This window comes from Staurois parvus, unplaced genomic scaffold (assembly GCF_062004578.1).
Source record: "Staurois parvus isolate SC_StPar_1 unplaced genomic scaffold, SC_StPar_1.0 ptg000133l, whole genome shotgun sequence".
NCBI classification, from domain to species: domain Eukaryota; kingdom Metazoa; phylum Chordata; class Amphibia; order Anura; family Ranidae; genus Staurois; species Staurois parvus.
The window spans coordinates 14,582,986-14,634,809 of NW_028317929.1; the positions used below are offsets into that span (position 1 = coordinate 14,582,986).

General features: G+C 40.7%; 1 protein-coding gene across 1 annotated transcript; it reads left to right on the forward strand.

The window, feature by feature from the left end:
* Window positions 1-9,026: 9,026 nt before the first annotated feature.
* On the forward strand, window positions 9,027-50,594 carry ZCCHC10 (zinc finger CCHC-type containing 10). The gene is made up of 4 exons (XM_089673040.1): window positions 9,027-9,180; window positions 33,926-34,087; window positions 44,583-44,624; window positions 48,038-50,594. The coding sequence occupies exons 1-4, from the start codon at window positions 9,140-9,142 to the stop codon at window positions 48,315-48,317; spliced, it is 525 nt and encodes a 174-aa protein (XP_089529166.1). The 5' UTR covers window positions 9,027-9,139; the 3' UTR covers window positions 48,318-50,594.
* The last annotated feature ends 1,230 nt before the right edge of the window (window positions 50,595-51,824 follow it).

Genomic DNA, 51,824 nt, shown 5'->3' on the forward strand with positions numbered 1-51,824 from the left:
TGGCCTGGTCATGCATGTTTAACTGCTTGCCGCCTGCCCGCAATGTACTGCGGACGGGTGGCAGCTACAGGCAAAGCGATGTACCTGCACGTTGCTTCGCTCTTCCGGGTTTGGAGCGAATTGATCACAAACAGCCCCGTTCGCTGTCAGCACTTGCGTTTAGCCCCAATGCTCCCCCTCCTCTAACAAGAAGTGCAGTGTCAGTGTTATTTCTGATTGCTGTCACCAGTGATACATTGTACAAAAAAACACAGGCCTGATCTCTGCTAGCACTAGCAGGTGAATTTTATTGGTAGCCGTTTAAGCAGTCCCTGACAGCCAGGTACTCTTTTTTGCCATGAGTCACACTAGGTAACTGTAAATTTAGAGCCCAAAATGTCCCAAAAAAGGTATACTAGTGAAGAGGCCTACAGGATTCTGAGCATGTCAAATGAGAGCAAATGGGAAGCCTCTCTGACAGAATCCGCCTCAGAATATGAACCTGTAGAAAATAGCGGCACCCCGTCAGATAGCTCAGACGATGCAGAAGAGGTCCCTGTTAAGATCAGATATGCTAGGAATGCATGACTTGTCTCGTATGCAGCAGAGTGCCAGTACTAGTGCCACACTACCTTTTGGTGAACTGGCGAGCACCAGTGGCCTTTTTCATACCAGCGCTGCAGTATCATTTGGTGATGTGGTGAGTCCCATAATTGCAGTACAAGCTGATGCGCTGGCGAGCACAAGGAGCATTCCGCAGCCACCAAGAATTCGCACACAGGCCCGTAGAGCCCATAGTGTCCTTCTGGACGTGCTTGCAAATCCTGATTGGCAGCCCACAGATTCTGCAGCACCCGTACTTCCCCCGTTCACTGCCCAACCGTCAATTCAGGTGGAAACAGCAAATTTAACTACTCCCTTTGATTTTATGGAGCTGTTTTTCACAGAAGATTTGTACAATTTGATTGTGGGCCAAAGCAATTTATATGCACAATACAATATATCGCCGCCAACCCAAATTCAGCTCTTGCCAGACAATTCGCCCTCAGGGTGACCCTGAACATGACCAGCTCTACAAACGTTGGCCCCTCATAAACCACCTCACTAAGAAATGTGCAGATGTGTATATGCCCCAGCAAAACATCTCCGTGGATGAATCCCTCATTCACTTTACTTGCATTCAAGCAGTACCTCCCTGGCAAGTGTGCCAGATCTGGGGTCAAACTGTATAATCTCTGTCAGAGGGCCACAGGCTATACATATACTGTAATGTTAGGGTTTATGAGGGAAGAGACAGTGAAGTAGAGCCAATAGAAACACACAAATAACAGGGAATCTCATGACACAATAAAAAAACGACACAAAATTAATAGGTCAATTGAAAAAAGGAGAAAAAAATTAAAGTATAGTATAAGGGTAAGGGCATAAATATAACCATATAATAACTTAGAGTTCCCCTTGAAGGTAGCCGACTCACAAAGGGATATATATATGTATATATATATGTGGTGTCCTAGGGGCCCCTAAAATGGACTCAGGAATAAGGGGAGGGGAGAAAAGGGGGGCCAATAAGGACAAACTGCGGATTAAGAAAAATTGTCAAAAAGTTTATTACAATACAAAACCTGGCATAAAAGACCTTGGATAATGATACCAAGGTAAATGTAAAGGGAAAAACAAGCATACCACACCATCACCTAAAAGAAAAAAAAGTGAAAAGAGAATGACATGGTCATGAGGGGTGACATCATGCAAGTGAAAAGCCCCATGAATGAATGGGTGAAAGATGGAAAATGAACCTGTAGCTAAGATATTATAGCACACATGTAAATATAGGTCAATGGAGGAACTATATGCAATAGGAAGTCATGGAATGTCAAAAAAGGTCTAAGCCAAAATATATGAAAATAAAAGGCCCAACTACAGTTAGGATCCTTATGACCTGACATAAGATCAAAAGTAAACAGTGCCAAAAAGAAAATGGTTCCTCAATTGGCCAGGTATAATCCTAAATTAGCAATACAGGTAATACATAAGCAATATTAAAGGCAATCAATGGGAAATGACAGAGAAATCGATGTATATCTATATTAAGACAAATCCTTCCTACATGTCCATAATAGAAGTCCAATAGCCATAAGGGTTGGTGCACATACAGTCCACAGTGAGATTGTGATGAATGACGCACCCCCACTATTTGACAGGCTGAGATATACATAGACCTTATTGATATATGGTAGTGAAATAGCCCCTAAATCACTCTGATGGTAGAAAACCCAGTGTAGATACAGTGTGGATTCATCACAAATAAAGTATCACTGGGAAAATGTTGGCAAACATGCTAATTTAGGATTACACCTGGCCAGTTGAGGAACCATTTTTCTTTTTGGCACTATTTACTTTTGATCTCTCTTTTTTCATGGGTCCGTCATGGTTATGTCAGGTCATAAGGATCCTAACTGTAGTTGGGCCTTTTATTTTCATCTATTTTGACTTAGACCTTTTTTGACATACTATGACTTCCTATTGCCTATAGTTCCTCCATTGACCTATATTTACATGTGTGCTATAATATCCTAGCTACAGGTTCTTTTTCCATCTTTCACCCATTCATTCATGGGGCTTTTCACTTGCATGACGTCACCCCTCATGACCATGTCATTCTCTCTTCACTTTTTTTTCCTTTTAGGTGATGGTGTGGTATGCTTGTTTTTCACTTTACATTTACCTTGGTGTCATTATCCAAGGCCTTTACGGCCAAGTTTTGTATTGTAATAAACTTTTTGGCATTTTTTCTTAAGCCGCAGTTTGTCCTTATTGGCCCCCCTTTTCTCCCCTCCCCTTATTCCTGAGTGAAGTAGAGCCCCCTGACTGCCCAGACTACATGGGAAGCAGTGGCAAGATAGTTTTGGACTTGGTGTTGTCTTTGTTCCGTAAGGGGTACCACTTATATGTGGACAATTTCTATACAAGTGTGCCACTATTTAGACATTTGTACAATCTTTGAATTGGCTCATGTGTCACCTTGCGACCTAATCGATGGGGCTTCCTCCAACAGCTTGTAAATACCTGACGTAAAAACAGGAAGAAAGCCTGCTTGAGAAATGATGAATTGCTCGCAGTGAAGTGGAAGGACAAACGGGTATACCCTGAGGAAGTCACGTGGTCGTGACGCAACGCGTCGGTACGTCAGTTCCGGTGACGCACTTCCGGCTGGACGCCAGGCTGGGCTCCATCTGAGGATCCATGCAGTACACCCATACTGAGTGGTGGCAATGCGATTTTTCCTACTTTTATATGTGAGTGGGCATTTTATCTTATTATTTGCTGTTTAAAAAACGTGTTACACTATGGAGAATGTTCTGTGCTTATATCTTTGACGGTGTGGCCTTGTGGGGAGTGTGACCAGAAAGTACTAGTGAACAAGTACCCTGTACAACATCTTGGTCTGGACGTGGCATCGTGGTGGGAGTTATAAGGCGAGCTGGCCCTTGTGGTCACTTCTTGGAGGTGAGGGGGCATTTCTGCCATTCAGGATTCCTAGCACCCAGTTTGGAGATCACCCATCACGAGCACCCACGTGTTTTGCTTGCAGTTTTTCTGCGTTTTGGCACTTCAAATTTTATATGTGCACCTGTGCGTTGATATATAGTGCTGTCTGGACTGGCCATTCCTAAAATTTCAAGAAGAGATCATCACGGCCCTTTTATTTCCAGAAGGTGCTGTGGCCCAATCCCCAAATCCAAATGCAGTTAGCTGGCTGCATGAGAGGCATTTTGTCCTCTATAGTAACCCAACCCAAAGGTCACCCCAAAGAAAATGTCATTTCTGTAGCAGACATGGAATAAGATGCGACACCTGCTTTTTTTGTACCTCCTGTCCTAGCCAACCTGGTCTCTGCCTCAAGGACTGCTTCCATCGCTACCACACACTTATGGAGTATTTGTATAGGGTACCGCATGGCACAGTCTAAGGCACATATTCACCATTCTCCAACAGAGTCTCAAGAGATGTTAGATAGTCAGGAAACTTTCAATTGCATTTTGGGAGACCCAAAAATAAGAGGTTGATACAAAAAAAGTAAACAAAACAAACAAATGTATTAATTTAAAAAAAAGAGTTGTTTTATTGTTAACCATTGTTGTTTGCTTTACAGAAACACCATTCCGTTGTTGTTTTATTGAGTTAATGTTCTATTGTTACTTTGTTTTATTGTTAACCATTGTTTGCTTTGCAGGAACACCATTCAGCTGCAGTACAGATCTCTTTATTCTGACAACAACAGGATATTGCTCTCAGAATATATATGTCAGTGTGTGCAGCACTGCTGGATAATATTATTCATCTGCAATTAACTGCTTCCCTGCCACCCTATAGCAGAACTATTGCTACAGGACAGCAGGGCTGCACAAAATAACGTTGATATACGTGATTTTGTATTTCCGGGTAGGGAGTGCATGCGCGCTGCCATTTGCAGCTACAGTTGCCGATCATTGGGTCTGGGCCAGAGATTCTACACCGGCACCTGACGATCTCCGAGGAACAGTGAAAGGAGAGAGGTCTGTGTGTAAACAATATAGATCTTTACCCTGTCAGCAGGAAAAGACTGCTTTGTTTTGCTCTGCACAGCAGAGCAATACAAAGCAGCTTGTCCCCCTAGTAAACCACACACAGCACATCATGTAAAATACAGCACAACACACAGTTAACCCTTTGATCGCCCCAGATATTAACCCCCTTCCTGCCCAGTGTCATTAGTACAGTGTCAGTGCTTTTTATTAGCACTGATTACTGTATTAGTGTAATTGGGATGTCAGTGGCAGTTAGTCAGTTCCCCCCAGTGTCAGAATGACCGCCGCAGTCCCGCAGTCCTGCTATAAGTCGCTGATCACAGACTAGTATAAAATTTTTTTTTTAAATTCCAGTATATATGCCGCCAATTGTAGATGCTATAACGTTTACGTAAACCAATTAATTTACATGTATTTGGGTCTTTTTTAGCAAAGACATGTAGTTGAATAAATTGTGGCCCAAATTTTCGACGAAATCTGATTTTTTAAATTTTTTTATTGGATATGTTTTATAGCAAAAACTAAAAAATATAGTTTTGTTTTTCAAAATTGTCATTGTTTTTTTGTTTATAGTGCAAAAAATAAAGGCGGTCAAATACCACCGAAAGAAAGCTCTATTTGTGGGAAAAAAGGACATAAATTTCATTTGGGTGCAGCATTGCATGACCGTTCAATTGTCAGTTAAATTAACGCAGCGCCATACAACAAAAAATAGCTTGGTCAGGAAGGTAACTTGAGGTAATCCTCTGGAGGGCAAGTGGTTAAAAAAGAACATATATGCCCCAGCATGGGGGCCTGGGGTAGTCAGTGGGTGGATTGCCCCTATGCTTCGGTATATATTTCAATAGAAAAGTTATTTTATTAAGTTAATATTGTATTGTTACTGTGTTTTATTGTTAATCGTTGTTGTTTGCTTTGCAGGAACACCATTCAGCTGCAGCACTGATCTGTTTATTCTGACAGCAACAGGGTCTTGCTCTCAGAATATAAATCAGTGCTGATGGATGAGATTTTTCATTTGAGATTTTTTAATATATTTTTAAAAACATTTTCTGGCAGAGATTTCCTCATCCATATTGATCAATGTGAATGGAGGAATATCTTAGGGTCTTTTTTTCATTCAGCCCAAGGACTAAATTAAAAAGAGTACATTTACCTGTATGCCCAATATTAGAAGTGGTTGGATGCATATTCTAATGGTGGGCATACCACACACTTTTTTTCTGACAGAGATTTCTTCATCCACATCGATCGATGTGAATGGAGGAATCTGTTAGGTTCTCTTTTTTTTTTTCATTCAGCCTACAGGTTGCATGAAAAAAAAGAACATTACATATATATTCTCAACAAGGACCAGTGACGTACTGCTATGTCGCTGGACTTTGAGTGGTTATACCGATATGATTCTTGCAGCTACAAGCATCATCCTGGTATTGTTTTTTCAGCCGATGGACATCTTTCATGTAAAAGCAATCCTAGCAGCAAATTAGCCTAAGGATTACTTTTAAAAGCAGCAGAAGGGGATGCCCCTCTCGCCGCCTTCCACTTCCACAACTTTTTTGGGCTCTCCTGTCCCACCAGGAAACCCGGGAATGCAGCCGGTGCTTCTGCCTGCTGATCAGAGACCAGAACGGCTCCAATCATCTCTATGATATAAGAAACCAGAAGCTCTGAGCATTTCATCACTTTGGTTTCGCCAGATATAAACAGTGCCATTTTTAAAATAGGAAAGCATCTGATCACACTATTCTTTGTGTGATCAGATGTTTTAAGGGCAGAGGAGAGATCTACAGTCTAATAGACCCCAGATTTCTCAGAAAGGAGTACCTTTTGGGCCTATTGCTATCATACAGGATATTTACATTCCCTGTGATGACAAAAAAAAGTGATTAAAAAATAAATAAATAAAAGGAACAGTGTAAAAATAAGAAAAGCAAAATAAATAATAATAAAAAGAAAAAAAGCACCCCTGTACCTCGCACAAAGGTGTATGCATGCATTGGCCCTGAGTCAATATGTAAACAGCGGTTGCACCATGCATGTGAGCTATCAACGCAAACATTAGATCAAGGACAGTAATTCTAGCACTAGACCTCCTCTATAAATCTAAAGTGGTAGACTGTAAAGACTTTTAAATCATTGCCTATGGTTGTTAAAAATGTACAGTCAGGTCCATAAATATTGGGACATCGACACAATTCTAACATTTTTGGCTCTATACACCACCACAATGAATTTGAAATGAAACGAACAAGATGTGCTTTAACTGCAGACTGTCAACTTTAATTTGAGGGTATTTACATCCAAATCAGGTGAACGGTGTAGGAATTACAACAGTTTGCATATGTGCCTCCCACTTGTTAAGGGACCAAAAGTAACGGGACAATTGGCTTCTCAGCTGTTCCATGGCCAAGTGTTTGTTATTCCCTCATCCCAATTACAATGAGCAGATAAAAGGTCCACAGTTCATTTCAAGTGTGCTATTTGCATTTGGAATCGGTTGCTGTCAGCTCTCAAGATGAGATCCAAAGAGCTGTCACTATCAGTGAAGCAAGCCATCATTAGGCTAAAAAAACAAAACAAACCCATCAGAGAGATAGCAAAAACATTAGGCGTGGCCAAAACAACTGTTTGGAACATTCTTAAAAAGAAGGAAAGCACCGGTGAGTTCAGCAACACCAAAAGACCCGGAAGACCACGGAAAACAACTGTGGTGGATGACCGACGAATTCTTTCCCTGGTGAAGAAAACACCCTTCACAACAGTCGGCCAGATCAAGAACACTCTCCAGGAGGTAGGTGCATGTGTGTCAAAGTCAACAATCAAGAGAAGACTTCACCAGAGTGAATACAGAGGGTTCACCACAAGATGGAAACCATTGGTGAACCTCAAAAACAGGAAGGCCAGATTAGAGTTTGCCAAACGACATCTAAAAAAGACTTCACAGTTCTGGAACAACATCCTATGGACAGATGAGACCGAGATCAACTTGTACCAGAGTGATGGGAAGAGAAGAGTATGGAGAAGGAACTGCTCATGATCCTAAGCATACCACCTCATCAGTGAAGCATGGTGGTGGTAGTGTCATGGCGTGGGCATGTATGGCTGTCAATGTAACTGCTTCTCTTGTATTTATTGATGATATGACTGCTGACTAAAGCAGCCGGATGAATTCTGAAGTGTTTCGGGCAATATTATCTGCTCATATTCAGCCAAATGCTTCACAACTCATTGGACGCCGCTTCACAGTGCAGATGGACAATGACCCAAAGCATACTGCAAAAGCAACCAGAGTTTTTTAAGGGAAAGAAGTGGAATGTTATGCAATGGCCAAGTCAATCACCTGACCTGAATCCGATTGAGCATGCATTTCACTTGCTGAAGACAAAACTGAAGGGAAAATGCCCCAAGAACAAGCAGGAACTGAAGACAGTTGCAGTAGAGGCCTGGCAGAGCATCACCAGGGATGAAACCCAGCGTCTAGTGATGTCTATGTGTTCCAGACTTCAGGCTGTAATTGACTGCAAAGGATTTGCAACCAAGTATTAAAAAGTGAAAGTTTGATTTATGATTATTATTCTGTCTCATTACTTTTGGCCCCTTAACAAGTGGAAGGCACATATGCAAACTGTTGTAATTCCTACACCGTTCACCTGATTTGGATGTAAATACCCTCAAATTAAAGCTGACAGTTTGCAGTTAAAACACATCTTGTTCGTTTCATTTCAAATCCATTATGGTGGTGTATAGAGCCAAAAATGTTAGAATTGTGTCGATGTCCCAATATTTATGGACCTGACTGTATGTAGTTTGATGTTGTTGCATGGGACGTGCAGTTTTAAAGCATGTTTTGTATCTATGTACTCGGCATAACATCATCTTTTATATTATACCAAACAATTGACCAATATATTGTGTTTTTGTGCATTAAAATGCAAAAAGGTGTATTTTTTCCCAAAAAATTGCGTTTTAAAAATCGCTGCACAAGTACTGTCTGACAAAAAATTGCAACACCCACCAATTTATTCTCTAGGGCCTCTACTTTAAAAAAAAAAAAAAAAAAAAAAAATATATATATATATATATATATATATATAATGTTTGGGGGTTCAAAGTAATTTTTTAGCAAAAAATACTGATTTTTTTCATTTGAACAAAGAGTATCAGAAAAGGCCTCATCTTCAAGTGATTGGAAGAGTGGGTGATGTGTGTTAATGTTGGGCGTTTACAAGCGTTTGAAATGCCGGTAAAATCTACTCCATGTTTGGTGCGATAAAAAAATTTACTGTAAACAACTATGTACATTTATTATTTTTTGTAAAAAGGCGAAGTTTTCCTTTAACGTTCCAAAGCATTTTATTGAGTCACGATGAATTAACATTTATGTTTTTTTAAGTTCCCTGACTCATTAGGCCACAAAATAAGGAGGACTTTCAGAAACAGCCACACGACACATAGTATAAGACTGAACAGACTGCCCGTGTCAAATATGGCCGCCGGAGCATCGACGTACCTAGAAGTCGCGCTCTTCAGTAGCCCGGGCTGACAGTGCCCAGCATGCAACGGGGCAGCGTCTGGCCTTCAGCAACATGGCTACCCCCATGCACCGGCTGATCGCTCGCAGGCAGGCGTAAGTTTCCATTCGGACGCGGTGAGGTGGGGGGATGTACGGGATACGTCGGCTGAGGGCCCGCTGGGGTGTCATGGCGTCATACGGGGCGGGCTAAGTGAGCAGTTGTGTTCTGGCTCTGGCTGGAGTTCCGGTGCTGTGGGTGGGGTGATGTGGTTGTAGCTGGAGCTTTACCTCAGGATGAGAGCAGAGCAGACCGAGCTCGTATTCTGGTAGTGTGTGATTTCTGGGGTGAGGGCAGACCAACCAGAGCCTGGCATGGCGGTGTACTCCTCATACTTGAGGGGGAACTGAACCCCTAGATTTCAATGTCTCCCACAGCGACTTCAACCAAGGCATGCCTCTGGTGATAACTGGCACAGATATCAGTGGGCGTATGGGCCTGTGTCAGTTCACAGCAAGCTGCTTTTGTACCTCTATACAAGTCTATGGGAATGTAGAACCCTCTTGAAAGGGTTAGTTGACCTTTCCCTCAAAAAACTGTCTGTGAAGATGAGGCCTCTTGCACACTGTAGCTTGAAAAAGCTCAGTACAGTGGGGGTTTTACTGAGGTAAAATGTAGCCCATTATTTACAATGTAACAAAACGAGTAAGCGAGCGCTAAAATAATTCCAAATGTATAAGCAGCTGTACACCAAAAAAAGTACCCATAAACCTTCTAAAACACATATACAAAGAGGGGGTGCAGCACTACTAAACTCAACAATGACAAAAATGCATATATGAAGTGACAAAGTGCAAATAAAGAGGTCACTAGATGGTGGTCAAAGGTGCTAAAGGGTGTTGACTCTGTTAAAAGTCCAGAGAGAAGTGCTGATGAGATTTCAGATGGTCTCAGGGTGTACAGTGATATGGACTGTGGATCTTGGTGATAAATAATGAGATTGCGCACTCACCAGATACACAATTCAAATGCGCATAAATAGTAGTAAGCCTCTGGTCATGTCAGCGGCTCGGTCTCCATGACTGAAGCGATATCCCGGACAAAGCACACCCGACAAAAGATGACACCGACCGGCTCCTTGCCCTATCTGGAGTCGCAAGGAGCTGGTCGGTGTCGTCTTTTGTCGGGTCTGCTTTGTCCGGGATATCGCTTCAGTCATGGAGACCGAGCCGCTGAGAAGCCAATCACGTTTGCAGAACCAGTCATATTCTTTGTGAGGAGACCACATGGGAGCAGGCTGTATCCATTGAGTGGGAATCCCCCATGAGTGATAACACCACCAGGGAATGAGGATCAATTGGACCTGATCTGACCAGACCTATCTGGATGACCAGAGGCTTACTACTATTTATGCGTATTTGAATTGCGTATCTGGTGAGTGCGCAATCTCATTTATCACCAAGATCCACGGTCCATATCACTGGACACCCTGAGATCATCTGAAATCTCATCAGCACTTCTTCTCTCTGGACTTTTAATGGAGTCAACACCCTTTAGCACCTTTGACCACCATCTAGTGGCCTCTTTATTTGCACTTTGTCACTTCATATATGCATTTTTGTCATTGTTGAGTTTAGTAGCGCTGCACCCCCTCTTTGTATATACATTATTTACAATGTGCCTTTGCACACATGCGCGTAATAGAAAAATCTTCATTTTTTGGTCAGTAATTTACGCCACCTACGCGCATATGAACATAAAGATTGGTTCTTCTTAAGAATATATTGTGCACGCAAATGTGTGAATGCAGATATACGCGCAAAGCAAGCGCTTGAAATTATGTTAAAAAAAAACAGTAATGGTCAAACATCAGTACCATGTGTACAAGGCCTAAGAGGAGGGCTCTGTAGGTAAACATGAACTGCAGCTTTGGCCAAAGTTGAATAATGTCCTTCCTATAGGTGTAGGCCAGGGGTGTTAAACTGCAACCCCCCCAGCTGTTGAACTACAAATCCCATGAGACATTGCAAGGCTGACAGGGCTCATGTACACTGCAGCTGACAAACTCACGTTCAGGAGCTGTTCAGTTTTTTTCAGCATCCCATGTGTCCATGCACACATCATTGTTTACAGACAGTTGAGTTTACAGGTTTTTTTTTTAATGCAGAAAACTTGCTTTCAGCAGTAGATTTTATCAACGTTTTAAACGCAAAACGCTTCTAAATGTGGCTAACCGTGTTTATAAGCATTTGCAAAAAATTTTTTAACGCTTCCATTTCCAGATGCTGTCCAGAGCCATTTTTTCATCATGAAAAATGCTTGCAAAGTGTTTTCCCGGTACTCAAATGGACCTGGTACACCATACTTTGAGGTTTCGCATGAAAGAAAATGTTAGGCACTGCTACAATAATTTCTGCACAGAAATGAGCTGGAACACATCCGAACACCACAAATAAAAAAAAAAGAAAAGACACCTAATCTCAACACATACTGCTCTCTCTGCTTCTGCTCTCTCTATTTCTCTCAAAATGTCTGAAATAGTTAAATGTTTTACTGTTTTTCAGTGTATTCTGGGCATTTTGGAAGGTCTGAGGTTATCTTTAACTGTTTGCCTACCAGTCACAGTATAAATACTGCGGCAGGGCGGCACCGCTGTGCAGAATCACTTTTTAAAACGTAATTTTGCAAAACTGGGCGCGCCCGACCGCCCTACTCGCGCCGCCGATCGTGGCCGCGGGTGTCAATCACCGGGTCCCAGCCAGTCGTTACCTGCCGGGTCCCGACGATTGCCGACAAACGGTGACACAGAGCACAGCTGCATTGTTTTCAATGCAGCTCTGCTGCTTGTCTGTTCCCAACACACTGTTCCTGAGAGTGGAGTTTAGCTCTAGGGATCAGTGTGTTCCTGTGAAGTACACACCCCCTGCCCACTAGTAAAACACTCCCCTCACACAGTTAACCCTTTGCCTAAAAAATTAACCCCTTCCTCAGTGCCATTAGTACAGTGTCAGCGTTTTTTTTTGCACTGATCACTGTATTGGTGTCACTGGGGATGTCAGTGACCCCAAGTCAGTTCCCCCCAGTGTCAGAATGTCCGCCGCAGTCCTGCCATATGTCGCTGATCGCCGCCATTATTAGTATATAAAAAAATTTAAAATCCAGTATCTATACTGCCATTTGATACCTTAGATTGTACGCCCCTTGAGGGTTAGGGACTGATGTGAATGTACAATATATATGTAAAGCGCTGCGTAAATTAATGGCGCTATATAAGTACCTGAAATAAATAAATTTGTAAATGCTATAACTTTCACATAAACCAATTAATTTACACGTATTGGGTTTTTTTTTTAGCAAAGACATATCGCAGAATACATTTTGGCCGAAATTTATGACGAAATGTGATTTATAAAATTTTTTTACTGGACATGTTTTATAGCAAAAAGTCCAAAATATAGTTTTTTTTTTTCTCAAAATTATCAGCCTTTTTTTTTATAGCGCAAAAAAAAAAACGCGCAGCGATCAAATACCACCGAAAGAAAGCTCAATTTGTGGCAAAAAAGGACGTAAATTTAATTTGGGTGCAGTGTTGCATGACCGCGCAATTGTCAGTTAAAGTAACGCAGCGACATAACACTAACCGCTTCCTGACCGCCCTATAGCAGAAATACTGCTACAGGGTGGCATGGGTGCACAAAATCACGTATATATGTGATTCTCGCTCCCGCTGTGTTCACGCCCCTCCCAGATAGAGTCGGATTGCCAGTCAGTACACCAGTCATCACATTTAACCCCTTGATTGCCAGGAACACGCTCTTGCACAATAAACCTCCATTGCTAGTATAGTGTCTGAACGGATCAATATTTTTGACCAGATCAGCACTATACCAGCATTCACATTAGTATAGCGTCCCCAAAAACGCAGCGTTAGCAGGATCAGCCCCGGCACCTGCCAGCACCTGCGTTTTGCCTCTATGCTTACCCCTTCCCCCCTCTTCTCCCCCTGCAAGTGCAGTGTCAGTAGGTCACTGTTACTTGATATATTACACACAAAACCGCAGTGTTCGCAGAATCAGGCCTGATCTCTGTTAGCACATGTCAGTAAACTTTGATGACTCTCATATGCAGCAGAGTGCCAGTACTAGTGCCACGCTACCTTTTGGTGAACTGGCGAGTACTAGTGGCCTAGTACATCCTGGTCTTTCACATATCTCTTAGATTGTAAGCTCCCAGGATCAGGCCCTCCTAACCCTCTTGTATTGAACTGTATTGTCTCCTGTTATATTGCAGCGCTGAGCAAACTGTTGCGCTATATAAATCCTGTATTATAATAATAATACCAGCACTGCAGTATGACTTGGTGACGTGGCGAGTCCCATAAGTGCAGTACAAGCTGGTGCGGTGGCAAGCATAACACAGGCCTGTAGAGCCCCTAGTATCCTTCCAGATGTGCTTGCAAATCCTGATTGACAGCCCACAAATTCTGCAGCACCCATACTTCCCCCATTCACTGCCCAACCCGGAATTCAGGTGGAAATAGCAAATTTATCTCCTCCCCTTGATTTTTGGAGCTGTTTTTCATAGAATATCTGTATCCGTTGATTGTGGATCAAAGCAATTTATATGCATAACAATTTATCGCTGCCAACCCAAATTCAAACCTTGCCAGACCAGTCGCATGGAAACTCATTACGGTTTTTGAATTTACATTTCTTTTAGGCCTAACCATCAACATGGGCAATACTAAAAAAAAAGAATTCCAGTTGTATTTGTCCACAGACCCGATTCATCATATGCCTGTGTTCTCTGCTGCCATGGCCAGGCATAGATATGAGAGTATAATGTGTTTTAGGCATTTCAACAATACACTCTGTCGTCCTCGGGGTGACCCTGAATTTGACCGGCTCCACAAATTTCAGCCCCTCGTAAATCACCTTAACCAAAAATTTGCAGATGTCTATACTTCCCGGCAAAACATCTGCATTGATGAGTCCCTGATTCATTTTTCTGGCCGCCTTGCATTCAAACAATTTCTCCCCAGCAAGCGTGCCAGATATGGGGTCAAGATGTAGAAGACCTGTGAGAGGGCAACAGGCTATACTTATAAGTTTCGGATTTATGAGGGAAAAGATAGTCACGTGGAGCCCCCCGGATGCCCAGACTACATGGGGAGTAGTGGCAAGATAGTTTGGGACTTGGCGTCATCCTTTTTCCATATGGGGTACCACTTATACGTGGACAGTTTTTATTCAAGCATACCGCTATTTAAACATTTGTTCAATCTTGGAACTGGCGCATGTGGCAAAGTGCGACCTAATGTGTGCCCACCATTAATAGTGGGTGGATGCAGGGCGGTATATTCTAATGGTGGGCATTCCACACAAGAGATTTCTTCTTTTTTTTTTTCATTCAGCCCACAGGCTGCATAGAAAAAAAAAAGAACATAGCATATATAGCCAACAAGGATCAGCGATGTACTGGTACATCACTGGACTTTTAATGGTTATACCAGGATGATGCCTACAGCTGCAGGCATCATCCTGGTATAATTTTTTTCAGCCGGTGATCGGCTTTCATGTAAAAGCAATCCTAGTGGCTAATTAGCTGCAGGATTGCTTTTACAAGCAGCGGGAGATTATGCCTCCCCCCCCCCGCTGCCTTCCACGGCCTTCTCGGGCAGTCCCGTGCCATTGGGGGAGCCTAAGAATGCAGCCGGTGTTTCTGCCAGCTGACCATAGAGCTGATTGGAGACCAGAGTGGTGCCAATCATCTCTATAGTCTAAGAAATCGGAAGCTACGAGCATTTCATCACTTCAGTTTCGCAGGATATAAACAGCGCCATTTGTAAATTGGGAAAGCATCTGATCACACTGATCTTGGCTTGATTAGATAATGTAAGGGCAGAGGAGATATCCAGAGTCTGATAGACCCCAGATTTCTCAAAAAAGAATATATGACAATGCCCATTGAAGTTATAGGGGATATTTGCATTCCCTGTGATAGCATTAAAAGTGATAAAAAAAAAAAATTAAAGGTACAAAAAAAATTAAAATAACTTAAAAAATAAAATACTCGCCCCTCCCATGCACGCACACCTGTGTGCACAGTATATAAACAGTGGTTGCACCATGCATGTGAGGTATCGCTGTGAACGTCAGATCAAGGGCAGTAATTCTAACACTAGACCTCATCTGTAAATCTAAAATGGTAGCTTTTAAAGCGTTGCCTATGGATATTAAAAATGTATGCAGTTTGTCGCCATTGCACGGGGCATGCGCAGTTTTAAAGCATGTCATGTTTGGTATCTATTTACTCGGCATACTGTCATCTTTTATATTTTACCAAATAATAAGCCAATATATTGTGTTTTTGTGCATTAAAAGTAAAAAAAGTGTATTTTTTTCAAAATTTGTATTTGAAAAATCTCTGTGCGAGTACTATGTGCCATAAAAAATTGTAGTACCCACCATTTTATTCACAAGGGTGTCTCCTTAAAAAAAAAATAATGTTGGGGGTTTAAATTAATTTCCTAGCACAAAATACAGATTTTTTTTCATGTGCACAAAAAGTGTCAGAAAAGGCTTGATCTTCAGGTAGTTAGAAGAGTGAATGATATGTGGCATAAACTTCTAATGCTGGGCATAAAACGCCCTCACCCTCCAAAACGACCCATGTTTGGAAAGTAGACACCCCCAACTCTTTGCTGAGAGGCATTTTGAATCAATAGAAGAATTAATTTTTTTAACACAAGTTTTTGGAAAATTACAAAAAAAAATAATTTTTTTTTTTTTTTTACACAAAATTGTCACTTAAATGATTTACTGCTCACACATGCCATGGGTATATGTGGAATTACTCCCCAAAATACATTCTGCTACTTCTCCCGAGTATGGGGGTACCACATGTGAGAGACATTTTGGCAGTCTAGCCAAGTACAGGACCCCAAAATCCAATAAGCACCTTCAGGCTTTTAAAGGCTTTATTTCCTCATTACACTTCCTGACTACCTATCGCAGTTTCGGAGGCCCTGAAATGCCAGGATAGCACCAACCCCCCACAAATACCCCTTTTTGGAAAGTAGACACCCCAAGAAATTTGATAATACGCATGGTAAGTATTTTTCAGTTCTCATTTGTTGCCACAAGTTTTTGGAAAATGAAGAAAAAAAACAAAAACTTTTTTTTATTCTTTTTTTATATTTCAAAACCTTGTGAGAAAAAATGAGATCTGCAAAATACTCACCATGCCTCTTTTTAAATTCCTTGGGGTGTCTACTTTCCAGAAAGGGGTCATTTGGGGGGGTTTGGCGCTATCCTGGCATGTCAGGGCCTTTGAAACTGTGATAGGTAGTGAGGAAGTGTAATGAGGAAGTTACGCACCTTCAGGCTTTCAAAGTGGTCATTGGATTTCAGGCTCCTGTATGTGGCTAGGCTCCCAAAAAGTCTCTCATGTGGTATCCCCATACTCGGTACAAGTAGCAGAATGTATTTTGGGGTGTAATTCCACATATACCCATGGCTTGTGTGAGAAATAAATAATTTAAATTACAACTTTGTGTAAAAAAAAAAAAAATGTTTTTGTCATTTTCCAGAAACTTGTGAAAAAAAAATAAATCTTCCATGGACTCAATATGCCTCTCAGCAGATAGCTTAGTGTGTCTACTTTCCGAAAAGAGGTCATTTGAGGGTGTTTGTACTATCCTTGTATTTTAGCACCTCAAGAAATGTGATGGGCAGTCAGAATTTTTTTAACCAAAAACATGTAGCAGAATACATTTTGGCCTAAATTTGACGAAATTTTAGTTTTTTTGGATATTTTTTATGACAGAAATGAGAAAATATCGTTTTGTTTTTTTAAAAAAAGTTTTTCTCAAAACTTTTTTTGTTTATTGTGCTAAAAATAAAAAGTGCACAGGTGATCAAATACCACCAAAAGAAAGCTCTATTTGTGTGAAAAAAGGACATAAATTTCATGTATGTACCGTGTTACATGACCGCGCAATTGTCCGTTAAACTAGCGCAGCGCTGTATAGCAAAAAAATGGCGTAAATTGCAATATCTATACCATAGTTTGTATATTGCTATAACTTTCACACAAAGCAATCAATATACACTTATTGGGATTTTTTTTTACCAAAAACGTAGCAAAATACTTTTTGGCTTAAATTTATAACTAACTGAGTTTACTATAATTTGTTTATAGCTGAAAGTAAAAAAATATTGTTTTTCTTCAAAATTTTTTTTTTTTTTACCCTGAGCATATAACAGACTTTAAAGGGTCTAGAGAAGCCGTGGAGAACATTATGCTGCCTATAACATTGTTCAGCATGACCGTTTAGGTGGTGGGTCAGTGATGGTCTGGGGAGGCATATCCATGGAGGGACGCACAGACCTCTACAGGCTAGGCAATGGCATCCTGACTCCCATTAGGTATAAGGATGAAATCCTTGGACCCATTGTCAGACTCTACACTAGTTCAGTGGGTCCTGGGTTCCTCCTGGTGCACGACAATGCCTGGCCTCATATGGTGAGAGTATGCAGGCAGTTCCTGGAGGATGAAGGAATTGATGCTATTGACTGTCCCCCACGCTCGCCTGACCTAAATCCAGTAGAACACCTCTGAATTATCATGTTTTGGTCATCCGATGTTGCCAGGTTGCACCTCAAACTGTCCAGGAGCTCAGTGATGTTCTGGTCCAGATCTGGGAGGAAATAACCCAGGACACCATCCATCGTCTCATTAGGAGCATTCCCCGACGTTGTCAGGCATGCATACAAGCATGAGGGGGCCATACAAACTACTGAGTACCATTTTTGAGTTGCTGCAATGAAATTTCAGCAAAATGGACTAGCCTGTTGCATCATTTTTTCAGTTTGATTTTCATGCTATCTTTGAATTCAGTCCTCCGGTAGGTTGATCATTTTCATTTCCATCAAACAATGGGGCATCCTTATGTTCCTAACACATTACCCAGTCCATATCAATATAGATATCCAGTATGATATTTTTTCCCCATTGAGATCTGATGTGTTTTCAAAGTGTTCCTTTTATTTTCTTGAGCAGTGTAGTTTCATTTATTGGTGGATTTTCCCTTTTTTTTCCTTTTAAATACTGTACTGTGTTATCCTTTGGCATCTTGTTTAGCAAATTTAGAGTGCATGACACAGCTGGTCTAAACAACAAGAAGTAAACCGCGGTTTTGAAAGTGACCATGATACACAGTGATACATCAGTATAAAATACATAATGACCTTTTGTAAAGCGGAACTTCACTCTCTCAAACAACATTGACTATTTTTAATCCTTATGCTGCTAGAATTAGTAAATAGGAAAATATATATTTATTTGTTTAAAACATTTTTTCATTTCTCCAGTTAGTTCTTGGTTTCCAGGCCTAGGCAAATGATGTCATACACCCCGGGAGTCTTCAGGAGGGGTTTTCTCATCTAAGCACACCTTCCTGCCTGCATGCTGATCTAACAGCAGATGGCTTCCAGGAAGTAAATGCAACATGAATCATCTGCCCTTACTCAGGAAGGCCACAGCCAGAAATGCTAGGGGGGAGTGTTTTTCAAAGTGATTTCTTAGCAAGTTAAAGCATGAAGACATTGATGGATGGGGGAGTTGGCTTTGAATATTAAAAATGAAGTAAATGGCATTTGTGGTGCTCAGATGAGGTGTAGGTCTGCTTTAATTAAATAGGGCATATCCTTCTAGTGAGTGTGCATTTTTTACTCATGTGGTGGTGCATACATGCAAATGTATGAAGAGGAAGAATGACAGGTGCATGAATTTTCCGCTTAGTGATGGGATGTTTGGCATTGATCTTTATTTTGTATAACTGAACATCATATTGTTTCTTGGTTTAACACACAGGATCACATTGTGGATGTTTACTTTTGTATAGTTGGATTGTATTTGTTATAACACACAGACTCACATTGTGGTACATATTTGATCAATTGTGTTGATCTAAGTGAAGTGTCTGCATTTTTTATATTTGAGTCATAGGTGTTATATACTTTAGAGTTGGGTGCCATTTCTGAACCTCATGAGTGAGACCTAGTTGTTACTGCTCACCTCCATCACAGGAGTGAGCTTTTTCTCTGATTAAGGCCTCGTTCACACCATGGTGCAGAGATGTCAGTTTTTCTGCGCGCATTCTGCAAGGGTACAGCAAAATAAATTGTTCTCTATGTGCCTTGTTCACACCACAATACTAGTACCACGTGCAGGAATTTGCTACGTGTATTAAATTCATTGAAGCGCACGAAAACTGATGTCTCTGCTAGTGAAACCTGCATGCCAGTTTCCATCAGTTTTTCTGCATGTATGGTGTGAACGTGGCCTCAGTCTTTCACATGTTCTTTCCCTTCCTTGATGCAGTAGCTGTGAGCTCAGTGTTTTGAGAGCTCACTCTTCAGGAAGTACATTAATGGCTTACACCAATAACAAGGACATTATTTAAATATAGTCAGAGCTGCACAGTTTGTTTTTATCTGCAAATTTCCTTTTCTGCATAGGCAGTTTTTTGGTAAACATGAACTAACCCTTAAAGTCGGGATGAGCTCAGGCATGTTTGGATCTTAGTCTGAACCCACCTGAGTCAGCCCACCAGGAAGCTGTCATATGTACTGTGCCCATCCTAAATGGCTGAGGCATTCCCTGCCCTGTACTAAACCCATATTTAGGTTCCACCTGAAGAGGAAAAAAAAAAGTCAGCAGCTACAGAAACTTTAGCTGCTGACTTTTAAAATATAGACACTTACCTGTCCAGTGGTGTCCTCATCACCGCTGGTTTCACCGACCGTCTTCTCTCCCAGGCGCTGGCATCTTCAGTGTGGCACACGGCTGTGACAGCTTGCGGCTTCACAGCCGAGTGCTCACTGCACATGCGCGAGATGTGCTGCGCTTTGTAAATGGCCCGGTAGTCTTCTGGGACCTGTTACGTGTCACAGAAGACTACGGGGAGGGAGGGGTGGACGACAACTTCCGCTTCTGATCACCTAGGCGATCGCAGTGGGAGTGGGCACCTGTCAGATTCAGTTACCCGCTCCCCAAAGGTGCCAATCCTTAATGGGTATTGGGGGACAAAGGCTTAAAGCACAACTTCATCTTTTGGGTGGATATCTGCTTTAAGATGGGCACGGCACAGTGACAGCTTCCTGGTGGGCGCACTCAGGTGGGCTTAGAACAGGATCTGTATACGTATTCCTTGTCCGAAGGAGGTCACCTGTGCCTTTCACATTTGAAAGATCTCTAAAGTACCTCAAACTGATCCCATCAATGCAAGCTCAAAACTTGTCACCGTAGGCCCTGTGTCAGCTGTTAGCTTAATTTTCATACCCTAGGATGGCTGGTGTCACAGCTGATCACATTTGCACCTCCATAGTGACTCTAACCGCTTCCCGTCTGTCCATTGCCTATAAACGGCAGATGGGAAGCAGTGCAGAAGCAGGCTAACATACCTGTTTGTTAGCCCTCATTGGAATCTCACGCGTGCATGGTTCACAGAGTGCGCACCCGGGAGGCTGGCTATCCGAGTGTCACCCAGACCCAGCGGATCACACTACTGTTGTTTCTGGGTGACACATGGTATTTTACACAGCAATCACATAGTAAACAATAGAGAATGAAAGCAAGCATCATTTCTCGGCAATGCTGAAGCCTGCAAGTATACAGCAGGCTGTCAGCTTGCATGTACACTCATACTGCAGTGCCAGCCACCTCAGTGTCCGTGATCATTTCCCCCAGTGTAGTCCCTAATAAATAATGCTGCCAGCCCCTTTTACCTGTCCCAGTGCTCGCAAAAACTTCGCCATACACCATACCAATGTCCTGATCACCGCCATACCCCATACCAGCACCCTGATCACCTTTATGCCAGCATTCTAATCACCCCATATGCCATACCAGCATCCTGATCACCGCAAAAACCCATATCAGAATTCTGATCACCCCATATGTCATACCAGCATCCTGATCACTGCCATACACCATACCAATGTCCTCATCCATGCTATACCCCATACCAGCATCCTGATCAAGGCTATTTCCCATACCAGCATCCTGATGACCGCCAGACCTCATACCAGCATCCTGATGACCGCCAGACCTCATACCAGCATCCTGATGACCGCCAGACCTCATACCAGCATCCTGATGACCGCCAGACCTCATACCAGCATCCTGATGACCGCCAGACCTCATACCAGCATCCTGATGACCGCCAGACCTCATACCAGCATCCTGATGACCGCCAGACCTCATACCAGCATCCTGATGACCGCCAGACCTCATACCAGCATCCTGATGACCGCCAGACCTCATACCAGCATCCTGATGACCGCCAGGCCTCATACCAGCATCCTGATGACCGCCAGACCTCATACCAGCATCCTGATGACCGCCAGGCCTCATACCAGCATCCTGATGACCGCCAGGCCTCATACCAGCATCCTGATGACCGCCAGGCCTCATACCAGCATCCTGATGACCGCCAGGCCTCATACCAGCATCCTGATGACCGCCAGGCCTCATACCAGCATCCTGATGACCGCCAGGCCTCATACCAGCATCCTGATGACCGCCAGGCCTCATACCAGCATCCTGATGACCGCCAGGCCTCATACCAGCATCCTGATGACCGCCAGGCCTCATACCAGCATCCTGATGACCGCCAGGCCTCATACCAGCATCCTGATGACCGCCAGGCCTCATACCAGCATCCTGATGACCGCCATGCCTCATTCCAGCGTCTGGCTTTTTAGGGTCTCAGCTGATCAATTTTCAGATATATATCCCATAGTTTGTAGACTCTATAACTTTCACACAGACTAAATAATATACAATGTAGCTACACATTTTGGCCTAAATATATGAAGAAAGATTATTATTTTCAAAATTTTACAACAAAGTAAGAAAAAAAAATGTTTTTTTCTTTTCCACATATTCACTTTTTTTAAATGTATATACCAAAAAATAAAAAATCCAGTGATGATCAAATACCACAAAAATAAAGCTCTCCGTCTCAAAAAAATTATAAAAATGTCTTATGGGTACAGTGTTGCATGACTGAGTGTCATTCAAAGTGTGCCAGAGAAGAAAGCTGAAAATTGGCCTGGACTGGAAGTGAAAGTGTCCGGACTTGAAGTGGTTAAGGCCCAATCACAGCGATCACCTGTCAAATATGCGCAATTAATGGCTTTCATAGACATTCATTGTGATCTCTGTGACTGGTCACAGTGATCACATGGTACAGAGAGGTCCAGTCACACCAAACGTGTACCATTTAATAGCTGTGACCATCCACAGCTATCACAATTGAACATAATGGCACATGAAAGGATTCCATTCATAAAAACGGTTGCTTAGAATAGTGATTATCACTGTTCTACGCAATCAGTGTTAAAATAAAAAAAAAATCCAGACCACCGCCTCCAAAGTAGTATAGTGTCGCAATGGTAATGATGCACTGCTCTGGTTGCAGTATGTAAAAACATTGCAAGAGAAATGTGTATAAATTATTTTTTTTCTAGCATACTGTCACTAGTCAGTATCCTTGATCATCACCACACCAGTCATATGATGACGCTGTATTGCACTGGTGACAGTATATGGTATCTGGTGACAAAAAATTGTCAAAAAACTGACAAAAAATTACAACTTAATGAAAACGTGCCATGCCTCTTACTAAAATACCTCAGACTGACTACTTTCCACAAAGGTGTCATTTGGGGGGTATTTCCACTGTCCTGGCATTTTAGGGTCTCAAGAAATGATATAGTCCATCAGTACATTAGGATTGATTGATTTTCGATTATATATATATATATATATATATATATATATATATATATATATATATATATATATATATATATATATATATATATATATATATATATATTTTTATATATATATATATAACATAGGCAGTACTAGGGTCGTTGGCTTGGGGCGTGGGTTTCCTCCGGGTACTCCAGTTTCCTTCCACACTCCAAAGACATGCTGATAGGTGAGTTGGCTCATGTTTAAATTGGCCTTAGTATGTATGAATGTAAGTTAGGGACTTTAGATTGTACGCCCCTTGAGGGTTAGGGACTGATGTAAATGTACAATATATATGTAAAGTGCTGCGTAAATTGACGGTGCTATATACAGTTTTTTATATATATATATATATATATATATATATATATATATGGACACAGGCACAATTTTAGTTTTTTTTTTCAGGTATTTACCAAAAAATATTAAATCTATAGTTCTATAATGGATATGGGCTGAAAGTGCACACTCTCAGGTTTAATTTGAGGGTATGTACATCCAAATTGGAGGAAGGGTTTAGGAATTACAGCTCTTCAGAGTAGCCATCCCCCCTTTTTCAAGGAACCAAAAGTAATTAGACAATTAAATATGATCATAAATAAAATGTTAATTTTTAATATGTTGTTGCGAATCCTTTACTGGCAATGCTTGCCTGAAGTCTGGAACCCATGGACATTACCAAAGACTGGGTTTCCTCCTTTTTGATGCTTTGCCAGGCTCTAACTGCAGCTGTCTTCAGTTGTTCTGTTTGTGGGTCTTTCTGCCTTTTAGTTTTGCCTTCAGCAAGTGAAATGCATGCTTAATTGGGTTGAGATCAGGTGATTGACTCCGGTCATTGCAGAATATTCCACTTCTTTTCCTTCAAAAGCTCCTGGGTTGCTGTTGCAGTGTGTTTTTGGGTTATTGTCCATCTGTACTGTGAAGCGCCGTTCAATCAACTTTGCTGCATTTGGTGTAATCTGGGCTGATAGTATATCTGTAAACACTGCAGAATTCATCCGGCTGCTTCTGTCACATCATCAATAAACACCAATGACCCAGTGCCACTGGAAGCCATGCATGCCCATGTCATCACACTGCCTCCACCATGTTTTACAGATGATGTTGTGTGCTTTGGATCATGAGCTGTTCTAAGCCTTCTCCACACTTTTTTTCTTCCCATCATTCTGGTACAGATTACCCCCTGTTCACATATATGCGGCCGTGCAGGGCAAGAGCCCATTCATTTGACATGCAGGGAAGAAGTCCCTGCACTTCTTTGGAAAACGCAGCCTGCACAGGAACCTCGGTTCCCAGTATAGTTGCATTTTCTAGTGCGGGCGGCGTGCCATCAGAACTAATGGCACCCGCCCGCGGGTCCGAATTTGTCTCTGCACGGATTTTCGTGTGAATCCGCAGCAGCACCACCCGCACAGATGTGAACCTAGGGTTAATCTTAGTTTCATCCGTCAAAAGAATGTTTTTCCAGAACTACGCCCCTTTCACACAAAGGGTCCATTCAGGTTTGCCTGTCAATTTTTCAGGACGGGCAAGTTACACTCACCTACCTCCAATCTGATCTGGTCCCCTAGAAAAAAAAAAAACAGAAGGGGATCCATCCCCCTCCATCTAGGTGGATTAGATCAGAGGGCAGACAAGTGCAAACGAACAGCTGAGTCTGTTTACTCTTGGCCGTCCATAGAGCAGAGAGGGTTTGGTCTGTGTCCATCATTCTGGTACAGATTACCCCCTGTTCACATATATGCGGCCGTGTAGGCCGCGTTTTGCACGGGCACAAGAGCCCATTCATTTGACATGCAGGGAAGAAGACCCTGCACTTCTTTGGAAAACGCAGCCTCCATCTAGGTGGATCAGATCAGAGGGCAGACAAGTGCAAACGAACAGCTGAGTCTGTTTACTCTTGGCCGTCCATAGAGCAGAGAGGGTTTGGTCTGTGTCCAGTCTGCATAAAGGTAGCAGACATGGACCTGTTATCCACCTGCTCTGCTCTGTTCAGCAGGACATCAGTGGACAGATCCTCTGCTGATCTCAACAGAGTCCACCCTGTGTGAAATGGACCTTATGGAACACACTGCAGAAAAAAAACAGCCATGCAAAGCAGTATGCTTACAGTGAAGCACACAGTCACTAGTAAAACGGCACACTGTTAACCCTTTGATTGCCCCAGATGTTAACCCCTTCCTGCCCAGTGCCATTAGTACAGTGTCAGTGTTTTTTAGTAGCATCGATCACTGTATTGTTGAATCGACACCAAGTGACAGTGACACCAAGTCAGTTTCCCCCAGGGTCAGAATGCCCGCCATAGTCCCAGTAAAAGTCGCTGATCGCCGCCATTCGTAAAAATAAAAAACAAAAACTCAGTATATATACCGCCATTTTAAAACGCTATACGTAAACCAATTAATTTACACATATCGGAATTTGTTTTTAGCAAAAACATGTAGCAGAATACATTTTGGCCTAAATTTATGACATTTGATTATTATTTTTTTACTGGACATGTTTAATAGCAAAAAATAAAAATTTTTTTTTTTTCTCAATTGTCGGTCCATTTTTTTTTTTTTTTTTTTTTGTAGAGCAAAAAATTTCAAAAAAGCAGAGGCAATCAAATACCACTAAAAGAAAGCTCTATTCGTGGGAAAAAAGGATGTAAGTTTCTTTGGGGTGCAGCGTTGTATGACTGAGCATTTGTCAGTTAAAGTGCAAAAAAATGGCCTGGTCAGGAAAAGGGGTAAATCCTCTGGAGGGCAAGTGGTTAATTAAATTTTCTTCTAATTTCAAAGCAAATTCCCTCATCCGTCCATGTCTCCGTGCTTTATTTTGCTGAGATATCACTTACAAAAACACCCCCTAGCGTTTCTGGCAGTGGCCATCTTGAGTAAGGGCAGATGATTAATGTAGCATTTACTTTCTGGAATCCATCTTCCCTTAGCGTTGGCATGCAGACAGGAGGGTGTTCTTAGCTGACAAAACCAGTAGATACAATATACTGAAGCGCAGTGAAGAACCAAAACCGGCAAGACCACAAAATATAGTGCGTTCACCAGATCGCAACCACTGCTGCTGTTAACATCAAGTAGATGAATCCAGGAACTCCAGCTGTGTTCTTCTCTGGAGCTCCTTAGCCGAGAAAACCCCTCTTGAGTACTCCTGGGATTCATGACATAATGTGCCTGGGCATGGAAATCAGGAAGTAACTAAAGAAATGTCAAAAACAGTTTAAAACAAGTAAATATGATATACTTTCCCATCTTATTTACTAATGCTAGCAGCATAAAGAATAAAAATAGCCAATGTTGATTGAGAGAGTGAAGTTCCACTTTAAAGTATAACTAAAGGCAAAACCTTTTTTTTTTTCCGATGGAGTGGAGAGGGATTAGAAAACTCTGTCAGTTTTTATTGCGGTCTGTGGCCCCATTAAGGAGATTCACTCTCTCTATTTGTCCTGTTTACTGTTATCATTGAAAGTGAAAGAAAACCCAGAATTTTGGGTTGTCCCCAGAAGAGTAATAGAGTGGAAACGAGTTTCGGTGACCTGGGGGTCCCCAAGGAATTCCCTTTATTTGCAGGGATTTCCTTTCACTTCCTGTTTGTTTATGGAACAGGAAGTAAAGGGAAATCTCCACAATGGGACACCGAGGGTGCAAAAAAATCTGACAGCAGTTATAACCTTCCCTTGCTCTATCCGAAATGAAAAAAAAAGTTTTGCCTATAGTTTAACTTTAGGCAAAAACTTTTTTCTTTTTCTTTTTTTTTCTTTCTTGTTGGGTTGCTTCAGCTGACATTCTCAACAGATGAAGTGTGTCTCTTTGCTGTTTAGATGAATGTAATAAAGTAAATAAAAAAGTAACAATGTTAGTTTGTATCTCTGTATTTCCAGTCTGAGCATTGTTGATAAACATTGTGTCAGACATCCATTTTTTTGAGAGATGGGGCTACTGAGCTGTTCTATGTACACTTCAAGTCTTGGCTGAGCTGAGAATTACCAGCAAAAGGAGTAAACAGGACAGGGCTGAAGAACTGGATGTACTACACATGTACTCTTACTTTTAAATTTTTTTGGGCATGTGTAGCACACCCTGTATCCTAAACTAATCACATTTATTGCACATTTCTGACTTGAGCTTTCTTTTGCATAACCGTTAAATGGATGGGTTTAGTTTTGCTTTAGGGTCTAGTTCTGTAAAAAGGTGACAGCATGGCAAAACAGTATTTACTTTATTTCCTTCATATCTAAAACCTTGTGACAAGGACCAGGACTAACAGAAAATTATAGAGCGTGCACTGCTTAATGTGTTATTTCCCCAAGTGTCAAGGCTGCTTTCACACTTCACTGTTTTTCTTCTGGTTTTGCTTTAACTGCTTCAGATATAACAGATATACTGCTACAGGGCGGCAGGGGTACGCAAAAACACACACACACGATTTTGTGTTTCTGGTTAGGGGGCGCTCCCTATCCGTGCCGCCATTTGCGGCCGTGGCTGTCAATCACCGGGTCCCGGCCGGTAATTACCCACCGGCATCCGGTGATTAGTGAGCATCTCTGACAGGGAGGACGACTGCTTTGTTTACTAACAGTCCTCCTCCCTGTCAGTGCAGGCACACTGTCCATCCACTGCATCCAGAGCAGTGTGATTACAGAGAAGCCCACACACACTATGAAAAACACGCCCTGCACACAATTAACCCTTTGATCGCCCCTCATGTTAACCCCTACTTACCCAGTGCCATTAGTAATGTCATTGCTTTTTTTTTTTTTTTTTTTTTAGCACTTATCACTGTATTCGTGTTACTGGGGATGTCAGTGACACTACGTTTTTTTAGCCAAGCCATGTAGCAGAATACATTTTGGCGTAAATTTGCCGAAATTTAATTTTTTAATTTTTTTTTACTGGACACGTTTTAATAGCAAAAAGTCAAAAAAATATATATTTTTTTCTCTCTAAAATTGTTGGTCCTTTTTTTTTTTTTTTTTTTTTTTTATAGCACAAAAAGTAAAAACCGCACAGGCGATCACATACCACCAAAAGAAAGCTCAATTTATGGGAAAAAACAGGACGTAAATTTCATTTGGGTGCAGCATTGCATGAGCATGCAATTGTCAGTTAAAGTTATGCTCATAAATATAAATCCTCAGGAGGGCAAGTGGTTAAAAAAAAACTCTTCACACTGGTCAGTTGTGGGTCTATTGCGTTATTATAAACTCCTTGCTGCATGTTTGGCGTGGTAAAAAAAAAACTGTATCTCCCCATGCAGTGAATGGAAAACGCATCAAAAATGCAGCACTATGCATATTTAAAAGGGAGCAGAGTGCAAGTAGCCTTATATATTTGTTTGAATTACATTTTTATTATTATTATAAGATTATAAGTCTCCTGCTTGTGATTACAGTGGGGATCGAAAGTTTGGGCACCCCAGCTAAAAATTTGTATTATTAAGCATAAAGAAGCCAAGGAAAGATGGAAAAGTCTCCAAAAGGCATCAAATTACAGATTAGACATTCTTATATGTCAACAAAAGTTAATTTTATTTCCATCATTTACACTTTCAAAATAACAGAAAACAAAAAAATGGCGTCTGCAAAAGTTTGGGCACCCTGCAGAGTTAATATCTTGTACTGCCCCCTGTGGCAAGTATCACAGCTTGTAAACGCTTTTTGTAGCCAGCCAAGAGTCTTTCAATTCTTGTTTGAGGTATCTTTGCCCATTCTTCCTTACAAAAGTCTTCCAGTTCTTTGAGATTTCTGGGCTGTCTGTCACGCACTGCTCTTTTCAGGTCTATCCATAGATTTTCAATTATGTTGAGGTCAGGAGATTGTGAAGGCCATGGCAAAACCTTCAGTTTACGCCTCTTGATGTAATCCCCCGTGGATTTTGAGGTGTGTTTAGGATCATTATCCATTTGTAGAAGCCATCAAGTTACCATCCAAAATTTGCTGAAATTTTATTGAATCCATTTTTCCTTCTACTCGTGAGATGTTCCCTGTGCCACTGGCTGCAACACAACCCCAAAGTATGATTGATCCAACCCCATGCTTAACAGTTGGACAGAGGTTCTTTTCATTCAATTCTGTGCCCCTTCTTCTCCAAACGTACCTTTGCTCATTCCGGCCAAAAAGTTCAATTTTAACCTCATCAGTCCACAGAACTTGTTTCCAAAATACATCAGGCTTGTCTATATGTTCATTTGCAAAGTTCAAACGATGATTTTTGTGGTGAGGACGTAAAAGAGGTTTTCTTCTGATGACTCTTCCATGAAGACCATATTTGTACAAGTATCTCTTTATAGTGGAATAGTGTACCACAACTCCAGTGTCTGCCAGATCTTTCTGGAGGGATCGTGCAGTCAAACGTGGGTTTTGAATTGTTTTTCTCACAATCCTGCGAGCTGTTCTGTCTGATATTTTTCTTGGTCTTCCAGATCTTGCTTTAACTTCCACTGTTCCTGATGACTGCCATTTCTTAATTACATTCCGAACAGAGGATATTGACATCTGAAAACGCTTTGCTAACTTCTTATAGCCTTCTCCAGCTTTGTGAGCGTCAACTATTTTCAGTTTCCGTTTTCTAGACAACTGCTTCGAAGAACCCATGGTGCTGATTGTTGGGGCAAGGTCAGATGAGTCTGGGCATTTAAAACCTTTGAGATTGACATAACCTGGTCTTCCCAGACGATGATTGAGAACAATCCATGACACTGGCAGGTCTCAGCTTTGCAAAGGGGGCAGTACAAGATATTAACTCTGCAGGGTGCCCAAACTTTTGCAGACGCCATTTTTTTTGTTTTCTGTTATTTTGAAAGTGTAAATGATGGAAATAAAATCTAACTTTTGTTGACATATTATAAGAATGTCTAATCTGTAATTTGATGCCTTTTGGAGATTTTTCCATCTTTCCTTGGCTTCTTTATGCACATTAATACAAATTTTTAGCTGGGGTGCCCAGACTTTCGATCCCCACTGTATGTCACAGCAACAATAATAGATGTGGAAGCTGATGAATTGAATTTGGATATAATATCTCATGCAAAGTATCTCTTGCAATGTTTGGAAGTTATTTTTTTTTTTTAAGTGAAATTAACCACTTGCCCTCCAGAGGATTTACCCCCTTCCTGACCAGGCTATTTTTTGCGATACGGCACTGCGCTACTTTAACTGACAATTGCGCGGTCATGCAACGCTGCGCTCAAATGAAATTTATGTTCTTTTTTTCCCACGAATAGAGCTTTTTTTGGTGGTATTTGATCACCTCTGTTTTTTTATTTTTTGCGTTCTAAACAAAAAAGGACCTACAATTTTGAAAAAAAAAACCACAATATTTTTGACTTTTTGCTATAGAACATATCCAGTAAAAAAAATCAAAAAAAAAATCAAATTTTGTCATAAATTTAGTCCAACATGTATTCTGCTACATGTCTTTGCTAAAAAGAATCCCAATACATGTAAATTAACTGGTTTACGTGAAAGTTACAGCGTCTACAAATGGCGGTATATATACTGGAATTTTTTTTATGTTATACTAGTAATGGCGGCGACCAGCAGCGGGACTGCGGCAGGCATTCTGACACTGGATGAGAACTAACTGCCACAGACATTCCAAGGACACGAATACAGTGATCAGTGCTAATGAAAAGCACTAACACTACTAGTGACACTGGGCAGGAAGGGGTTAACATCTGGGGTGATCAACGGGTTAACTGTGTGCTGTTTTACTATATGTGCTGTGTGTGCGTTACTATGTAAGCACGCTTCTTTGTATTCGTCTGCTATGCATGCTGGAGGGTTAACTGTGTGCTGTTTAACTTTATGTGCTGTGTGTGTTTTACTAGGGAGATATGCTGCTTTTGTATTTCTCTGCTGTGCAGAGAAAATCAAATCAGCATGTCCTTGCTGTCAAACAGGTCTCTCCCCTGTCAACTTTACAAGGTGATCAACAGGTGTCGGCGGGGTATCTCCAGCTGAGACCCGGTGATTGACATCCCTAGCCACCAATGGCGGCGTGGGTAGGGCAGTGCGTGCGCTCCCTTCCCGGAAATGCAAATCACATATACGTGATTTTGCGCAGCCCTGACGCCCTGTAGCACTAGTTCTACTATAGGGCAGCCGGAAAGTGGTTAAACCCCAAAACAAAAATGTTATATTTTTGCTTACCAGTTCTTAGGTGTAGTGGCTGCATTAGTTTTTTTCAGGCTTTTTATCCTTTATTATCACCACTGGTGATCCAGTAATTCTGTTATTTTTTAACTTTTTTTTTTGCTGCCAGGCCTACAGTACTGCTGTTATCTGGCTTGGTCCGATCTGACTTTTCTCCTTAGTCTGCTGAACACACCGATAGTTCTGATCTGCAGATAACAAAATGTGTTTACCAGCTCCCTTCCTTGCCTGAATGAATGTGTATTTATTCATCACTGGAGAATTGTAACAATGTTTACTATGCCCCAGTTTATGAATGTATAGGAGCCTCTATGCAGAGACTTCTATTCATTCATATGCAGTTCAACCCTGGCTGCAGAGAAAGGGACTGAAGTGTCTTCATTTTCTTTCTCTGTCTCAAAAAAGGGACATCGAAGGTCTGTTTAGACCCCGGATGTATCACAAAAGTCCCCCCACCCCACCCCACAAAAACAAAGTTTAAAATATTAACAAAATTGTTAAAAAAATAAATCGTAAGGCTTCGTTCACACGAGGGAATACTACAGCACACACCCCTGCAAGGCCGTGTTTACCCACACGGGGATGCACAGGCATTTCACGCACCCCTGTTCAGGCAGTCCTATTGATGTCAGTTGGGATGTAGCAACTGCATGGGCACAGCTGCTGCTCCCATGATGACATCCATGTGGGCCCTGTTGCATGTCCTTGCGCTCTCACTGTCTGCATTTGTGGTCATGTCTGGGCTGCATCCCAGTAGAGATGAATGGGACTGCTTGCACGCGCATGCACAGAACACATGGGTGTCCCCATACTCGTAAATATGGCCCTCCATGGGCATACAATTAATATGCCCCATGTGAACGAGGCCTTAGTAGGAATTTTGCAGGAATTTTGTAAGTTGTGTTTGTGTCTTCACTAAAAATACATTAAAATCATTATTAGCAAATAGTGACTTGATAAACATTTGCGCAACTATTGCGGGACCTTAAAAAAAAATCAGTAGCACTTTTTTTTTTTTTTCTTTTAAATTCTACATGTGCTTTCAGAAAATGTTTGGTTTGGGGGTCTTCTACAAACTCTGAAAGCTGTAAGGGAAAAAATATAACCTCAGATTTGCGTAAATTGTTTTTATTTACTGTTTTGCACACCTTCAGTTTTCACCATTTCACAAAAAAGCACAATTTAAACTGTGCTAAAATTTATTTATTAACTCAATACAGTTTTAGCTTTTATATTTAGTAGGAATTTAGCAAGAGTTTTGTAAATGTTGCTGTGTTTGTGTCTGTGAATAAGGTTTTTTGTGTATTTTTAGCAAATTTTTTGTTTTGATAAACATTTGCAAAAATATCACAGGGCCTAAAAAAAAATCAGTAATGCCTTCTTTTTATTCTACTAGATGGGTTCAAATACATAAATAAATATTAAATATTTTGTTCATGATTTATTTTAGCTCACAAATTCATGGGGTGTTTATCCTTTAACCACTTGCCCTCCAGAGGATCCCCCCCCCCCCCCTTCCTTCCTGACCAGGCCGTTTTTTTTGCGATATGGCTCTGCTTTACTTTAACTGACAATTGCAGGGTTATGCAATGCTGCACCCAAATTAAATTTTCTTCCTGTTTTCCCACAAATGGAGCTTTTTCTGTGGTATTTGATCGCCTCTGCATATATTTTTTGCTCCATAAACCAAAAAAGACTGACCATTTTAGAAAAAAAAGAAAAAGTTTTACTTTTTGCTATAAAACATATCCAGTAAAATAATTTTAAAAATCAAGTTTCGTTGTAAATTTAGGCCAGAATGTATTCTGCTACATGTCTTTGCTAAAAAAAAAAAAATCCCAATACGTGTAAATTAATTGGTCTACCTGAAAGTTATAGCGTTTACAAATGGCGGTATAGATACTGGAATTTCTTATTTTTTTATACTTGTAATGGCGATCAGTGACTTATAGAGGGACTGCAGGACTGTGGCGGGCATTCTGACACTGGGCAGGAGGGGGTTAACATCTGGGGTGATCAAAGGGTTAACCGTGTGCTGTTTTGCTATATGTGATGTGTGTGTTTTATTATGCAGAACAATACAAAGCAGTGTGCTGGAGCTGACAGGAGAGATCTGTATTGTTTACATACAGACCTCTCCCCTGTCTGTTCCTCGGCGATTGCAGGGTACCGGTGGGGAATCTCTGTCCGGGACCCGGTGATCGACAGCTGTAGTCGCTAATGGTGGCACGGGTATGGCGGCACCTGTGAATGCACCCCTTACCCGAAAATACAAAATCACGTGTATATATACATGATTTTGCACAGCCCTGCTGCCCTGTAGCAGTAATTCTGCTATATGGCGGTCGGGAAGCGGTTAGTTAATGAACAGCATGATCCCAAATATAGTATGCACTAAGGGCCCTTTTTAAAAATATAGAACAGATACGACTTTCTGGTTTATGCCGAACAAGTCTATATTGCTTCACACTACAGCCTGAATCTTAACTCCCATTCATAAAATGTAGGCTGAAAGGTCCATCTGAATTCTCTCTACTTAAAGTCTAACTCTGGAATAAAATCAAATTGGCCTGAGCGCTGCTCAGCCATTGACAGGAAACTTTGTTTTCTATGAATGAATACAAAGATTCCTCTGGCTGAGGCAGAGAGGCAGGCGGATTACATCAAGATCTTTTGGGAAGGGCCAGCACTAGCCTTCCATTGCTGGTTTTGATAGAGATTCCAAACCAAATGTTTGGTTTTTAATGTGGATTTGGAATGCAGAATTCAAGTTTGTGCTCTTAAAAGCTTAATGCAAAATTAAATGTTTATTCATATCAAATAAATCATATATTTAGTAGTAAACAATCATTATTCTGTGCTATTCATTTCTATCCTAGAGAAGCAAATAAGCAGAATGTACGTTGTCAGAAGTGCCTAGAGCTTGGCCATTGGAGCTATGAATGTACTGGGAAAAGAAAATATCTGTACAGGCCCTCCAGAACAGCTGATCTAAAGAGAACCTTGAAGGAAAAAGAAGCCAGGATGCTTTTAGGTCAAAGGTAAATATTAACAATAAAAAAAAATGTGCTGTTGCGCTTATAGAAATATCACAATCTCTAATTACCAACTGCAGTAGTCCTAAATTGTGAACCTAAACGCACACAAAATAAGTAACCATATGGACCGCGCATAATATATGCATAAAACAATGAAGTAAAATAGAAGTGCCTTCCTGAAGACTATCTATGATCGAAAAGCATTTGATGAAGCAACATCCGCCGACATCATATCTGCCCTGTGGAACGCACGTAGCTCAGTGGAGCAACCACTAGCAGTGGCAGCCATTTTTTCATTGCAACAGCAACAAGGCTGAGTACACCAAGTGACGGGCAACAGGCACTTCTTTTGTGAGTGTATTTTTGTAGTCATTTCGCCATAATAAAGGCAAGGGGTTTTACACTATGGCATAATTTATGGTGATATATTGCATACCCTGCCTGTGGAGGTGAGGAAAAAGTTGGCTTCCTGGAACTTGTCTATTTTCAATCACAGTTTACTCCAAGGATAGATGGTCACTAATTGCAACAACCGGTTAACTGGGATAGTCCCAAAAGCGTGAATGGCCACTCTAGAGATATGTGGTCATTGGATGATGGTGAGTGTCAGTCCATGTGGGGCACTACTTTGAGCTTAGTGGAGCACCTGTTGTATTGTGGGAAGAGTTCACAATTGAGCACCAGCACTTTGCACTTTTTTCACTGTTTTGGGACTGACTTATATTTTACTTCATTGTTTTATGCACATATTATGCGCGGTCCATATGATTACTTATTCAAAAGTAAATATTGCCTTCAGACTTTCATATTTTTTTGTATTTTTCAGTAATGGGATTATCACAGTTTATGCTATTGGTTTAGTGGTATTCAGCACTATTATATTTTGGAAAGCTAATGGATAGAAGACTAAGCCTACTTACCCTATTGGTTGTGATGGAAATTGTGCACACTTGGGAATTAATACAGTTTTTATGAATAAAACTAGGGATGCACCGATATTTCGGCCAGTGAAACATATCAGCCGAAAGTATCCCTATCGGAATATTGCAGATAGGAAAAATTGTGCTGATACAATGTGTACTGCAGATGTGAGGGGGGGTGGCAGCTGAGAAAGGCAGGAGAGGAGGAGTGTATATAGTGAATAGCTGTCACCAGGGGTGGATTGACAACTCATGGGGCCCCTGGGCTATTGGGGATCATGGGGCCCCTGTGTCCTTACCCAAACTCAAAAAAGCCTATGAAAAAGGTACCAGGGGCATCTCATGGGCCCCTTTCTGACCCCGGGCTCGAGTTTCCAAATGGTCAGTCCGTCCCTGGCTGTCACTATATGTCAGTGCCGGTTTTTAAATGTAATTGCCGGCTCTTCTTTTTTTCTTTACTATAGCTCACAAAATGAGCTGTCACTCCCCCCCCCCCCAGCTAAAAGAAACAAAGTTTCCTTTTAGTTTCTTTCCCCGAGTTAAAAGAAACAAAGTTTCCTTTAGCTCCGGGGAAAGTGGCAGCTAATTCTGTGAGCTATAGTAAAGAGAAAAAAAATCCGGCAATTGCATTTAAAAACCGGCACCGACGTATAGTGACAACCAGTGAGGGAGCCTCTCTGTATGCGCTGCTCCCTCACTGTAAACAAAGCTCCTCTCCTGCCCCCTCCTTGCACACACTGCCCCCCACCCCTTCCCCCTACAAAGAAGACCTGTTACTCATATGCTATTGCATAGGGGACTATTGGTCCCCTATGTGATAGCAATAAAATCATAAGTTAAAAAAAATAAAAATATACATGAAAGTAGAAAAAAAATAAAGAAATTGGAGCACCCCCACATAAGCAGACATTTTGGTTTCGGTTCGGTTTTCGGCCACATGCATTCTGAATTTTCTGTATAGTTTTCGGCACCAGAATTTTCATTTCGGTGCACCACTATATAAAACGCATTATATACTAATTTGTTTATAGCACAGCTTTGTCTCTCAATTCTATCTCATAAATAGAGGTCGCTAACACCCCATTCTCACTAGCATAGTGCAACATTCTAGAACATTAGTAAACCAAGTGGGTATTCACAAGACAGTATGACAAGCATATCGCACAGCACCACCGACACGATGATGTCATCACTAAACTCTGCCCTACGCACGTTTCCGCGTATGGCACGTCTTCCAAGGGGCAACAGAGTCTGCACCAACCATCAAATAAATGTTTTAAAACAGTACTTCACTAAGGGATTTCCTTGCTCTTTCCTTGGTATGTGTTTTTACTGGTGAATCTGGTATATGAAAAGCGATCCAGTGACTACTTTTGAGGCATGCCATTCATGAGAGAGTGAGGCTTTGCTGAGGTGTGTGAGGATCAAGGATTTGTCACCTTTTAAATGCCAATTTAGACCTCTTGAGTGGCAGAGTGTAAGGATTTGGTAAGCAGCATTATAATCATTTGGTGGTTGGTGCACAGCTGCTGCATGAAGATTTTGCACACGTTTGGTGGACTTTGATATTTTGTTTATAGGACTTTGTTATACACTACACCCTGTTCCAAATTATTATGCAAATGATATATTTCTCATTTACCTAAATAATTGATGTAAATAACAGTCAGCATAATTGTCATGTTATCTATTAAGAGTACAATTCAAATTTTATTGAACAAACCTCCTAATGATAACAGTATTTTTTTTAAACATAAAAAACGTACAATGCACTGTTCCAAATTATTATGCACAGTAAGTTTCAAAACACTTTATAGGTTGTAAAGAACTGAAAATTGTCATTTGTTGTGTTTGCAGCATATTTACTGAAATCAAAAGCTATTTCAATCAAACGTTTAACAACATTTTTAATTTTTTACACATTTTAACAGGTCACGTTACATTTTAACATAGGACCCCTTATTTGATAGCAGCTTCACAAGTCTTGCATCCATTGAACTTGTGAGTTTTTGGACAGTTTCTGCTTGAATTTGTTTGCAAGATGTCAGAATAGCCTCCCAGAGCTGCTGTTTGGATGTAAACTGCCTCCCACCCTCAGAGATCTTTTGCTTGAGGATGCTCCAAAGGTTCTCAATAGGATTGAGGTCAGGGGAGGATGGAGGCCACACCATGACTTTCTCTCCTTTTTATCCCCATAACAGCCATTGATGCAGAGGTATTCTTTGGAGCATGAGATGGTGTATTGTCATGCATGAAGATGATTTTATTACGGAAAGCATAGTTCTTCCTTCTGTACCAGGGAAGAAAGTGGTCAGTCATAAACTCCACATACTTTGCAGAGGTAATCTTTACACCTTCAGGGACCCTAAAGGGGCCGACCAGCTCAGTTCCCATGATTCCGACCCAAAACATGACTCCACCGCCTTGCTGACGTCGCAGCCTTGTTGGAACAGGGTGACCGTCCACCAACCATCCACTGATCCATCCATCTGGACCATTCAGGTTTGCACGGCACTCATCAGTGAACAGGACTGGTTGAAAATTAGTCTTCATGTATTTTTCTGCCCAATGCATATGTTTCTGCTTGTGAGCATTGGTTAGTGGTGGCCAAATAGAAGGTTTATGCACAGTTGCAAGACTCTGGAGGACTCTACACCTTGATGTCCGTGGGACTCCAGAGGCACCAGCAGCTTCAAATATCTGTTTGCTGCTATGTAATGGTATTTTAGCAGCTGCTCTCTTGATCCGATGCATGGATCTGGCAGATATCTTCCTCAATGTGCCTTTATCCGCACGAACCCGTCTGTGCTCTGAATCAGCCACAAATTTCTTAATAGTGCGATGATCACGCTTAAGTTTTCGTGAAATATCTAATGTTTTCATACCTCGTCCAAGGCATTGAACTATTTCACTCTTTTCGGCAGCAGAGAGATCCTTTTTCTTCCCCATATTGCTTGAAAATTGTGCTCTGCTTAATCTATTGTACAGCGCTGAGCAAACCCTTTGGCGCTATATAAACTCGATAAATAAATAAATAAATAATGTGGAACACCCTCCTTTAGTAGTTTTTCCTTAAATTGGGCTCACCTGCCAATCTAATTATCACAGGTGTCCGAGATTGTTTTCAGTGATCAAAAGAGCCCTGAGACACAATGCCATCAATGAGTTAAACTGAAAAACAAAATATTTAATTTTTGTGACACTTAAATAGAATTTGCATAATAATTGGGAACAGGGTGTATATATTGAATTACATGTTTTCCTAAAAGTTCAACACTATTTTTTTCATTAGTAGGAACCTGACAGAGATTCTACAATAACTTTAACATCCTAAAAGTAAGAACAAAAAGAAAAAAGGAGTTGCTGTTTAATGTGTGATCCCAGTTTTTTTTTTTTTCCACTCAGATCATCTTTTAGGACAGCATGTGAGATATAGGTACTTCCTCCAACAGGAACAGGAAACGCATCACCAAATACACTTTAACCAGCGTTCACATTAGTATAGCGTCCCCAAAAATGCAGCGTTAGCAGGCTCAGCCCCAGCACCTGCCAACACCTGCGTTTAGCCCCTACGTTTACCCACCCCCACCTTCTCCCCCAGCAAGTGCAGTGTCAGTAGGTCACTGTCACTTGATACATTGCTGGTGTTGGCTGAATCAGGCCTGATCTCCGTTAGCACTTGTCGGTAAATTTTGATGACTCTCATATGCAGCAGAGTGCCAGTACTAGTGCCACGCTACCTTTTGGTGAACTGGTGAGCACCAGCGGTCTAGTACATCCTGGTCTTTCACATACCTCTTAGATTGTTCGCTCCCAGGATCAGGCCCTCCTAACCCTCTTGTATTGTTGCTGTATTGTCTCCCGTTATATTGTAAAGCACTGAGCAAACTGTTGACGCTATATAAATCCTGTATAATAATAATACCAGCAAAGCAGTATGACTTGGCGACGTGGTGAGTCCCATAAGTGTAGTACAAGCTGGTGCGGTGGCGAGCACAGGTATTGTTCGGATTTACGAGGGAGCCCCCCCTGACTACATGGGGAGCAGTGGCAAGATAGTTTGGAACTTGGTGTCATCTTTCTCCATATGGGGTACCACTTATACGTGGACAATTTTTTTGTCAAGCGTGCCACTATTTAGACAGTTGTACAATCTTGGAACTGGCGCATGTGGCAAAGTGTGACCTAATGTGTGCCCACCATTAGAAGTGGGTGGACACAGGGCGGTATATTCCAATGGTGGGCATACCACACACTTTTTCTTGCAGAGATTTCTTCTCTTTGTTTTCATTCAGTCCACAGGCTGCATACAAAAAAAAGAACATAGCATATACAGTAATATCTCGGTTTACGAACGCCTCTGTTAACGTAATTTTTGGTTTACGAATGAAAATCCATTGAAAATAATGCCTCGGTTTACAAATTTTTTACTAATTTTATTCACATAATACGAAGTGTATGTCAGTGCTGATTTTTAAATGCAATTGCCGATCTTCTTCTTTTTTTTTTTTTTTTTTTTTTTCTTCAGTATAGCTCATATGAATCGTCCTGCAGGACTAATTAAATTCGTAAACCAAGGTACTGGTACATCACTGGACTTTGAATGGTTATACCAGGATGATGCCTACAGCTGCAGGCATCAAGGCATCATCCTGGTATCGTTTTTTTCAGGCGGCGATCGGCTTTCATGTAAAAGAAATTCTAGTGGCTAATCAGCTGCAAGATTGCTTTTACAAGCAGCGAAAGACGATGCCCCCCTCCCCCGTGGCCTTCTTCGGCAGTCCCGTGCCATTGGGGCAACCTAAGAATGCAGCCAGTGTTCCTGCTAGCTGAACATTAAGCTGATTGGAGACCAGAATTGTGCCAATCATCTCTGTAGCCTAAGAAATCGGAAGCTACGAGCATTTCATCACTTCAGTTTCACAGGATATAAACAGCGCCATTTGTAAATTGGGAAAGCATCTGATCACACCGATCTTGGTTTGATTAGATAACACTGTTCAACAAATTTTTATTTTTTGCCAGTTTTGGAAACAAAAGGATCCATTTCTTAATGAATTTCACATTCTGAGTTCAAATATAACAATGAAATTTGTCAATTGGCTCTAGTTTTTCTGTAAACGGAAAGTTTTCTACTATAGGCGTAATGACTACATAATGCACAATAATTATATAGATAGATGTCTTTCCACAAATATAAAGCAAGTGATATTGACTACATAACAAAGCCTAAATGGCATAATATATTGCATAGGATTACCAAGAAAAATTATAGCCATAAGCTAAGTTGAATCATTTTAATACTTAGGATTCTCACTAGTTTTGTCTTCAGTTTGTGTCGGTTTTGCTTCTCTTGGCTTTTCTCTTGTATTCGAGGAAAGGGCTATCTCTTACAACTGCACGTGACTACACGCTTCAGGTTCTTCCTCACTTGACTCAACCACGAAGGATTCTGGTGCTTTAGGAATTGGTAGCCCCTCTCCATGAGGAACTGGACGTATTGCCGATGGAATATTTGGATAGTGCACAGATAACTTTTTCTTCTTATTTAGCCCTTTTACAATTGGAGGCACCATACAAAAGTAACAATTACTAACATGATCTGTTGGCTCTCTCCAAATCATTGGCACAGCGAAAGGCATAGATGCCTTTTTTCCATTCAACCATTGCTCCAGTGCCGTCCCACAAGAATTGCAGCATATATGTGGTGCCCAGCTCTTGTCCTGGTCTCCTATCTTGCAGCCAAAATACAAGTTGTAGGCTTTCTTAATCATTCCTGTTATCCTTCTTTTTTGTGAGATAAAAGTTATTTCACCGCAGATATAGCAGAAATTATCTGCTTTATTCACACAAGTTCGAGGCATTACTGAGTAGCCTATATAAGCATAAAACGAAATGTAAAGACGAACTACAATCAGCTACAGATACTGCAGCTTTTATGCAGTGAAGTGATGCAATTAAAGGCTAATATTACATCATCTCAGTATACATGCAATTTTCTATTGGTCACCAGTATCAATTGCGCAATATGCAGCTGAAGTTGCATCATAATTTTGAATGGCTTACGTCATTAGATGGGTGAATATATCATGGAAACTAGAGCCAACCAACATTTTTTAGGGTCATTTTCATTTTCAGCACCCCAAAATTATGTAAGATTAGCTAATTTTATGGCCAAAACTTTTTACCTGTTGAACAGTGTAATGTAAGGGTAGAGGAGATATATAGAGTCTGATAGACCCCAGATTTCTCAAAAAAGAATGTATGACAATACCCATTGAAGTTATAGGGGATATTTGCATTCCCTGTGATAGCATTAAAAGTGATAAAAAAAAGGGGGGGGGGGGACGACAGTGTAAAAATAATAAAAAAAATATCAAAATAACTTTAAAAAAAAAAGTACCCTCGCCCCCCTGCGCACACGTGCATCTGCGTTCGTGAGCATTGACCCTGTTCCAGTATGGAAACAGTGGTTGCACCATGCATGTGAGGTATTGTCACGAACGTCAGATCAAGGGCAGTAATTGTAACACTAGACCTCTGTAAATCTAAAATGGTAGCTTGTAAAGGCTTTTAAAATGTTGCCTATGGATTGGATATTAAAAACATAAGCAGTTTGTCGCCATTGCACGGGGCATGCGCAGTTTTAAAGCATATTATGTTTGGTATCTATCTATTCGGCATACCATCATCTTTTATATTTTACCAAATAATTGGCCAATATTTAGTGTTTTTGTGCATTAAAAGTAAAAAAAGTGTATTTAAAAAAAAAAAATTTTGTTTGAAAAATTGCTGCACGAGTACTATGTGACATAAAAAATTGCAGCACCCACCATTTTATTCAATAGGGTGTTTGCTTTAGAAACATATATGATGTTTGGGGTTTAAATTAATTTCCTAGCAAAAAATACAGATTTTTTTCATGTGAACAAATGTCAAAAAAGGCTTGGTCTTCAGGTGGTTAGAAGAGTGAGTGTTGTGTGGCATAAACTTCTAATGCTGGACATAAAATGCCCCTTACCACCAAAACGACCCCTTTTTGGAAAGTAGATACCCCAAACTATTTGCTGAGAGGCATGTTGAATCAATAGAAGAATTTATTTTTTTACCACAAATTTTTGGAAAATGACAAACAATTTTTTTTTTTATTTACATAAAATTGTCGCTTAAATGATTTATTGCTCACACATGCCATGGGTATATGTGGAATTGCTCCCCAAAATAAATTCTGCTACTTCTCCCGAATATGGGGGTACCACATGTGAGAGACGTTTTGGTAGTCTAGCCAAGTACAGGACCCCAAAATCCAATAAGCACCATCAGGCTTTTAAAGGGCTTTATTTCCTCATTACACTTTGTGACTACCTATCACAGTTCCGGAGGCCCTGAAATGCCAGGATAGCACCAAACCCCCCCCCTCCCCCAAATGCTTTGGAAAGCAGACACCCCGAGGAATTTGATCAGAAGCATGGTGAGTATTTTGCAGATCTCGTTTGTTGCCACAAGTTTTTGGAAAATGAAGAAAAAAAAAAAAACGTTTTTTTATATTTCAAAACCTTGTGAGAAAAAATGAGATCTGCAAAATATTCACCATGCCTTTTTTTACATTCCTTGGGGTGTCTACTTTCCAAAAAATGGGTCATTTGGGGGGGTTTGGTGCTATCCTGGCATTTCAGGGCCACCGAAACTGTGATAGGTAGTGAGGCAGTGAAATGAGGAAGTTGTGCACCTTCAGGCTTTCAAAGTGGTCATTGGATTTCAGGCTCCTGTATGTTGCTAGGCTCCCAAAAAGTCTCACACGTGGTATTCCCATACTTGGTAGAAGTAGCAGAATGTATTTTGGGGTGTAATTCCACATATACCCATGGCTTGTGTGAGAAATATGTAATTTAAATGACAACTTTGTGTAAAAAAAAAGTTTTTGTCATTTTCCAGAAACTTGTGGAAAACAAATTTTATCTTCCATGGACTCAATATGCCTCTCAGCAGATAGCTTAGGGTGTCTACTTTCCGGGAAGGGGTCATTGGGGGGGTGTTTGTACTATCCTGGTATTTTAGCACCTCAAGAAATGTGATGGGCAGTCAGAAAGTAAAAGCTGTGTAAATTTCATTATCTATACCATAGTTTGTAGATGCTATAACGTTCACACAAAGCAATCAATACATACTTTTTGGGATTTTTTTAACCAAAAACATGTAGCAGAATACATTTTGGCCTAAATTTATAACTAACTTTGAGTTTACTATATATTTTTTATAGCCGAAAGTTTCTTCAAAATATTTGGTCTTTTTTTGTTTATAGCATGAAAAATAAAAAGCGCACAGGTGATCAATACCACCAAAAGAAAGCTCTATTTGTGTGAAAAAAAGGACGTAAATTTCGTTTGGGTGCAGTATTGCATGACCGCGCAATTATCAGTTGAATTAGTGCAGCGCTGAGTAGCAAAAAGAGGCCTGGTCATTAAGGGGGGTAAATCCTCTGGAGGGTAAGTGGTTAAAAGTCCTTCTGCTGAACTAGACAGTTTTTGTATTTCCTCCAGCCCCAGTAGATGCATTACCTGGAACCTGTTTGAGGGAGGCCTCTGTTTCTCTGGCTTTCATTTTCTTCCACCCACCCCTTTACCTACTTAGCTCTCAAGGGAGCAGCTGGTAGTATACTCTGCCAGATTGTCCAGGAACTCTTTCCTGGTACGAGAAGGAGGTTGCTTGTTTTTTTTCTTCTTCTTTGGCTGGTGATGGCCATGTCTGGAAGCGCCACATCCCATTGACAGGGACCAGCATTGGCAGCTTAGGTTCCCAGTCTAGGTACTGCACTAAAAAAGGGTGTAATGAGGTTCCAGGAGATATGTGGATAACCACAGCATGGGCAGCTCCAACAACTCATCCGACCAACAATGAGACATGGACACAAAACAACAAATAAAAGAGCGCTCCCAACCCTGTAGAAGTCAATAGGACAAGCCCAGGAAAAGATAAAATCGAAATTCACTTTAATGTTGGGTTAAAAAACATGACATGTTGGAGTGCCTAGATTGATACATCACCAAGCCAGTTGAGAGAAGAAAAATATATTCCCAGATGCTGGAGAATGACATGATCCTGGATCCAACAGTAGCTTTCTCAGCCCAGGAGCCTTAGGACAATGGGAGGAGTGTGTGGATTGCAGCTGCCGGGATCACTATGATGGTGAGTCCACCAGACGTCACAAGGCCCGGATGCAGTTATAATATACAGCTGGCAAGAGACCTCCCAAACAATGATTGGTGATGGCAAACTGGGAGCCTAGGGGAGCTCTCATGATCTGAGGGAAGGGGCAAGTCCATGAAACATGTTATCATGATGACCGGCTTCTCCTCTTTGGTTTTACATGGTTTGAGTGCTCTTAATCCTAATACATATGTTATGTAATAAAAAAAATGCAGTATATAAATGTTGTTAAAGGATTACTTTTTGTCTCTGTTCGTGTGGTCTGTATTTATGTCTGGCATTAAGCTGAGCACCAAAAATTGTGCCCTATATTAAAAACCTAGTATCTGTTTAATTTTCAGTTTTTCAGATTTTCTTTTTTGTTCTTGCAGTAGCAGCAACAATATATCAGAAGCAAAGCTAAAGAAGAAAAGGTATGTTACTTAGTTAAGACCTTTGTGTGATTATGACTTTGTTAAATTCCAAAGAGACCTTAATAATCTACAAGAGAACATTACTACCGGCTTAACAAAATCAGAATTATTTCAGATAAATGTTGGAAGGGCATAGTTCGGGCCCATTCACACCAGTAATGTCTGTTTCAATGTGTTTACAACATGCACATTTCATTGCACTTTATAGAGTAACTTCACTCCCCCAAAAAATCCTAACACTGGTCCCTGTCTCAAAATAAGAAAAACATTCATACTAGACAATAGAGTCTAGCATTAGCATTATCTTAGTTGAAGCAGAGTTTTGCCCTTCATCCATCTTTATCCCTCTACTCCAGCATCACCATCTGTACTGAAGATCTGGTGCATGCACAGTAACATCGTAAGTGTCTGCCAGGTCTATGGGACCTGGAAGAGATACCACAGTGTGTCTGTGCATGCTCCAGATCCAGCGCCCATACACAGACATTCTGCAGGTCTCTGTCACTACTGTTGTAATAACCCCTGTGGTGTGTCTGCACATACGTGACATCTTGAAAACTGCTCCTGGGATGTCACACATTCTAGGAGGCAGTTTTCAACCTGTTGTGCATGCACAGACACTCTGCTTGGTTCTGTGACATTAACCTGGCCTACGCCAGGATTTAGGAAGTAAAAGCAAAAATAAAGAAAACAACATATTTTTTATTTATTTTGCTAAAATTCATAAGAGGGAGGTGGAGGCAGGAGAGAGGACTTTACAAAGATTAATAAAGTTCCTCTTTAAAGTGTGTTGCATTAACGCAGCAAATTAATTTGAATGGAATGCCTAACCCACCACCACAAACCAAAAATCAGACCTTCTGCATATTTGCTAGCACTGCTCACCACAACACATTATTGTGAATTGGGGTGCCATTCACAATGAATGTCAGTGCACCAAACTTGTAACTTCACTAAGAATGGTCCCTTAAACTCAGGCCAATGTGTAGTAAAGTTCCTACGTTGTAGGCAGTGGTTCATTGCAGACAGTGTTTAGACAATGCCTGAAAAGCATCTTTTCAATTTCATGAATTGCAAAAGACAGCACTTCTGTCTAAAGTAAACAGTGCTTGTTGTCATAGGATGCCTTCTCCTGTGTGAAATCGCAGTCTCCTAGTTGCTGGACATAGTTTGGCGTGTGTAAAATAAATAAATAAACAAATGTGTATACTCAGCTCCATACTGCAGTATCACTGTGATGCTGCAGCCGTCCCCTGCCACCTCTCAGTCTGAGAACTGAGCAATCACATGACCACTGATCACTCAGGTCAGAACTCAGTCAATTGTCAGTCACCACTCTCTGCTTTGCTTCTCCAGAGATCACTGGAGCACAGATCAGGAGAGGGGATGGGTGCTGCTGTCTTCAGCTCTCAGCCAAGCACTAAGAACCAGCTATCAATCAAGTATCTGGATGGATCCCGACAGTATGTTCGGGATCCTTCCAGAGCCTGGAGTGGCTCTATGACTTCAACCAACAGTGATAAAGGATAAGTTCACCTTCAGGAACATGTTATATGTTCCACCCGTTTTTACCTGTGCATTTATTTATTTGTTTATTTTTAAGGGTGAACCAATCCTTTAACAGAGTGGACACTGGATCTTAAGTTGGCTGCTCAGCATGAGCTTGTACTGAGCACCCAAGTGCTTCCGTGTACGAGGGTAACCTAAAGGAATACATTTTTTTTTTCCACATAGGGGCTTTTACTCGCTCAGCAGATGCACTTCTGCTGAGCGTTAAGATAGCCCAACAATCACCTTTCTTGATGAACACCCAATTGGTGTTCATCACATTGCAAGGTCTCTCCTGTCCCTGCTAGTCCCAGGGTGTGGTGCTGGGAGATTGGCAGGGAGGTGAGGAGGACAGAAATGGTGCAATGTTAAAAGATTAAAAATGTTATTTGTTATAAAGCCCCTTTCATTTTTAAAAGCCCCCAGACATTCCTAACAGCACCTCAGATTTAAATACACTTTGGTTAAAAGTAAATATTTTTTTATCAGGACAAGTAGATTGTCATGAGGGACAAGTGGATTGGAACCCCGATTTAGTCCCTTGGACAAGTAGTTTTTTCAAAAATGTCCACACCCCTGTAAGCTTTTATATAAAATATAAATATGTATGTGTATTATATTTTATATATATTACAAAGTTTTGGGTGTCAAACGTCCTCATGTAGAATCAGTTCTTTGAGTGCTGGTCCTTTGGAATTCGCATGCAATGGCAAAACTGATGTCTATGGTTAAAATGTATGTTTAGCTAAAAAAAAATTTCAGGATATAGTAGAGAAGGAATTCAACTATAGGAATGCGTTCAAGACACAAAAACTCTAAAAAACTGTGCATACATCCATATAAAATCAAACAAAACATTTCAAAAAAATATATAATAAAATAATCAAGTGTTCAAATTAATATGTAAAAGTCCAAAGTCCCAAAAAATTTAAATTTGAAACCACCAAGTGCAATCCACCACCAAATAAGATTGGGTGACTCACCAGAGCTATATGCTGATCAATTCACAGACCAGCAACCACGCTATTGCTCTGGGAGCGATCAATCTTCAAAATTCCAAATATAAGGTGCAATGTTCTGCAATATTGACTTTTTTTTAGGATGAAAGTAACCGCCACTTTATATTATAGATTGGTTCCAGATAATTTGGTGGTGGATTGCACTTGGTGGTTTCAAATTTAAATATTTTGGGACTTTAGACTTTTACATATTAATTTGAACACTTGATTTATTTATTACCGGTATATATATTTTTTAAATGTTTTGTTTGATTTTATATTGATGTATGCACAGTTTTTTGGAGTTTTTGTGTCTTGAGCGCATTCCTATAGTTGAATTCATTTTGACCAAGATGTTATAACATTTTTGGGTTGGAGTTGCTGCTGTATTAATTAAGGGTGTGGCGCTTTTCTAAACAACATTCTATAGTAGAGAAGGGATTTGTCACTTCTGTGTACCACTGGGGAAATATCCCTTTACTTCCTGTCCCAGAAACACAAGACGTTAGAGGAAATCTCCTAAAGTGAACGGAATTACTTTTTTGGACAGTTGTTTCTGGAACAGGCGTTCCCATGGGAGTCAGTGCATTTGTAGTCTATTGACACTTTCTCTGGCTTTCTAATTGAAAGCCTGTACAGAGGTGCAGGCAGAGAGCTGTGGGAAGTGTCTGCAAGATCCTGACATTGTACTCACGATCCACTGATCGTGAGTGCAATGCTTTGCAAGCTCCTGTAGAAAAAAAATGCACATTTTTTTCCCTAGTAAAATATGTGCATTTTATTATTATTTTTCTTAAAGGTGTGCTTTAAATGTAGATATCTGCTAAAGAAAATGCCTTATTGAATTTCTTTTTCCCCTTTTTTCAGGCCTAAAAGTGTAACAAGCTCCAGTAGTGAAAGCTCAAGCAGCAACAGCTCAGACAGTGACCCCTCCTCAGACAGTGAGGATACCTCCAGCTCTTCTTCATCCTCCGAGGACAGCTCTTCCAGTTCCTCCTCTTCATCAGAGGACAGCTTCTCCGAGTCTGAGTCTGAGTCTGAATCAGAGTCAGAAACTAGCAGTAGCAGTGATACAAGCTCCAGTAGCAGCAGTGAAGAAGACAGTAGCTCAGATGAAGAGCCACTTAGGAAGAAAAGAAAGCGTTAGATGACAAAGCAGTTGTCTCAAAGGTTTTTCAAGACATCCACATTGGAATAACTTCATTCTTGGAATCTATACTTTAAAGAAATACCGTTTTAATGACGAACTTGTTGTCCTACCCTGTACAAGTTTTCAATCCTTAGATTTTGGTACTGAATGTTTATTTCAAACTAGAAATACTGCTACATCCATTTCTATTTTTCCTGTATTTTACTCTCTAGAAGTAATAGTGACAGTCTGTTTCCCAGTTTCCCTTTGAAAGACCAAATATTTAACTTTCAAAACAACACTCAGACATAATATTCTTTGCACTCCATTTGCATGAAGGGTAACATAAAGAGGTTTTCCAATTTAATCCAAAAATGCTTTCAGCTAATACATGTGGCACCATATAGGTCTTACAACTATAATTTGCCAAACGTGTGCCACCTGTGGGTCAGAATGTCATTCTGGGTTGCACAATTGGTTTTTGGTACCCCAGATGAATAAATATGATTCTCATTCTTTTGTGCCCTGTCAGGAATTCCTTTTTTTTTTTTTTTTTTTAACCAGAGACCTGTATGCCAGTCCAATTGCAAACCGCTTAAATTGTGCCAGTTTAAAAAGGACTGAGAACTTTGATTTCCATTATTATAACACTGCAGAAAGCTATGTTTGTAACCAAATGCTGCCAGATATAGACAACCCTCACTTCTCATTTGGCTTTGTAAAGTTGGGCCAACAAGCATGTCTAATCATCAGAAAGACCGATTCACAGTGGAATATCTCTGTGATTGTTAATCATTCCCTTTTCTATGGAGCATCAATCAGTCAAATTGGGATAAAAAGCTTCTCTTTAGTTGTGATAGTGTAGGAATCATTCAAGGACAAGTAGACATCCCATCCTCTCTAATTCTCAGTGAGACATCTTCTGGTCTTTGGCTATTTTTTTAGTTATCCAAAAAAGAAATCTTGTGTTTATATATCAGTGTTGTTGTTAAAGCCCAATTCCATATTTTGTAAAAAAAAAAAAAAAAAAAAAAAAAAATCAGACAACCCAACCTCTTTTTTTTTTTTTTTTGTGGGAGAAGGGGGTACAAAATGGAAATTGTGAGCCCTGAGTTTGGCTTTAAGGAGGTTTTGCATCCAAGTATAGATTAAGTTGGAAAACCACTTTCAAGTATGCCTGAGAGCAGAATCTGTATGGTGTTATTTTATTCATACTATCTAGTGTTTATTACACAATGTAAAGAGACCAAAAAGGCAAAAAGGGAGAGCTGAAAACCTCTGTTACCCTCATGGCCTAAATGTGAGCTTTTTTTTCCTTTTTTCTCTTTTTTTTTTTAACTTCACAGTGCTTTTTGTGCTTTTTGAGCAGTTTCTTGCGTATCACACTTGCTTGGACAAAGTACTTGGGAGCATACAGACAATCTGAATTCAGTTTGATTTGTTTGTACATTTGCTCCCAAGTCAAATTTCTTTCTGTAGCACAGTGCAATGTGCTAGAAACTTGCCTGGGATAGCAGGGGGTAGAAGAGAAACCATATTTAGGTCTTCTACACAGTTCAATAGGCATTATGTAGTTAGCGTGTGTTCATTTTATCGTATCCATAGATTAACAGTGCACAGATAAAGTGTAAAAGGTTTGCTCTCAAAGCTAATGAGTTCTTTAACACAGCTTTGAGAGTTATTTTTATAGAGGAGTATATATAACGGAGGATTTATCTGAATAAACATTGGGTGATATCAGGGTGTATTAATAACGGAGTGGCCTATAGTGTTCTATTTTTATGACAAAAGAGAAAAGAGTGATATGCCCTGTACTTTTAACTATTATAATTTTTTTTTTGGGGGGGGGGGGGGTGTCTGTGATTATAGAAATACAGGGACTGCCATTGTAGATCTCCTCCTTAAATGCTAGTGGCTTGCCTGTCATGGTAATTCTTTGGCTTCAATTTGGTTTCAGTCACTGATGTATGCAGATTAGTTGTTCTGAGTTCACTTGCTGTTTGTTTTTTTCTGGAAGCCTGAATTCAAAAAGCACTAAGGCCAAAGACAGTTGGTAACTAGCAATTTTAGAGTGAATGCAGCAACCACGGCTCTTGTATTTCTGTGATGATCTGTTTTCCTTTAAACTTTTACTTGCAATTAATCAAATTGCAAAAATGAATTGTATAACAAAAAAGTGCCATGTCTGTAAATAAGAAAGTTTGTGACATCACTGTTGCAGGCTTGTCCAGCACAATGAAGATTAATGTCACATCAATTTTTTGGTTAATAAATGTATGATGTTTTGCTATTTTATTATTTGTTTCTTTTAAGCTGTTTGGAGATATAAGCTGCCATTGGACTGTTCATAAATATTCTCAATACCTTTAAAAAAAAAAAAAAAAAAGTTCTGTAAAAGTAGAATTACAGCCTCTCTGTAAAAAAATGTGTTGCAGTTAATTGCATCTGCACTTTCGATTTTCTCTTAGTTCCCCCTGCAAAGTTTCACAAGTACCTGTTGAGCCTGACAGTAAAATCCGCCTAATGCAGCTTGTGATGGTGTGGCAACAATGCTGAATTGTTTGAGTTCAGAGCAGAATTGCCACTCTCATGTAGGCTGTATTTGCTTGTACTATGGTGGGATGAAAAAATGGGGGCATAGCTATCAGCATTGTCACTGCTTGCCACACTATCTGGATTTCCAGCACTGCCTTTGTTGCTGAAACCCTCCCACTGTACCCTGCAGTGTCCACGAGGAAGAGCAGGTTTAACAGAAATGAAGAAGGATTTGTCTCAGAGGTAAAGGAAGTGTTTTTGTATTTCATGGTAACTGGACTTGGTAGTTTAGACTGCCTATTAATTGTACCATACTTTAAAGTGTTTGTAAACCATCTTCTTTTTTGTTTTTTAAACATACATGCCATTCTTACCTGCTCTGTGCAATGATGTTGAACAGAGCAGCCCCGATCCTTCTCTTTTGGGGTGCCCCACTGAAGCTCCTTGCTCAAACTCTTCAGGGAATGCTCCATAGGAAGCCACTTCCTATGGGGGCACTCATGCAGGCTCAATCCTGAGGTGTACTGCCTGCGTCTATAGACACAAATAACGTGAATCGGCACTGCCCCCGCTCATTTACAGTTTTTATTGACAGCAGCAAGAGCCAATGGCTCCTGCCTTTAGAAACCACTTTAATAAAAGTTACTTATTCATCTTATGATATAGTGGTAACAATGCTGCGCTGTTCCTGAATTCAGAGCAGAGTTACCAATCAACACCTGGTCACATCTAACCCTCCAACTGCATTCTGGATTAGCAGCACTCGCGCTTCTGCTGCTGAAACCCTCTTTCTAAAAGCTGCAGTGTATGGGAGAGGGGAGCATGTGAAACACTATGAAAAATGAAAAAATGTGAAGCATGTGAAACACTATGAAAAAAGTATAAAAATATACTATTTTATAACTCCCAATCAGCTGCTGCACTTGCAGGGCTCTAATGAGGAAACTGGCAGCATCTGCATTCCTTTAGACGTGATTGCCCACAGGTAGT

Excerpts from the sequence above, each read along its gene's own strand:
- ZCCHC10 (XM_089673040.1), top strand. The coding sequence starts at position 9,140 with ATGGCTACCCCCATGCACCGGCTGATCGCTCGCAGGCAGGC. Across the intron at positions 9,181-33,925 it reads CTGATCGCTCGCAGGCAGGC|AGAAGCAAATAAGCAGAATG; the intron begins GTAAGTTTCCAT and ends TTTCTATCCTAG. Across the intron at positions 44,625-48,037 it reads GCAAAGCTAAAGAAGAAAAG|GCCTAAAAGTGTAACAAGCT; the intron begins GTATGTTACTTA and ends CCCTTTTTTCAG.